We start from the raw sequence: 72,089 nt of genomic DNA on the forward strand, positions 1-72,089 counted from the left end.
TGGAAGACAGGCTGCTCCCCGTTTTGACTGTTGTAATTAAGGCTCCCGTGAGCCTCTGAGCTGACGAGCTCGGGTGAAGCATCTGTGCGCCTTCTTGAGTGGTACTTAAACATGTGAATGCTTTCAAGGCGGCATTTCAAGCAACCCCGCCAGCTACATGACGCTCTTCGCTGATGACGGCCAAATAGCCAGAAACACGTGTCCGAAGATACGGCACTTGCCACACCAACTTATGGTGAAAAACTTTCAAAACTATATTCAAATTCGTGCTAATGACTGCATTTACCATGATGCCTTGGGGTCACAAATGCTGGAATGGAAGACAGGGTGCTCCCCGTTTTGACTGTTGTAATTAAGGCTCCCATGAGCCTCTGAGCTGACGAGCTCGGGTGAAGCACGTGTGCGCCTTCTTGAGTGGTACTTAAACCTGTGAATACTTTCAAGGCGGCATTTCAAGCAACCCCGCCAGCTACACGTTGCTCTTCGCTGATGACGGCCAAATAGCCAGAAACACGTGTCCGAAGATATAGCACTTGCCGAACCAACTTATGGTGAAAAACTTTCAAAACTCTATTCAAATTCGTGCTAATGACTGCATTTACCATGATGTCTTGGGGTCACAAATGCTGGAATGGAAGACAGGGTGCTCCCCGTTTTGACTGTTGTAATTAAGGCTCCCGTGAGCCTCTGAGCTGACGAGCTCGGGTGAAGCACCTGTGCGCTTTCTTGAGTGGTACTTAAACCTGTGAATACTTTCAAGGCGGCATTTCAAGCAACCCCGCCAGTTACACGTTGCTCTTCGCTGATGACGGCCAAATAGCCAGAAACACTTGTCCGAAGATACAGCACTTGGCGCACCAAGTTATGGTGAAAAACTTTCAAAACTTTATTCAAATTCGTGCTAATGACTGCATTTACCATGATGCCTTGGGGTCACAAATGCTGGAATGGAAGACAGGGTGCTCCCTGTTTTGACTGTTGTAATTAAGGCTCCCGTGAGCCTCTGAGCTGACGAGCTCGGGTGAAGCACCTGTGCGCCTTCTTGAGTGGTACTTAAACATGTGAATACTTTCAAGGCAGCATTTCAAGCAACCCCGCCAGCTACACGTTGCTCTTCGCTGATGACGGCCAAATAGCCAGAAACACATGTCCGAAGATACGGCACTTGCCGCACCAACTTATGGTGAAAAACTTTCAAAACTCTATTCAAATTCGTGCTAATGACTGCATTTACCATGATGCCATGGGGTCACAAATACTGGAATGGAAGACAGGGTGCTCCCCGTTTTGACTGTTGCAATTAAGCCTCCTGTGAGCCTCTGAGCTGACGAGCTCGGTTGAAGCACCTGTGCGCCTTCTTGAGTGGTACTTAAACCTGTGAATACTTTCAAGGCGGCATTTCAAGCAACCCCGCCAGCTACACGTTGCTCTTCGCTGATGACGGCCAAATAGCCAGAAACACGTGTCCGAAGATACGGCACTTGCCGCACCAACTTATGGTGAAAAACTTTCAAAACTCTATTCAAATTTGTGCTAATGACTGCATTTACCATGATGCCTTGGGGTCAGAAATGCTGGAATGGAAGACAGGGTGCTCCCCGTTTTGACTGTTGTAATTAAGGCTCCCGTGAGCCTCTGAGCTGATGAGCCCGGGTGAAGCACCTGTGCGCCTTCTTGAGTGGTACTTAAACCTGTGAATACTTTCAAGGCGGCATTTCAAGCAACCCCGCCAGCTACACTTTGCTCTTCGCTGATGACGGCCAAATAGCCAGAAACACGTGTCCGAAGATACGGCACTTGCCGCACCAACTTATGGTGAAAAACTTTCAAAACTCTATTCAAATTCGTGCTAATGACTGCATTTACCATGATGCCTTGGGGTCACAAATGCTGGAATGGAAGACAGGGTGCTCCCCGTTTTGACTGTTGTAATTAAGGCTCCCGTGAGCCTCTGAGCTGACGAGCTCGGGTGAAGCACCTGTGCGCCTTCTTGAGTGGTACTTAAACCTGTGAATACTTTCAAGGCGGCATTTCAAGCAACCCCGCCAGCTACACGTTGCTCTTCGCTGATGACGGCGAAATAGCCAGAAACACGTGTCCGAAGATACAGCACTTGCCGCACCAACTTATGGTGAAAAACTTTCAAAACTTTATTCCAATTCGTGCTAATGACTGCATTTACCATGATGCCTTGGGGTCACAAATGCTGGAATGGAAGACAGGGTGCTCCCCATTTTGACTGTGGTAATTAAGGCTCCCGTGAGCCTCTGAGCTGACGAGCTCCGTTGAAGCACCTGTGCGCCTTCTTGAGTGGTACTTAAACCTGTGAATACTTTCAAGGCGGCATTTCAAGCAACCCCGCCAGCTACACGTTGCTCTTTGCTGATGACGGCCAAATAGCCAGAAACATGTGTCTGAAGATACGGCACTTGCCGCACCAACTTATGGTGAAAAACTTTCAAAACTGTATTCAAATTCGTGCTAATGACTTCATTTACCATGATGCCTTGGGGTCACAAATGCTGGAATGGAAGACAGGGTGCTTCCCGTATTGACTGTTGTAATTAAGGCTCCCATGAGCCTCTGAGCTGATGAGCTCGGGTGAAGCATCTGTGCGCCTTCTTGAGTGGTACTTAAACCTGTGAATACTTTCAAGGCGGCATTTCAAGCAACCCCGCCAGCTACATGTTGCTCTTCGCTGATGACGGCCAAATAGCCAGAAACACGTGTCCGAAGATACGGCACTTGCCACACCAACTTATGGTGAAAAACTTTCAAAACTCTATTCAAATTCGTGCTAATTACTGCATTTACCATGATGCCTTGGGGTCACAAATGCTGGAATGGAAGACAGGGTGCTCCCTGTTTTGACTGTTGTAATTAAGGCTCCCGTGAGCCTCTGAGCTGACGAGCTCGGGTGAAGCACCTGTGCGCCTTCTTGAGTAGTACATAAACCTGTGAATACTTTCAAGGTGGCATTTCAAGCAACCCCGCCAGCTACACGATGCTCTTCGCTGATGACGGCCAAATAGCCAGAAACACGAGTCCGGAAATACAGCACTTGCCGCACCAACTTATGGTGAAAAACGTTCAAAACTTTATTCAAATTGGTGCTAATGACTGCATTTACCATGATGCCTTGGGGTCACAAATGCTGGAATGGAAGACAGGGTGCTCCCCATTTTGACTGTTGTAATTAAGGCTCCCGTGAGCCTCTGAGCTGACGCGCTCGGGTGAAGCACCTGTGCGCCTTCTTGAGTGGTACTTAAACCTGTCAATACTTTCAAGGCGGCATTTCAAGCAACCCCACCAGCTACACGTTGCTCTTCGCTGATGACTGCCAAATAGCCAGAAACACGTGTCCGAAGGTACGGCACTTGCCGCACCAACTTATGGTGAATAACTTTCAAAACTCCATTCAAATTTGTGCTAATGACTGCATTTACCATGATGCCTTGGGATCGCAAATGCTGGAATGGAAGGCAGGGTGCTCCCCGTTTTGACTGTTGTAATTAAGGCTCCCCTGAGCCTCTGTGCTGACGAGCTCGGGTGAAGCACCTGTGCGCCTTCTTGAGTGGTACTTAAACCTGTGAATACTTTCAAGGCAGCATTTCAAGCAACCCCGCCAGCTACACGTTGCTCTTCGCTGATGACGGCCAAATAGCCAGAAACACGTGTCCGACGATACGGCACTTGCCGCACCAACTTATGGTGAAAATCTTTCAAAACTCTATTCAAATTCGTGCTAATGACTGCATTTACCATGATGTCTTGGGGTCACAAATGCTGCAATGGAAGACAGGGTGCTCCCCGTTTTGACTGTTGTAATTAAGGCTCCCGTGAGCCTCTGAGCTGACGAGCTCGGGTGAAGCACCTGTGCGCTTTCTTGAGTGGTACTTAAACCTGTGAATACTTTCAAGGCGGCATTTCAAGCAACCCCGCCAGTTACACGTTGCTCTTCGCTGATGACGGCCAAATAGCCAGAAACACTTGTCCGAAGATACAGCACTTGGCGCACCAAGTTATGGTGAAAAACTTTCAAAACTTTATTCAAATTCGTGCTAATGACTGCATTTACCATGATGCCTTGGGGTCACAAATGCTGGAATGGAAGACAGGGTGCTCCCTGTTTTGAATGTTGTAATTAAGGCTCCCGTGAGCCTCTGAGCTGACGAGCTCGGGTGAAGCACCTGTGCGCCTTCTTGAGTGGTACTTAAACCTGTGAATACTTTCAAGGCAGCATTTCAAGCAACCCCGCCAGCTACACGTTGCTCTTCGCTGATGACGGCCAAATAGCCAGAAACACATGTCCGAAGATACGGCACTTGCCGCACCAACTTATGGTGAAAAACTTTCAAAACTCTATTCAAATTCGTGCTAATGACTGCATTTACCATGATGCCATGGGGTCACAAATACTGGAATGGAAGACAGGGTGCTCCCCGTTTTGACTGTTGCAATTAAGCCTCCTGTGAGCCTCTGAGCTGACGAGCTCGGTTGAAGCACCTGTGCGCCTTCTTGAGTGGTACTTAAACCTGTGAATACTTTCAAGGCGGCATTTCAAGCAACCCCGCCAGCTACACGTTGCTCTTCGCTGATGACGGCCAAATAGCCAGAAACACGTGTCCGAAGATACGGCACTTGCCGCACCAACTGATGGTGAAAAACTTTCCAAACTCTATTCAAATTTGTGCTAATGACTGCATTTACCATGATGCCTTGGGGTCAGAAATGCTGGAATGGAAGACAGGGTGCTCCCCGTTTTGACTGTTGTAATTAAGGCTCCCGTGAGCCTCTGAGCTGACGAGCCCGGGTGAAGCACCTGTGCGCCTTCTTGAGTGGTACTTAAACCTGTGAATACTTTCAAGGCGGCATTTCAAGCAACCCCGACAGCTACACGTTGCTCTTCGCTGATGACGGCCATATAGCCAGAAACACGTGTCCGAAGATACGGCACTTGCCGCACCAACTTATGGTGAAAATCTTTCAAAACTCTATTCAAATTCGTGCTAATGACTGTATTTACCATGATGCCTTGGGGTCACAAATGCTGGAATGGAAGACAGGCTGCTCCCCTTTTTGACTGCTGTAATTAAGGCTCCCGTGAGCCTCTGAGCTGACGAGCTCGGGTGAAGCATCTGTGCGCCTTCTTGAGTGGTACTTAAACATGTGAATGCTTTCAAGGCGGCATTTCAAGCAACCCCGCCAGCTACATGACGCTCTTCGCTGATGACTGCCAAATAGCCAGAAACACGTGTCCGAAGATACGGCACTTGCCACACCAACTTATGGTGAAAAACTTTCAAAACTCTATTCAAATTCGTGCTAATGACTGCATTTACCATGATGCCTTGGGGTCACAAATGCTGGAATGGAAGACAGGGTGCTCCCCGTTTTGACTGTTGTAATTAAGGCTCCCATGAGCCTCTGAGCTGACGAGCTCGGGTGAAGCACGTGTGCGCCTTCTTGAGTGGTACTTAAACCTGTGAATACTTTCAAGGCGGCATTTCAAGCAACCCCGCCAGCTACACGTTGCTCTTCGCTGATGACGGCCAAATAGCCAGAAACACGTGTCCGAAGATATAGCACTTGCCGAACCAACTTATGGTGAAAAACTTTCAAAACTCTATTCAAATTCGTGCTAATGACTGCATTTACCATGATGCCTTGGGGTCACAAATGCTGGAATGGAAGACAGGGTGCTCCCCGTTTTGACTGTTGTAATTAAGGCTCCCGTGAGCCTCTGAGCTGACGAGCTCGGGTGAAGCACCTGTGCGCTTTCTTGAGTGGTACTTAAACCTGTGAATACTTTCAAGGCGGCATTTCAAGCAACCCCGCCAGTTACACGTTGCTCTTCGCTGATGACGGCCAAATAGCCAGAAACACTTGTCCGAAGATACAGCACTTGGCGCACCAAGTTATGGTGAAAAACTTTCAAAACTTTATTCAAATTCGTGCTAATGACTGCATTTACCATGATGCCTTAGGGTCACAAATGCTGGAATGGAAGACAGGGTGCTCCCTGTTTTGACTGTTGTAATTAAGGCTCCCGTGAGCCTCTGAGCTGACGAGCTCGGGTGAAGCACCTGTGCGCCTTCTTGAGTGGTACTTAAACCTGTGAATACTTTCAAGGCAGCATTTCAAGCAACCCCGCCAGCTACACGTTGCTCTTCGCTGATGACGGCCAAATAGCCAGAAACACATGTCCGAAGATACGGCACTTGCCGCACCAACTTATGGTGAAAAACTTTCAAAACTCTATTCAAATTCGTGCTAATGACTGCATTTACCATGATGCCATGGGGTCACAAATACTGGAATGGAAGACAGGGTGCTCCCAGTTTTGACTGTTGCAATTAAGCCTCATGTGAGCCTCTGAGCTGACGAGCTCGGTTGAAGCACCTGTGCGCCTTCTTGAGTGGTACTTAAACCTTTGAATACTTTCAAGGCGGCATTTCAAGCAACCCCGCCAGCTACACGTTGCTCTTCGCTGATGACGGCCAAATAGCCAGAAACACGTGTCCGAAGATACAGCACTTGCCGCACCAACTTATGGTGAAAAACTTTCAAAACTCTATTCAAATTTGTGCTAATGACTGCATTTACCATGATGACTTGGGGTCAGAAATGCTGGAATGGAAGACAGGGTGCTCCCCGTTTTGACTGTTGTAATTAAGGCTCCCGTGAGCCTCTGAGCTGACGAGCCCGGGTGAAGCACCTGTGCGCCTTCTTGAGTGGTACTTAAACCTGTGAATACTTTCAAGGCGGCATTTCAAGCAACCCCGCCAGCTACACTTTGCTCTTCGCTGATGACGGCCAAATAGCCAGAAACACGTGTCCGAAGATACGGCACTTGCCGCACCAACTTATGGTGAAAAACTTTCAAAACTCTATTCAAATTCGTGCTAATGACTGCATTTACCATGATGCCTTGGGGTCACAAATGCTGGAATGGAAGACAGGGTGCTCCCCGTTTTGACTGTTGTAATTAAGGCTCCCGTGAGCCTCTGAGCTGACGAGCTCGGGTGAAGCACCTGTGCGCCTTCTTGAGTGGTACTTAAACCTGTGAATACTTTCAAGGCGGCATTTCAAGCAACCCCGCCAGCTACACGTTGCTCTTCGCTGATGACGGCGAAATAGCCAGAAACACGTGTCCGAAGATACAGCACTTGCCGCACCAACTTATGGTGAAAAACTTTCAAAACTTTATTCCAATTCGTGCTAATGACTGCATTTACCATGATGCCTTGGGGTCACAAATGCTGGAATGGAAGACAGGGTGCTCCCCATTTTGACTGTGGTAATTAAGGCTCCCGTGAGCCACTGAGCTCACGAGCTCCGTTGAAGCACCTGTGCGCCTTCTTGAGTGGTACTTAAACCTGTGAATACTTTCAAGGCGGCATTTCAAGCAACCCCGCCAGCTACACTTTGCTCTTCGCTGATGACGGCCAAATAGCCAGAAACACGTGTCTGAAGATACGGCACTTGCCGCACCAACTTATGGTGAAAAACTTTCAAAACTGTATTCAAATTCGTGCTAATGACTGCATTTACCATGATGCCTTGGGGTCACAAATGCTGGAATGGAAGACAGGGTGCTTCCCGTATTGACTGTTGTAATTAAGGCTCCCGTGAGCCTCTGAGCTGATGAGCTCGGGTGAAGCATCTGTGCGCCTTCTTGAGTGGTACTTAAACCTGTGAATACTTTCAAGGCGGCATTTCAAGCAACCCCGCCAGCTACATGTTGCTCTTCGCTGATGACGGCCAAATAGCCAGAAACACGTGTCCGAAGATACGGCACTTGCCACACCAACTTATGGTGAAAAACTTTCAAAACTCTATTCAAATTCGTGCTAATTACTTTATTTACCATGATGCCTTGGGGTCACAAATGCTGGAATGGAAGACAGGGTGCTCCCCGTTTTGACTGTTGTAATTAAGGCTCCCGTGAGCCTCTGAGCTGACGAGCTCGGGTGAAGCACCTGTGCGCCTTCTTGAGTAGTACATAAACCTGTGAATACTTTCAAGGCGGCATTTCAAGCAACCCCGCCAGCTACACGATGCTCTTCGCTGATGACGGCCAAATAGCCAGAAACACGAGTCCGGAAATACAGCACTTGCCGCACCAACTTATGGTGAGAAACGTTCAAAACTTTATTCAAATTGGTGCTAATGACTGCATTTACCATGATGCCTTGGGGTCACAAACGCTGGAATGGAAGACAGGGTGCTCCCCATTTTGACTGTTGTAATTAAGGCTCCCGTGAGCCTCTGAGCTGACGAGCTCGGGTGAAGCACCTGTGCGCCTTCTTGAGTGGTACTTAAACCTGTCAATACTTTCAAGGCGGCATTTCAAGCAACCCCACCAGCTACACGTTGCTCTTCGCTGATGACTGCCAAATAGCCAGAAACACGTGTCCGAAGGTACGGCACTTGCCGCACCAACTTATGGTGAATAACTTTCAAAACTCTATTCAAATTTGTGCTAATGACTGCATTTACCATGATGCCTTGGGATCACAAATGCTGGAATGGAAGGCAGGGTGCTCCCCGTTTTGACTGTTGTAATTAAGGCTCCCCTGAGCCTCTGTGCTGACGAGCTCGGGTGAAGCACCTGTGCGCCTTCTTGAGTGGTACTTAAACCTGTGAATACTTTCAAGGCAGCATTTCAAGCAACCCCGCCAGCTACACGTTGCTCTTCGCTGATGACGGCCAAATAGCCAGAAACACGTGTCCGACGATACGGCACTTGCCGCACCAACTTATGGTGAAAAACTTTCAAAACTCTATTCAAATTCGTGCTAATGACTGCATTTACCATGATGCCTTGGGGTCACAAATGCTGGAATGGAAGACAGGGTGCTCCCCGTTTTGACTGTTGCAATTAAGCCTCCCGTGAGCCTCTGAGTTGACGAGCTCGGGTGAAGCACCTGTGCGCCTTCTTGAGTGGTACTTAAACCTGTGAATACTTTCAAGGCGGCATTTCAAGCAACCCCGCCAGCTACACGTTGCTCTTCGCTGATGACGGCCATATAGCCAGAAACACGTGTCTGAAGATACGGCACTTGCCGCACCAACTTATGGTGAAAAACTTTCAAAACTCTTTTCAAATTCGTGCTAATGACTGCATTTACCATGATGCCTTGGGGTCACAAATGCTGGAATGGAAGACAGGGTGCTCCCCGTTTTGACTGTTGTAATTAAGGCTCCCATGAGCCTCTGAGCTGACGAGCTCAGGTGAAACATCTGTGCGCCTTCTTGAGTGGTACTTAAACCTGTGAATGCTTTCAAGGCGGCATTTCAAGCAATCCCGCCAGCTACATGACGCTCTTCGCTGATGACAGCCAAATAGCCAGAAACACGTGTCCGAAGATACGGCACTTGCCACACCAACTTATGGTGAAAAACTTTCAAAACTCTATTCAAATTCGTGCTAATGACTGCATTTACCATGATGCCTTAGGGTCACAAATGCTGGAATGGAAGACAGGGTGCTCCCCATTTTGACTGTTGTAATTAAGGCTCCCGTGAGCCTCTGAGCTGACGAGCTCGGGTGAAGCACCTGTGCGCCTTCTTGAGTGGTACTTAAACCTGTGAATACTTTCAAGGCGGCATTTCAAGCAACCCCGCCAGCTACACTTTGCTCTTCGCTGATGACGGCCAAATAGCCAGAAACACGTGTCCGAAGATACGGCACTTGCCGCACCAACTTATGGTGAAAAACTTTCAAAACTCTATTCAAATTCGTGCTAACGACTGCATTTACCATGATGCCTTGGGGTCACAAATGCTGGAATGGAAGACAGGGTGCTCCCTGTTTTGGCTGTTGTAATTAAGGCTCCCGTGAGCCTCTGAGCTGACGAGTCCGGGTGAAGCACCTGTGCGCCTTCTTGAGTGGTGCTTAAACCTGTGAATACTTTCAAGGTGGCATTTCAAGCAACCCCGCCAGCTACACGTTGCTCTTCGCTGATGACGGCCAAATAGCCAGAAACACGTGTCCGAAGATATGGCACTTGCCGCACCATCTTATGGTGAAAAACTTTCAAAACTCTATTCAAATTCGTGCTAACGACTGCATTTACCATGATGCCTTGGGGTCACAAATGCTGGAATGGAAGACAGGGTGCTCCCTGTTTTGGCTGTTGTAATTAAGGCTCCCGTGAGCCTCTGAGCTGACGAGTCCGGGTGAAGCACCTGTGAGCCTTCTTGAGTGGTACTTAAACCTGTGAATACTTTCAAGGCAGCATTTCAAGCAACCCCGCCAGCTACACGTTGCTCTTCGCTGATGACGGCCAAATAGCCAGAAACACGTGTCCGAAGATACGGCACTTGCCGCACCAACTTATGGTGAAAAACTTTCAAAACTCTATTCAAATTCGTGCTAACGACTGCATTTACCATGATGCCTTGGGGTCACAAATGCTGGAATGGAAGACAGGGTGCTTCCCGTTTTGACTGTTGTAATTAAGGCTCCCGTGAGCCTCTGAGCTGACGAGCTCGGGTGAAGCATCTGTGCACCTTCTTCAGTAGTACTTAAACCTGTGAATACTTTCAAGGCGGCATTTCAAGCAACCCCGCCAGCTACACGTTGCTCTTCGCTGATGACGGCCAAATAGCCAGAAACACGTGTCCGAAGATACGGCACTTGCCGCACCAACTTATGTTGAAAAACTTTCAAAACTCTATTCAAATTTGTGCTAATGACTGCTTTTACCATGATGCCTTGGGGTCACAAATGCTGGAATGGAGGACAGGGTGCTCCCCGTTTTGACTGTTGTAATTAAGCCTCCCGTGAGCCTCTGAGCTGACGAGCTCGGGTGAAGCACCTGTGCGCCTTCTTGAGTGGTACTTAAACCTGTGAATACTTTCAAGGCGGCATTTCAAGCAACCCCGCCATCTACACGTTGCTCTTCGCTGATGACGGCCAAATAGCCAGAAACACGTGTCCGAAGATACGGCACTTGCCGCACCAACTTATGGTGAAAAACTTTCAAAACTCTATTCAAATTCGTGCTAACGACTGCATTTACCATGATGCCTTGGGGTCACTAATGCTGGAATGGAAGACAGGGTGCTTCCCGTTTTGACTGTTGTAATTAAGGCTCCCGTGAGCCTCTGAGCTGACGAGCTCGGGTGAAGCATCTGTGCGCCTTCTTCAGTAGTACTTAAACCTGTAAATACTTTCAAGGCGGCATTTCAAGCAACCCCGCCAGCTACACGTTGCTCTTCGCTGATGACGGCCAAATAGCCAGAAACACGTGTCCGAAGATACGGCACTTGCCGCACCAACTTATGTTGAAAAACTTTCAAAACTGTATTCAAATTTGTGCTAATGACTGCTTTTACCATGATGCCTTGGGGTCACAAATGCTGGAATGGAGGACAGGGTGCTCCCCGTTTTGACTGTTGTAATTAAGCCTCCCGTGAGCCTCTGAGCTGACGAGCTCGGGTGAAGCACCTGTGCGCCTTCTTGAGTGGTACTTAAACCTGTGAATACTTTCAAGGCGGCATTTCAAGCAACCCCGCCAGCTACACGTTGCTCTTCGCTGATGACGGCCAAATAGCCAGAAACACGTGTCCGACGATACGGCACTTGCCGCACCAACTTATGGTGAAAAACTTTCAAAACTCTATTCAAATTCGTGCTAATGACTGCATTTACCATGATGCCTTGGGGTCACAAATGCTGGAATGGAAGACAGGGTGCTCCCCGTTTTGACTGTTGCAATTAAGCCTCCCGTGAGCCTCTGAGTTGACGAGCTCGGGTGAAGCACCTGTGCGCCTTCTTGAGTGGTACTTAAACCTGTGAATACTTTCAAGGCGGCATTTCAAGCAACCCCGCCAGCTACACGTTGCTCTTCGCTGATGACGGCCATATAGCCAGAAACACGTGTCTGAAGATACGGCACTTGCCGCACCAACTTATGGTGAAAAACTTTCAAAACTCTTTTCAAATTCGTGCTAATGACTGCATTTACCATGATGCCTTGGGGTCACAAATGCTGGAATGGAAGACAGGGTGCTCCCCGTTTTGACTGTTGTAATTAAGGCTCCCATGAGCCTCTGAGCTGACGAGCTCAGGTGAAACATCTGTGCGCCTTCTTGAGTGGTACTTAAACCTGTGAATGCTTTCAAGGCGGCATTTCAAGCAATCCCGCCAGCTACATGACGCTCTTCGCTGATGACAGCCAAATAGCCAGAAACACGTGTCCGAAGATACGGCACTTGCCACACCAACTTATGGTGAAAAACTTTCAAAACTCTATTCAAATTCGTGCTAATGACTGCATTTACCATGATGCCTTAGGGTCACAAATGCTGGAATGGAAGACAGGGTGCTCCCCATTTTGACTGTTGTAATTAAGGCTCCCGTGAGCCTCTGAGCTGACGAGCTCGGGTGAAGCACCTGTGCGCCTTCTTGAGTGGTACTTAAACCTGTGAATACTTTCAAGGCGGCATTTCAAGCAACCCCGCCAGCTACACTTTGCTCTTCGCTGATGACGGCCAAATAGCCAGAAACACGTGTCCGAAGATACGGCACTTGCCGCACCAACTTATGGTGAAAAACTTTCAAAACTCTATTCAAATTCGTGCTAACGACTGCATTTACCATGATGCCTTGGGGTCACAAATGCTGGAATGGAAGACAGGGTGCTCCCTGTTTTGGCTGTTGTAATTAAGGCTCCCGTGAGCCTCTGAGCTGACGAGTCCGGGTGAAGCACCTGTGCGCCTTCTTGAGTGGTGCTTAAACCTGTGAATACTTTCAAGGTGGCATTTCAAGCAACCCCGCCAGCTACACGTTGCTCTTCGCTGATGACGGCCAAATAGCCAGAAACACGTGTCCGAAGATATGGCACTTGCCGCACCATCTTATGGTGAAAAACTTTCAAAACTCTATTCAAATTCGTGCTAACGACTGCATTTACCATGATGCCTTGGGGTCACAAATGCTGGAATGGAAGACAGGGTGCTCCCTGTTTTGGCTGTTGTAATTAAGGCTCCCGTGAGCCTCTGAGCTGACGAGTCCGGGTGAAGCACCTGTGAGCCTTCTTGAGTGGTACTTAAACCTGTGAATACTTTCAAGGCAGCATTTCAAGCAACCCCGCCAGCTACACGTTGCTCTTCGCTGATGACGGCCAAATAGCCAGAAACACGTGTCCGAAGATACGGCACTTGCCGCACCAACTTATGGTGAAAAACTTTCAAAACTCTATTCAAATTCGTGCTAACGACTGCATTTACCATGATGCCTTGGGGTCACAAATGCTGGAATGGAAGACAGGGTGCTTCCCGTTTTGACTGTTGTAATTAAGGCTCCCGTGAGCCTCTGAGCTGACGAGCTCGGGTGAAGCATCTGTGCACCTTCTTCAGTAGTACTTAAACCTGTGAATACTTTCAAGGCGGCATTTCAAGCAACCCCGCCAGCTACACGTTGCTCTTCGCTGATGACGGCCAAATAGCCAGAAACACGTGTCCGAAGATACGGCACTTGCCGCACCAACTTATGTTGAAAAACTTTCAAAACTCTATTCAAATTTGTGCTAATGACTGCTTTTACCATGATGCCTTGGGGTCACAAATGCTGGAATGGAGGACAGGGTGCTCCCCGTTTTGACTGTTGTAATTAAGCCTCCCGTGAGCCTCTGAGCTGACGAGCTCGGGTGAAGCACCTGTGCGCCTTCTTGAGTGGTACTTAAACCTGTGAATACTTTCAAGGCGGCATTTCAAGCAACCCCGCCATCTACACGTTGCTCTTCGCTGATGACGGCCAAATAGCCAGAAACACGTGTCCGAAGATACGGCACTTGCCGCACCAACTTATGGTGAAAAACTTTCAAAACTCTATTCAAATTCGTGCTAACGACTGCATTTACCATGATGCCTTGGGGTCACTAATGCTGGAATGGAAGACAGGGTGCTTCCCGTTTTGACTGTTGTAATTAAGGCTCCCGTGAGCCTCTGAGCTGACGAGCTCGGGTGAAGCATCTGTGCGCCTTCTTCAGTAGTACTTAAACCTGTAAATACTTTCAAGGCGGCATTTCAAGCAACCCCGCCAGCTACACGTTGCTCTTCGCTGATGACGGCCAAATAGCCAGAAACACGTGTCCGAAGATACGGCACTTGCCGCACCAACTTATGTTGAAAAACTTTCAAAACTGTATTCAAATTTGTGCTAATGACTGCTTTTACCATGATGCCTTGGGGTCACAAATGCTGGAATGGAGGACAGGGTGCTCCCCGTTTTGACTGTTGTAATTAAGCCTCCCGTGAGCCTCTGAGCTGACGAGCTCGGGTGAAGCACCTGTGCGCCTTCTTGAGTGGTACTTAAACCTGTGAATACTTTCAAGGCGGCATTTCAAGCAACCCCGCCAGCTACACGTTGCTCTTCGCTGATGACGGCCAAATAGCCAGAAACACGTGTCCGAAGATACGGCACTTGCCGCACCAACTTATGGTGAAAAACTTTCAAAACTCTATTCAAATTTGTGCTAACGACTGCATTTACCATGATGCTTTGGGGTCACAAATGCTGGAATGCAAGACAGGGTGCTCCCCATTTTGACTGTTGTAATTAAGGCTCCCGTGAGCCTCTGAGCTGACGAGCTCGGGTGAAGCACCTGTGCGCCTTCTTGAGTGGTACTTAAACCTGTGAATACTTTTAAGGCAGCATTTCAAGCAACCCTGCCAGCTACACGTTGCTCTTCGCTGATGACAGCCAAATAGCCAGAAACACGTGTCCGAAGATACGGCACTTGCCGCACCAACTTATGGTGAAAAACTTTCAAAACTCTATTCAAATTTGTGCTAACGACTGCATTTACCATGATGCCTTGGGGTCACATAAGCTGGAATGGAAGACAGGGTGCTCCCTGTTTTGGCTGTTGTAATTAAGGCTCCCGTGAGCCTCTGAGCTGACGAGTCCGGGTGAAGCACCTGTGCGCCTTCTTGAGTGGTACTTAAACCTGTGAATACTTTCAAGGCGGCATTTCAAGCAACCCCGCCAGCTACACGTTGCTCTTCGCTGATGACGGCCAAATAGCCAGAAACATTTGTCCGAAGATACGGCACTTGCCGTACCAACTTATGGTGAAAAACTTTCAAAACTCTATTCAAATTCGTGCTAACGACTGCATTTACCATGATGCCATGGGGTCACAAATGCTGGAATGGAAGACAGGGTGCTTCCCGTTTTGACTGTTGTAATTAAGGCTCCCGTGAGCCTCTGAGCTGACGAGCTCGGGTGAGGCATCTGTGCGCCTTCTTGAGTGGTACTTAAACCTGTGAATACTTTCAAGGCGGCATTTCAAGCAACCCCGCCAGCTACACGTTGCTCTTCGCTGATGACGGCCAAATAGCCAGAAACACGTGTCCTAAGATACGGCACTTGCCGCTCCAACTTATGTTGAAAAACTTTCAAAACTCTATTCAAATTTGTGCTAATGACTGCATTTACAATGATGCCTTGGGGTCACAAATGCTGGAATGGAAGACAGGGTGCTCCCCGTTTGGACTGTTGTAATTAAGGCTCTCGTGAACCTCTGAGCTGACGAGCTCGGGTGAAGCACCTGTGCGCCTTCTTGAGTGGTACTTAAACCTGTGAATACTTTCAAGGCGGCATTTCAAGCAACCCCGCCAGCTACACGTTGGTCTTCGCTGATGACGGCCAATTAGCCAGAAACACGTGTCTGAAGATACGGCACTTGCCGCACCAACTTATGGTGAAAAACTTTCAAAACTTTATTCAAATGCGTGCTAATGACTGCATTTACCATGATGCCTTGGGGTCACAAATGCTGGAATGGAAGACAGGGTGCTCCCCGTTTTGACTGTTGTAATTAAGGCTCCCGTGAGCCTCTGAGCTGACGAGCTCGGGTGAAGCACCTGTGCGCCTTCTTGAGTGGTACTTAAACCTGTGAATACTTTCAAGGCGGCATTTCAAGCAACCCTGCCAGCTACACGTTGCTCTTCGCTGATGATGGCCAAATAGCCAGAAACACGTGTCCGAAGATACGGCACTTGCCGCACCAACTTATGGTGAAAAACTTTCAAAACTCTATTCAAATTCGTGCTAACGACTGCATTTACCATGATGCCTTGGGGTCACAAATGCTGGAATGGAAGACAGGGTGCTCCCTGTTTTGGCTGTTGTAATTAAGGCTCCCGTGAGCCTCTGAGCTGACGAGTCCGGGTGAAGCATCTGTGCGCCTTCTTGAGTGGTGCTTAAACCTGTGAATACTTTCAAGGCGGCATTTCAAGCAACCCCGCCAGCTACACGTTGCTCTTCGCTGATGACGGCCAAATAGCCAGAAACACTTGTCCGAAGATATGGCACTTGCCGCACCATCTTATGGTGAAAAACTTTCAAAACTCTATTCAAATTCGTGCTAACGACTGCATTTACCATGATGCCTTGGGGTCACAAATGCTGGAATGGAAGACAGGGTGCTTCCCGTTTTGACTGTTGTAATTAAGGCTCCCGTGAGCCTCTGAGCTGGCGAGTCCGGGTGAAGCACCTGTGCGCCTTCTTGAGTGGTACTTAAACCTGTGAATACTTTCAAGGCAGCATTTCAAGCAACCCCGCCAGCTACACGTTGCTCTTCGCTGATGACGGCCAAATAGCCAGAAACACGTGTACGAAGATACGGCACTTGCCGCACCAACTTATGGTGAAAAACTTTCAAAACTCTATTCAAATTCGTGCTAACGACTGCATTTACCATGATGCCTTGGGGTCACAAATGCTGGAATGGAAGACAGGGTGCTTCCCGTTTTGACTGTTGTAATTAAGGCTCCCGTGAGCCTCTGAGCTGACGAGCTCGGGTGAAGCATCTGTGCGCCTTCTTCAGTAGTACTTAAACCTGTGAATACTTTCAAGGCGGCATTTCAAGCAACCCCGCCAGCTACACGTTGCTCTTCGCTGATGACGGCCAAATAGCCAGAAACACGTGTCCGAAGATACGGCACTTGCCGCACCAACTTATGTTGAAAAACTTTCAAAACTCTATTCAAATTTGTGCTAATGACTGCTTTTACCATGATGCCTTGGGGTCACAAATGCTGGAATGGAGGACAGGGTGCTCCCCGTTTTGACTGTTGTAATTAAGCCTCCCCTGAGCCTCTGAGCTGACGAGCTCGGGTGAAGCACCTGTGCGCCTTCTTGAGTGGTACTTAAACCTGTGAATACTTTCAAGGCGGCATTTCAAGCAACCCTGCCAGCTACACGTTGCTCTTCGCTGATGACGGCCAAATAGCCAGAAACATGTGTCCGAAGATACGGCACTTGCCGCACCAACTTATGGTGAAAAACTTTCAAAACTCTATTCAAATTCGTGCTAACGACTGCATTTACCATGATGCCTTGGGGTCACAAATGCTGGAATGGAAGACAGGGTGCTTCCCGTTTTGACTGTTGTAATTAAGGCTCCCGTGAGCCTCTGAGCTGACGAGCTCGGGTGAAGCATCTGTGCGCCTTCTTGAGTGGTACTTAAACCTGTGAATACTTTCAAGGCGGCATTTCAAGCAACCCCGCCAGCTACACGTTGCTCTTCGCTGATGACGGCCAAATAGCCAGAAACACGTGTCCTAAGATACGGCACTTGCCGCTCCAACTTATGTTGAAAAACTTTCAAACCTCTATTCAAATTTGTGCTAATGACTGCATTTACCATGATGCCTTGGGGTCACAAATGCTGGAATGGAAGAGAGGGTGCTCCCCGTTTTGACTGTTGTAATTAAGGCTCTCGTGAACCTCTGAGCTGACGAGCTCGGGTGAAGCACCTGTGCGCCTTCTTGAGTGGTACTTAAACCTGTGAATACTTTCAAGGCGGCATTTCAAGCAACCCCGCCAGCTACACGTTGGTCTTCGCTGATGACGGCCAATTAGCCAGAAACACGTGTCCGAAGATACGGCACTTGCCGCACCAACTTATGGTGAAAAACGTTCAAAACTCTATTCAAATGCGTGCTAATGACTGCATTTACCATGATGCCTTGGGGTCACAAATGCTGGAATGGAAGACAGGGTGCTCCCCGTTTTGACTGTTGTAATTAAGGCTCCCGTGAGCCTCTGAGCTGACGAGCTCGGGTGAAGCACCTGTGCGCCTTCTTGAGTGGTACTTAAACCTGTGAATACTTTCAAGGCGGCATTTCAAGCAACCCTGCCAGCTACACGTTGCTCTTCGCTGATGACGGCCAAATAGCCAGAAACACGTGTCCGAAGATACGGCACTTGCCGCACCAACTTATGGTGAAAAACTTTCAAAACTCTATTCAAATTCGTGCTAACGACTGCATTTACCATGATGCCTTGGGGTCACAAATGCTGGAATGGAAGACAGGGTGCTCCCTGTTTTGGCTGTTGTAATTAAGGCTCCCGTGAGCCTCTGAGCTGACGAGTCCGGGTGAAGCACCTGTGCGCCTTCTTGAGTGGTGCTTAAACCTGTGAATACTTTCAAGGCGGCATTTCAAACAACCCCGCCAGCTACACGTTGCTCTTCGCTGATGACGGCCAAATAGCCAGAAACACGTGTCCGAAGATACGGCACTTGCCGCACCATCTTATGGTGAAAAACTTTCAAAACTCTATTCAAATTCGTGCTAACGACTGCATTTACCATGATGCCTTGGGGTCACAAATGCTGGAACGGAAGACAGGGTGCTTCCCGTTTTGACTGTTGTAATTAAGGCTCCCGTGAGCCTCTGAGCTGACGAGCTCGGTGAAGCATCTGTGCGCCTTCTTGAGTGGTACTTAAACCTGTGAATACTTTCAAGGCGGCATTTCAAGCAACCCCGCCAGCTACACGTTGCTCTTCGCTGATGACGGCCAAATAGCCAGAAACACGTGTCCGAAGATACGGCACTTGCCGCACCAACTTATGTTGAAAAACTTTCAAAACTCTATTCAAATTTGTGCTAATGACTGCATTTACCATGATGCCTTGGGGTCACAAATGCTGGAATGGAAGACAGGGTGCTCCCCGTTTTGACTGTTGTTTTTAAGGCTCCCGTGAGCCTCTGAGCTGACGAGCTCGGGTGAAGCACCTGTGCGCCTTCTTGAGTGGTACTTAAACCTGTGAATACTTTCAAGGTGGCATTTCAAGCAACCCCGCCAGCTACACGTTGCTCTTCGCTGATGACGGCCAAATAGCCAGAAACACGTGTCCGAAGATACGGCACTTGCCGCACCAACTTATGGTGAAAAACTTTCAAAACTCTATTCAAATTTGTGCTAACGACTGCATTTACCATGATGCTTTGGGGTCACAAATGCTGGAATGCAAGACAGGGTGCTCCCCATTTTGACTGTTGTAATTAAGGCTCCCATGAGCCTCTGAGCTGACGAGCTCGGGTGAAGCACCTGTGCGCCTTCTTGAGTGGTACTTAAACCTGTGAATACTTTCAAGGCGGCATTTCAAGCAACCCTGCCAGCTACACGTTGCTCTTCGCTGATGACAGCCAAATAGCCAGAAACACGTGTCCGAAGATACGGCACTTGCCGCACCAACTTATGGTGAAAAACTTTCAAAACTCTATTCAAATTTGTGCTAACGACTGCATTTACCATGATGCCTTGGGGTCACATAAGCTGGAATGGAAGACAGGGTGCTCCCTGTTTTGGCTGTTGTAATTAAGGCTCCCGTGAGCCTCTGAGCTGACGAGTCCGGGTGAAGCACCTGTGCGCCTTCTTGAGTGGTACTTAAACCTGTGAATACTTTCAAGGCGGCATTTCAAGCAACCCCGCCAGCTACACGTTGCTCTTCGCTGATGACGGCCAAATAGCCAGAAACATGTGTCCGAAGATACGGCACTTGCCGCACCAACTTATGGTGAAAAACTTTCAAAACTCTATTCAAATTCGTGCTAACGACTGCATTTACCATGATGCCTTGGGGTCACAAATGCTGGAATGGAAGACAGGGTGCTTCCCGTTTTGACTGTTGTAATTAAGGCTCCCGTGAGCCTCTGAGCTGACGAGCTCGGGTGAAGCACCTGTGCGCCTTCTTGAGTGGTACTTAAACCTGTGAATACTTTCAAGGCGGCATTTCAAGCAACCCCGCCAGCTACACTTTGCTCTTCGCTGATGACGGCCAAATAGCCAGAAACACGTGTCCGAAGATACGGCACTTGCCGCACCAACTTATGGTGAAAAACTTTCAAAACTCTATTCAAATTCGTGCTAACGACTGCATTTACCATGATGCCTTGGGGTCACAAATGCTGGAATGGAAGACAGGGTGCTCCCTGTTTTGTCTGTTGTAATTAAGGCTCCCGTGAGCCTCTGAGCTGAAGAGTCCGGGTGAAGCACCTGTGCGCCTTCTTGAGTGGTGCTTAAACCTGTGAATACTTTCAAGGCGGCATTTCAAGCAACCCCGCCAGCTACACGTTGCTCTTCGCTGATGACGGCCAAATAGCCAGAAACATTTGTCCGAAGATACGGCACTTGCCGTACCAACTTATGGTGAAAAACTTTCAAAACTCTATTCAAATTCGTTCTAACGACTGCATTTACCATGATGCCATGGGGTCACAAATGCTGGAATGGAAGACAGGGTGCTTCCCGTTTTGACTGTTGTAATTAAGGCTCACGTGAGCCTCTGAGCTGACGAGCTCGGGTAAAGCATCTGTGCGCCTTCTTGAGTGGTACTTAAACCTGTGAATACTTTCAAGGCGGCATTTCAAGCAACCCCGCCAGCTACACGTTGCTCTTCGCTGATGATGGCCAAATAGCCAGAAACACGTGTCCTAAGATACGGCTCTTGCCGCTCCAACTTATGTTGAAAAACTTTCAAAACTCTATTCAAATTTGTGCTAATGACTGCATTTACAATGATGCCTTGGGGTCACAAATGCTGGAATGGAAGACAGGGTGCTCCCCGTTTGGACTGTTGTAATTAAGGCTCTCGTGAACCTCTGAGCTGACGAGCTCGGGTGAAGCACCTGTGCGCCTTCTTGAGTGGTACTTAAACCTGTGAATACTTTCAAGGCGGCATTTCAAGCAACCCCGCCAGCTACACGTTGGTCTTCGCTGATGACTGCCAATTAGCCAGAAACACGTGTCTGAAGATACGGCACTTGCCGCACCAACTTATGGTGAAAAACTTTCAAAACTCTATTCAAATGCGTGCTAATGACTGCATTTACCATGATGCCTTGGGGTCACAAATGCTGGAATGGAAGACAGGGTGCTCCCCGTTTTGACTGTTGTAATTAAGGCTCCCGTGAGCCTCTGAGCTGACGAGCTCGGGTGAAGCACCTGTGCGCCTTCTTGAGTGGTACTTAAACCTGTGAATACTTTCAAGGCGGCATTTCAAGCAACCCCGCCAGCTACACTTTGCTCTTCGCTGATGACGGCCAAATAGCCAGAAACACGTGTCCGAAGATACGGCACTTGCCGCACCAACTTATGGTGAAAAACTTTCAAAACTCTATTCAAATTCGTGCTAACGACTGCATTTACCATGATGCCTTGGGGTCACAAATGCTGGAATGGAAGACAGGGTGCTCCCTGTTTTGTCTGTTGTAATTAAGGCTCCCGTGAGCCTCTGAGCTGACGAGTCCGGGTGAAGCACCTGTGCGCCTTCTTGAGTGGTGCTTAAACCTGTGAATACTTTCAAGGTGGCATTTCAAGCAACCCCGCCAGCTACACGTTGCTCTTCGCTGATGACGGCCAAATAGCCAGAAACACGTGTCCGAAGATATGGCACTTGCCGCACCATCTTATGGTGAAAAACTTTCAAAACTCTATTCAAATTCGTGCTAACGACTGCATTTACCATGATGCCTTGGGGTCACAAATGCTGGAATGGAAGACAGGGTGCTCCCTGTTTTGGCTGTTGTAATTAAGGCTCCCGTGAGCCTCTGAGCTGACGAGTCCGGGTGAAGCACCTGTGCGCCTTCTTGAGTGGTACTTAAACCTGTGAATACTTTCAAGGCAGCATTTCAAGCAACCCCGCCAGCTACACGTTGCTCTTCGCTGATGACGGCCAAATAGCCAGAAACACGTGTCCGAAGATACGGCACTTGCCGCACCAACTTATGGTGAAAAACTTTCAAAACTCTATTCAAATTCGTGCTAACGACTGCATTTACCATGATGCCTTGGGGTCACAAATGCTGGAATGGAAGACAGGGTGCTTCCCGTTTTGACTGTTGTAATTAAGGCTCCCGTGATCCTCTGAGCTGACGAGCTCGGGTGAAGCATCTGTGTGCCTTCTTCAGTAGTACTTAAACCTGTGAATACTTTCAAGGCGGCATTTCAAGCAACCCCGCCAGCTACACGTTGCTCTTCGCTGATGACGGACAAATAGCCAGAAACACGTGTCCAAAGATACGGCACTCGCCGCACCAACTTATGTTGAAAAACTTTCAAAACTCTATTCAAATTTGTGCTAATGACTGCTTTTACCATGATGCCTTGGGGTCACAAATGCTGGAATGGAGGACAGGGTGCTCCCTGTTTTGACTGTTGTAATTAAGCCTCCCGTGAGCCTCTGAGCTGACGAGCTCGGGTGAAGCACCTGTGCGCCTTCTTGAGTGGTACTTAAACCTGTGAATACTTTCAAGGCGGCATTTCAAGCAACCCCGCCATCTACACGTTGCTCTTCGCTGATGACGGCCAAATAGCCAGAAACACGTGTCCGAAGATACGGCACTTGCCGCACCAACTTATGGTGAAAAACTTTCAAAACTCTATTCAAATTCGTGCTAACGACTGCATTTACCATGATGCCTTAGGGTCACAAATGCTGGAATGGAAGACAGGGTGCTTCCCGTTTTGACTGTTGTAATTAAGGCTCCCGTGAGCCTCTGAGCTGACGAGCTCGGGTGAAGCATCTGTGCGCCTTCTTCAGTAGTACTTAAACCTGTGAATACTTTCAAGGCGGCATTTCAAGCAACCCCGCCAGCTACACGTTGCTCTTCGCTGATGACGGCCAAATAGCCAGAAACACGTGTCCGAAGATACGGCACTTGCCGCACCAACTTATGTTGAAAAACTTTCAAAACTGTATTCAAATTTGTGCTAATGACTGCTTTTACCATGATGCCTTGGGGTCACAAATGCTGGAATGGAGGACAGGGTGCTCCCCGTTTTGACTGTTGTAATTAAGCCTCCCGTGAGCCTCTGAGCTGACGAGCTCGGGTGAAGCACCTGTGCGCCTTCTTGAGTGGTACTTAAACCTGTGAATACTTTCAAGGCGGCATTTCAAGCAACCCCGCCAGCTACACGTTGCTCTTCGCTGATGACGGCCAAATAGCCAGAAACACGTGTCCGAAGATACGGCACTTGCCGCACCAACTTATGGTGAAAAACTTTCAAAACTCTATTCAAATTTGTGCTAACGACTGCATTTACCATGATGCTTTGGGGTCACAAATGCTGGAATGCAAGACAGGGTGCTCCCCATTTTGACTGTTGTAATTAAGGCTCCCGTGAGCCTCTGAGCTGACGAGCTCGGGTGAAGCACCTGTGCGCCTTCTTGAGTGGTACTTAAACCTGTGAATACTTTTAAGTCGGCATTTCAAGCAACCCTGCCAGCTACACGTTGCTCTTCGCTGATGACAGCCAAATAGCCAGAAACACGTGTCCGAAGATACGGCACTTGCCGCACCAACTTATGGTGAAAAACTTTCAAAACTCTATTCAAATTTGTGCTAACGACTGCATTTACCATGATGCCTTGGGGTCACATAAGCTGGAATGGAAGACAGGGTGCTCCCTGTTTTGGCTGTTGTAATTAAGGCTCCCGTGAGCCTCTGAGCTGACGAGTCCGGGTGAAGCACCTGTGCGCCTTCTTGAGTGGTACTTAAACCTGTGAATACTTTCAAGGCGGCATTTCAAGCAACCCCGCCAGCTACACGTTGCTCTTCGCTGATGACGGCCAAATAGCCAGAAACATTTGTCCGAAGATACGGCACTTGCCGTACCAACTTATGGTGAAAAACTTTCAAAACTCTATTCAAATTCGTGCTAACGACTGCATTTACCATGATGCCATGGGGTCACAAATGCTGGAATGGAAGACAGGGTGCTTCCCGTTTTGACTGTTGTAATTAAGGCTCACGTGAGCCTCTGAGCTGACGAGCTCGGGTGAAGCATCTGTGCGCCTTCTTGAGTGGTACTTAAACCTGTGAATACTTTCAAGGCGGCATTTCAAGCAACCCCGCCAGCTACACGTTGCTCTTCGCTGATGACGGCCAAATAGCCAGAAACACGTGTCCTAAGATACGGCACTTGCCGCTCCAACTTATGTTGAAAAACTTTCAAAACTCTATTCAAATTTGTGCTAATGACTGCATTTACAATGATGCCTTAGGGTCACAAATGCTGGAATGGAAGACAGGGTGCTCCCCGTTTGGACTGTTGTAATTAAGGCTCTCGTGAACCTCTGAGCTGACGAGCTCGGGTGAAGCACCTGTGCGCCTTCTTGAGTGGTACTTAAACCTGTGAATACTTTCAAGGCGGCATTTCAAGCAACCCCGCCAGCTACACGTTGGTCTTCGCTGATGACGGCCAATTAGCCAGAAACACGTGTTTGAAGATACGGCACTTGCCGCACCAACTTATGGTGAAAAACTTTCAAAACTCTATTCAAATGCGTGCTAATGACTGCATTTACCATGATGCCTTGGGGTCACAAATGCTGGAATGGAAGACAGGGTGCTCCCCGTTTTGACTGTTGTAATTAAGGCTCCCGTGAGCCTCTGAGCTGACGAGCTCGGGTGAAGCACCTGTGCGCCTTCTTGAGTGGTACTTAAACCTGTGAATACTTTCAATGCGGCATTTCAAGCAACCCCGCCAGCTACACTTTGCTCTTCGCTGATGACGGCCAAATAGCCAGAAACACGTGTCCGAAGATGCGGCACTTGCCGCACCAACTTATGGTGAAAAACTTTCAAAACTCTATTCAAATTCGTGCTAACGACTGCATTTTCCATGATGCCTTGGGGTCACAAATGCTGGAATGGAAGACAGGGTGCTCCCTGTTTTGTCTGTTGTAATTAAGGCTCCCGTGAGCCTCTGAGCTGACGAGTCCGGGTGAAGCACCTGTGCGCCTTCTTGAGTGGTGCTTAAACCTGTGAATACTTTCAAGGTGGTATTTCAAGCAACCCCGCCAGCTACACGTTGCTCTTCGCTGATGACGGCCAAATAGCCAGAAACACGTGTCCGAAGATATGGCACTTGCCGCACCATCTTATGGTGAAAAACTTTCAAAACTCTATTCAAATTCGTGCTAACGACTGCATTTACCATGATGCCTTGGGGTCACAAATGCTGGAATGGAAGACAGGGTGCTCCCTGTTTTGGCTGTTGTAATTAAGGCTCCCGTGAGCCTCTGAGCTGACGAGTCCGGGTGAAGCACCTGTGCGCCTTCTTGAGTGGTACTTAAACCTGTGAATACTTTCAAGGCAGCATTTCAAGCAACCCCGCCAGCTACACGTTGCTCTTCGCTGATGACGGCCAAATAGCCAGAAACACGTGTCCGAAGATACGGCACTTGCCGCACCAACTTATGGTGAAAAACTTTCAAAACTCTATTCAAATTCGTGCTAACGACTGCATTTACCATGATGCCTTGGGGTCACAAATGCTGGAATGGAAGACAGGGTGCTTCCCGTTTTGACTGTTGTAATTAAGGCTCCCGTGAGCCTCTGAGCTGACGAGCTCGGGTGAAGCATCTGTGTGCCTTCTTCAGTAGTACTTAAACCTGTGAATACTTTCAAGGCGGCATTTCAAGCAACCCCGCCAGCTACACGTTGCTCTTCGCTGATGACGGCCAAATAGCCAGAAACACGTGTCCAAAGATACGGCACTCGCCGCACCAACTTATGTTGAAAAACTTTCAAAACTCTATTCAAATTTGTGCTAATGACTGCTTTTACCATGATGCCTTGGGGTCACAAATGCTGGAAAGGAGGACAGGGTGCTCCCTGTTTTCACTGTTGTAATTAAGCCTCCCGTGAGCCTCTGAGCTGACGAGCTCGGGTGAAGCACCTGTGCGCCTTCTTGAGTGGTACTTAAACCTGTGAATACTTTCAAGGCGGCATTTCAAGCAACCCCGCCATCTACACGTTGCTCTTCGCTGATGACGGCCAAATAGCCAGAAACACGTGTCCGAAGATACGGCACTTGCCGCACCAACTTATGGTGAAAAACTTTCAAAACTCTATTCAAATTCGTGCTAACGACTGCATTTACCATGATGCCTTAGGGTCACAAATGCTGGAATGGAAGACAGGGTGCTTCCCGTTTTGACTGTTGTAATTAAGGCTCCCGTGAGCCTCTGAGCTGACGAGCTCGGGTGAAGCATCTGTGCGCCTTCTTCAGTAGTACTTAAACCTGTGAATACTTTCAAGGCGGCATTTCAAGCAACCCCGCCAGCTACACGTTGCTCTTCGCTGATGACAGCCAAATAGCCAGAAACACGTGTCCGAAGATACGGCACTTGCCGCACCAACTTATGTTGAAAAACTTTCAAAACTGTATTCAAATTTGTGCTAATGACTGCTTTTACCATGATGCCTTGGGGTCACAAATGCTGGAATGGAGGACAGGGTGCTCCCCGTTTTGACTGTTGTAATTAAGCCTCCCGTGAGCCTCTGAGCTGACGAGCTCGGGTGAAGCACCTGTGCGCCTTCTTGAGTGGTACTTAAACCTGTGAATACTTTCAAGGTGGCATTTCAAGCAACCCCGCCAGCTACACGTTGCTCTTCGCTGATGACGGCCAAATAGCCAGAAACACGTGTCCGAAGATACGGCACTTGCCGCACCAACTTATGGTGAAAAACTTTCAAAACTCTATTCAAATTTGTGCTAACGACTGCATTTACCATGATGCTTTGGGGTCACAAATGCTGGAATGCAAGACAGGGTGCTCCCCATTTTGACTGTTGTAATTAAGGCTCCCGTGAGCCTCTGAGCTGACGAGCTCGGGTGAAGCAGCTGTGCGCCTTCTTGAGTGGTACTTAAACCTGTGAATACTTTTAAGTCGGCATTTCAATCAACCCTGCCAGCTACACGTTGCTCTTCGCTGATGACAGCCAAATAGCCAGAAACACGTGTCCGAAGATACGGCACTTGCCGCACCAACTTATGGTGAAAAACTTTCAAAACTCTATTCAAATTTGTGCTAACGACTGCATTTACCATGATGCCATGGGGTCACAAATGCTGGAATGGAAGACAGGGTGCTTCCCGTTTTGACTGTTGTAATTAAGGCTCACGTGAGCCTCTGAGCTGACGAGCTCGGGTGAAGCATCTGTGCGCCTTCTTGAGTGGTACTTAAACCTGTGAATACTTTCAAGGCGGCATTTCAAGCAACCCCGCCAGCTACACGTTGCTCTTCGCTGATGACGGCCAAATAGCCAGAAACACGTGTCCTAAGATACGGCACTTGCCGCTCCAACTTATGTTGAAAAACTTTCAAAACTCTATTCAAATTTGTGCTAATGACTGCATTTACAATGATGCCTTGCGGTCACAAATGCTGGAATGGAAGACAGGGTGCTCCCCGTTTGGACTGTTGTAATTAAGGCTCTCGTGAACCTCTGAGCTGACGAGCTCGGGTGAAGCACCTGTGCGCCTTCTTGAGTGGTACTTAAACCTGTGAATACTTTCAAGGCGGCATTTCAAGCAACCCCGCCAGCTACACGTTGGTCTTCGCTGATGACGGCCAATTAGCCAGAAACACGTGTCTGAAGATACGGCACTTGCCGCACCAACTTATGGTGAAAAACTTTCAAAACTCTATTCAAATGCGTGCTAATGACTGCATTTACCATGATGCCTTGGGGTCACAAATGCTGGAATGGAAGACAGGGTGCTCCCCGTTTTGACTGTTGTAATTAAGGCTCCCGTGAGCCTCTGAGCTGACGAGCTCGGGTGAAGCACCTGTGCGCCTTCTTGAGTGGTACTTAAACCTGTGAATACTTTCAAGGCGGCATTTCAAGCAACCCTGCCAGCTACACGTTGCTCTTCGCTGATGACGCCCAAATAGCCAGAAACACGTGTCCGAAGATACGGCACTTGCCGCACCAACTTATGGTGAAAAACTTTCAAAACTCTATTCAAATTCGTGCTAACGACTGCATTTACCATGATGCCTTGGGGTCACAAATGCTGGAATGGAAGACAGGGTGCTCCCTGTTTTGGCTGTTGTAATTAAGGCTCCCGTGAGCCTCTGAGCTGGCGAGTCCGGGTGAAGCACCTGTGCGCCTTCTTGAGTGGTACTTAAACCTGTGAATACTTTCAAGGCAGCATTTCAAGCAACCCCGCCAGCTACACGTTGCTCTTTGCTGATGACGGCCAAATAGCCAGAAACACGTGTACGAAGATACGGCACTTGCCGCACCAACTTATGGTGAAAAACTTTCAAAACTCTATTCAAATTCGTGCTAACGACTGCATTTACCATGATGCCTTGGGGTCACAAATGCTGGAATGGAAGACAGGGTGCTTCCCGTTTTGACTGTTGTAATTAAGGCTCCCGTGAGCCTCTGAGCTGACGAGCTCGGGTGAAGCATCTGTGCGCCTTCTTCAGTAGTACTTAAACCTGTGAATACTTTCAAGGCGGCATTTCAAGCAACCCCGCCAGCTACACGTTGCTCTTCGCTGATGACGGCCAAATAGCCAGAAACACGTGTCCAAAGATACGGCACTTGCCGCACCAACTTATGTTGAAAAACTTTCAAAACTCTATTCAAATTTGTGCTAATGACTGCTTTTACCATGATGCCTTGGGGTCACAAATGCTGGAATGGAGGACAGGGTGCTCCCCGTTTTGACTGTTGTAATTAAGCCTCCCGTGAGCCTCTGAGCTGACGAGCTCGGGTGAAGGACCTGTGCGCCTTCTTGAGTGGTACTTAAACCTGTGAATACTTTCAAGGCGGCATTTCAAGCAACCCCGCCAGCTACACGTTGCTCTTCGCTGATGACGGCCAAATAGCCAGAAACACGTGTCCGAAGATACGGCACTTGCCGCACCAACTTATGGTGAAAAACTTTCAAAACTCTATTCAAATTTGTGCTAACGACTGCATTTACCATGATGCTTTGGGGTCACAAATGCTGGAATGCAAGACAGGGTGCTCCCCATTTTGACTGTTGTAATTAAGGCTCCCGTGAGCCTCTGAGCTGACGAGCTCGGGTGAAGCACCTGTGCGCCTTCTTGAGTGGTACTTAAACCTGTGAATACTTTCAAGGCGGCATTTCAAGCAACCCTGCCAGCTACACGTTGCTCTTCGCTGATGACAGCCAAATAGCCAGAAACACGTGTCCGAAGATACGGCACTTGCCGCACCAACTTATGGTGAAAAACTTTCAAAACTCTATTCAAATTTGTGCTAACGACTGCATTTACCATGATGCCTTGGGGTCACAAATGCTAGAATGGAAGACAGGGTGCTTCCCGTTTTGACTGTTGTAATTAAGGCTCCCGTGAGCCTCTGAGCTGACGAGCTCGGGTGAAGCATCTGTGCGCCTTCTTGAGTGGTACTTAAACCTGTGAATACTTTCAAGGCGGCATTTCAAGCAACCCCGCCAGCTACACGTTGCTCTTCGCTGATGACGGCCAAATAGCCAGAAACACGTGTCCGAAGATACGGCACTTGCCGCACCAACTGATGGTGAAAAACTTTCAAAACTCTATTCAAATGCGTGCTAATGACTGCATTTACCATGATGCCTTGGGGTCACAAATGCTGGAATGGAAGACAGGGTGCTCCCCGTTTTGACTGTTGTAATTAAGGCTCCCGTGAGCCTCTGAGCTGACGAGCTCGGGTGAAGCACCTGTGCGCCTTCTTGAGTGGTACTTAAACCTGTGAATACTTTCAAGGCGGCATTTCAAGCAACCCTGCCAGCTACACGTTGCTCTTCGCTGATGACGGCCAAATAGCCAGAAACACGTGTCCGAAGATACGGCACTTGCCGCACCAACTTATGGTGAAAAACTTTCAAAACTCTATTCAAATTCGTGCTAACGACTGCATTTACCATGATGCCTTGGGGTCACAAATGCTGGAATGGAAGACAGGGTGCTCCCTGTTTTGGCTGTTGTAATTAAGGCTCCCGTGAGCCTCTGAGCTGACGAGTCCGGGTGAAGCACCTGTGCGCCTTCTTGAGTGGTGCTTAAACCTGTGAATACTTTCAAGGCGGCATTTCAAGCAACCCCGCCAGCTACACGTTGCTCTTCGCTGATGACGGCCAAATAGCCAGAAACACGTGTCCGAAGATACGGCACTTGCCGCACCATCTTATGGTGAAAAACTTTCAAAACTCTATTCAAATTCGTGCTAACGACTGCATTTACCATGATGCCTTGGGGTCACAAATGCTGGAACGGAAGACAGGGTGCTTCCCGTTTTGACTGTTGTAATTAAGGCTCCCGTGAGCCTCTGAGCTGACGAGCTCGGTGAAGCATCTGTGCGCCTTCTTGAGTGGTACTAAACCTGTGAATACTTTCAAGGCGGCATTTCAAGCAACCCCGCCAGCTACACGTTGCTCTTCGCTGATGACAGCCAAATAGCCAGAAACACGTGTCCGAAGATACAGCACTTGCCGCACCAACTTATGGTGAAAAACTTTCAAAACTCTATTCAAATTTGTGCTAACGACTGCATTTACCATGATGCCTTGGGGTCACATAAGCTGGAATGGAAGACAGGGTGCTCCCTGTTTTGGCTGTTGTAATTAAGGCTCCCGTGAGCCTCTGAGCTGACGAGTCCGGGTGAAGCACCTGTGCGCCTTCTTGAGTGGTACTTAAACCTGTGAATACTTTCAAGGCGGCATTTCAAGCAACCCCGCCAGCTACACGTTGCTCTTCGCTGATGACGGCCAAATAGCCAGAAACACGTGTCTGAAGATACGGCACTTGCCGCACCAACTTATGGTGAAAAACTTTCAAAACTCTATTCAAATGCGTGCTAATGACTGCATTTACCATGATGCCTTGGGGTCACAAATGCTGGAATGGAAGACAGGGTGCTCCCCGTTTTGACTGTTGTAATTAAGGCTCCCGTGAGCCTCTTAGCTGACGAGCTCGGGTGAAGCACCTGTGCGCCTTCTTGAGTGGTACTTAAACCTGTGAATACTTTCAAGGCGGCATTTCAAGCAACCCCGCCAGCTACACTTTGCTCTTCGCTGATGACGGCCAAATAGCCAGAAACACGTGTCCGAAGATACGGCACTTGCCGCACCAACTTATGGTGAAAAACTTTCAAAACTCTATTCAAATTCGTGCTAACGACTGCATTTACCATGATGCCTTGGGGTCACAAATGCTGGAATGGAAGACAGGGTGCTCCCCGTTTTGACTGTTGTAATTAAGGCTCTCGTGAACCTCTGAGCTGACGAGCTCGGGTGAAGCACCTGTGCGCCTTCTTGAGTGGTACTTAAACCTGTGAATACTTTCAAGGCGTCATTTCAAGCAACCCCGCCAGCTACACGTTGGTCTTCGCTGATGACGGCCAATTAGCCAGAAACACGTGTCTGAAGATACAGCACTTGCCGCACCAACTTATGGTGAAAAACTTTCAAAACTCTATTCAAATGCGTGCTAATGACTGCATTTACAATGATGCCTTGGGGTCACAAATGCTGGAATGGAAGACAGGGTGCTCCCCGTTTTGACTGTTGTAATTAAGGCTCCCGTGAGCCTCTGAGCTGACGAGCTCGGGTGAAGCATCTGTGCGCCTTCTTGAGTGGTGGTTAAACCTGTGAATACTTTCAAGGCGGCATTTCAAGCAACCCCGCCAGCTACACGTTGCTCTTCGCTGATGACGGCCAAATAGCCAGAAACACGTGTCCGAAGATATGGCACTTGCCGCACCATCTTATGGTGAAAAACTTTCAAAACTCTATTCAAATTCGTGCTAACGACTGCATTTACCATGATGCCTTGGGGTCACAAATGCTGGAATGGAAGACAGGGTGCTTCCCGTTTTGACTGTTGTAATTAAGGCTCCCGTGAGCCTCTGAGCTGGCGAGTCCGGGTGAAGCACCTGTGCGCCTTCTTGAGTGGTACTTAAACCTGTGAATACTTTCAAGGCAGCATTTCAAGCAACCCCGCCAGCTACACGTTGCTCTTTGCTGATGACGGCCAAATAGCCAGAAACACGTGTACGAAGATACGGCACTTGCCGCACCAACTTATGGTGAAAAACTTTCAAAACTCTATTCAAATTCGTGCTAACGACTGCATTTACCATGATGCCTTGGGGTCACAAATGCTGGAATGGAAGACAGGGTGCTTCCCGTTTTGACTGTTGTAATTAAGGCTCCCGTGAGCCTCTGAGCTGACGAGCTCGGGTGAAGCATCTGTGCGCCTTCTTCAGTAGTACTTAAACCTGTGAATACTTTCAAGGCGGCATTTCAAGCAACCCCGCCAGCTACACGTTGCTCTTCGCTGATGACGGCCAAATAGCCAGAAACACGTGTCCAAAGATACGGCACTTGCCGCACCAACTTATGTTGAAAAACTTTCAAAACTCTATTCAAATTTGTGCTAATGACTGCTTTTACCATGATGCCTTGGGGTCACAAATGCTGGAATGGAGGACAGGGTGCTCCCCGTTTTGACTGTTGTAATTAAGCCTCCCGTGAGCCTCTGAGCTGACGAGCTCGGGTGAAGGACCTGTGCGCCTTCTTGAGTGGTACTTAAACCTGTGAATACTTTCAAGGCGGCATTTCAAGCAACCCCGCCAGCTACACGTTGCTCTTCGCTGATGACGGCCAAATAGCCAGAAACACGTGTCCGAAGATACGGCACTTGCCGCACCAACTTATGGTGAAAAACTTTCAAAACTCTATTCAAATTTGTGCTAACGACTGCATTTACCATGATGCTTTGGGGTCACAAATGCTGGAATGCAAGACAGGGTGCTCCCCATTTTGACTGTTGTAATTAAGGCTCCCGTGAGCCTCTGAGCTGACGAGCTCGGGTGAAGCACCTGTGCGCCTTCTTGAGTGGTACTTAAACCTGTGAATACTTTCAAGGCGGCATTTCAAGCAACCCTGCCAGCTACACGTTGCTCTTCGCTGATGACAGCCAAATAGCCAGAAACACGTGTCCGAAGATACGGCACTTGCCGCACCAACTTATGGTGAAAAACTTTCAAAACTCTATTCAAATTTGTGCTAACGACTGCATTTACCATGATGCCTTGGGGTCACAAATGCTAGAATGGAAGACAGGGTGCTTCCCGTTTTGACTGTTGTAATTAAGGCTCCCGTGAGCGTCTGAGCTGACGAGCTCGGGTGAAGCATCTGTGCGCCTTCTTGAGTGGTACTTAAACCTGTGAATACTTTCAAGGCGGCATTTCAAGCAACCCCGCCAGCTACACGTTGCTCTTCGCTGATGACGGCCAAATAGCCAGAAACACGTGTCCGAAGATACGGCACTTGCCGCACCAACTGATGGTGAAAAACTTTCAAAACTCTATTCAAATGCGTGCTAATGACTGCATTTACCATGATGCCTTGGGGTCACAAATGCTGGAATGGAAGACAGGGTGCTCCCCGTTTTGACTGTTGTAATTAAGGCTCCCGTGAGCCTCTGAGCTGACGAGCTCGGGTGAAGCACCTGTGCGCCTTCTTGAGTGGTACTTAAACCTGTGAATACTTTCAAGGCGGCATTTCAAGCAACCCTGCCAGCTACACGTTGCTCTTCGCTGATGACGGCCAAATAGCCAGAAACACGTGTCCGAAGATACGGCACTTGCCGCACCAACTTATGGTGAAAAACTTTCAAAACTCTATTCAAATTCATGCTAACGACTGCATTTACCATGATGCCTTGGGGTCACAAATGCTGGAATGGAAGACAGGGTGCTCCCTGTTTTGGCTGTTGTAATTAAGGCTCCCGTGAGCCTCTGAGCTGACGAGTCCGGGTGAAGCACCTGTGCGCCTTCTTGAGTGGTGCTTAAACCTGTGAATACTTTCAAGGCGGCATTTCAAGCAACCCCGCCAGCTACACGTTGCTCTTCGCTGATGACGGCCAAATAGCCAGAAACACGTGTCCGAAGATACGGCACTTGCCGCACCATCTTATGGTGAAAAACTTTCAAAACTCTATTCAAATTCGTGCTAACGACTGCATTTACCATGATGCCTTGGGGTCACAAATGCTGGAACGGAAGACAGGGTGCTTCCCGTTTTGACTGTTGTAATTAAGGCTCCCGTGAGCCTCTGAGCTGACGAGCTCGGTGAAGCATCTGTGCGCCTTCTTGAGTGGTACTTAAACCTGTGAATACTTTCAAGGCGGCATTTCAAGCAACCCCGCCAGCTACACGTTGCTCTTCGCTGATGACAGCCAAATAGCCAGAAACACGTGTCCGAAGATACAGCACTTGCCGCACCAACTTATGGTGAAAAACTTTCAAAACTCTATTCAAATTTGTGCTAACGACTGCATTTACCATGATGCCTTGGGGTCACATAAGCTGGAATGGAAGACAGGGTGCTCCCTGTTTTGGCTGTTGTAATTAAGGCTCCCGTGAGCCTCTGAGCTGACGAGTCCGGGTGAAGCACCTGTGCGCCTTCTTGAGTGGTACTTAAACCTGTGAATACTTTCAAGGCGGCATTTCAAGCAACCCCGCCAGCTACACGTTGCTCTTCGCTGATGACGGCCAAATAGCCAGAAACACGTGTCTGAAGATACGGCACTTGCCGCACCAACTTATGGTGAAAAACTTTCAAAACTCTATTCAAATGCGTGCTAATGACTGCATTTACCATGATGCCTTGGGGTCACAAATGCTGGAATGGAAGACAGGGTGCTCCCCGTTTTGACTGTTGTAATTAAGGCTCCCGTGAGCCTCTTAGCTGACGAGCTCGGGTGAAGCACCTGTGCGCCTTCTTGAGTGGTACTTAAACCTGTGAATACTTTCAAGGCGGCATTTCAAGCAACCCCGCCAGCTACACTTTGCTCTTCGCTGATGACGGCCAAATAGCCAGAAACACGTGTCCGAAGATGCGGCACTTGCCGCACCAACTTATGGTGAAAAACTTTCAAAACTCTATTCAAATTCGTGCTAACGACTGCATTTACCATGATGCCTTGGGGTCACAAATGCTGGAATGGAAGACAGGGTGCTCCCCGTTTTGACTGTTGTAATTAAGGCTCTCGTGAACCTCTGAGCTGACGAGCTCGGGTGAAGCACCTGTGCGCCTTCTTGAGTGGTACTTAAACCTGTGAATACTTTCAAGGCGTCATTTCAAGCAACCCCGCCAGCTACACGTTGGTCTTCGCTGATGACGGCCAATTAGCCAGAAACACGTGTCTGAAGATACAGCACTTGCCGCACCAACTTATGGTGAAAAACTTTCAAAACTCTATTCAAATGCGTGCTAATGACTGCATTTACCATGATGCCTTGGGGTCACAAATGCTGGAATGGAAGACAGGGTGCTCCCCGTTTTGACTGTTGTAATTAAGGCTCCCGTGAGCCTCTGAGCTGACGAGCTCGGGTGAAGCACCTGTGCGCCTTCTTGAGTGGTACTTAAACCTGTGAATACTTTCAAGGCGGCATTTCAAGCAACCCTGCCAGCTACACGTTGCTCTTCGCTGATGACAGCCAAATAGCCAGAAACACGTGTCCGAAGATACTGCACTTGCCGCACCAACTTATGGTGAAAAACTTTCAAAACTCTATTCGAATTTGTGCTAACGACTGCATTTACCATGATGCCTTGGGGTCACATAAGCTGGAATGGAAGACAGGGTGCTCCCTGTTTTGGCTGTTGTAATTAAGGCTCCCGTGAGCCTCTGAGCTGACGAGCTCGGGTGAAGCACCTGTGCGCCTTCTTGAGTGGTACTTAAACCTGTGAATACTTTCAAGGCGGCATTTCAAGCAACCCTGCCAGCTACACGTTGCTCTTCGCTGATGACGGCCAAATAGCCAGAAACACGTGTCCGAAGATACGGCACTTGCCGCACCAACTTATGGTGAAAAACTTTCAAAACTCTATTCAAATTCGTGCTAACGACTGCATTTACCATGATGCCTTGGGGTCACAAATGCTGGAATGGAAGACAGGATGCTCCCTGTTTTGGCTGTTGTAATTAAGGCTCCCGTGAGCCTCTGAGCTGACGAGTCCGGGTGAAGCACCTGTGCGCCTTCTTGAGTGGTGCTTAAACCTGTGAATACTTTCAAGGCGGCATTTCAAGCAACCCCGCCAGCTACACGTTGCTCTTCGCTGATGACGGCCAAATAGCCAGAAACACGTGTCCGAAGATATGGCACTTGCCGCACCATCTTATGGTGAAAAACTTTCAAAACTCTATTCAAATTCGTGCTAACGACTGCATTACCATGATGCCTTGGGGTCACAAATGCTAGAATGGAAGACAGGGTGCTTCCCGTTTTGACTGTTGTAATTAAGGCTCCCGTGAGCCTCTGAGCTGACGAGCTCGGGTGAAGCATCTGTGCGCCTTCTTGAGTGGTACTTAAACCTTTGAATACTTTCAAGGCGGCATTTCAAGCAACCCCGCCAGCTACACGTTGCTCTTCGCTGATGACGGCCAAATAGCCAGAAACACGTGTCCGAAGATACGGCACTTGCCGCACCAACTTATGTTGAAAATCTTTCAAAACTCTATTCAAATTTGTGCTAATGACTGCATTTACCATGATGCCTTGGGGTCACAAATGCTGGAATGGAAGTCAGGGTGCTCCCCGTTTTGACTGTTGTAATTAAGGCTCCCGTGAGCCTCTGAGCTGACGAGCTCGGGTGAAGCACCTGTGCGCCTTCTTGAGTGGTACATAAACCTGTGAATACTTTCAAGGCGGCATTTCAAGCAACCCCGCCAGCTACACGTTGCTCTTCGCTGATGACGGCCAAATAGCCAGAAACACGTGTCTGAAGATACAGCACTTGCTGCACCAACTTATGGTGAAAAACTTTCAAAACTCTATTCAAATTTGTGCTAATGACTGCATTTACCATGATGCCTTGGGGTCACAAATGCTGGAATGGAAGACAGGGTGCTCCCTGTTTTGGCTGTTGTAATTAAGGCTCCCGTGAGCCTCTGAGCTGACTAGTCCGGGTGAAACACTTGTGCGCCTTCTTGAGTGGTACTTAAACCTGTGAATACTTTCAAAGCGGCATTTCAAGCAACCCCGCCAGCTACACGTTGCTCTTCGCTGATGACGGCCAAATAGCCAGAAACATGTGTCCGAAGATTCGGCACTTGCCGCACCAACTTATGGTGAAAAACTTTCAAAACTCTATTCAAATTTGTGCTAATGACTGCATTTACCATGATGCCTTGGGGTCACAAATGCTGGAATGGAAGTCAGGGTGCTCCCCGTTTTGACTGTTGTAATTAAGGCTCCCGTGAGCCTCTGAGCTGACGAGCTCGGGTGAAGCACCTGTGCGCCTTCTTGAGTGGTACATAAACCTGTGAATACTTTCAAGGCGGCATTTCAAGCAACCCCGCCAGCTACACGTTGCTCTTCGCTGATGACGGCCAAATAGCCAGAAACACGTGTCCGAAGATACAGCACTTGCCGCACCAACTTATGGTGAAAAACTTTCAAAACTCTATTCAAATTCGTGCTAACGACTGCATTTACCATGATGCCTTGGGGTCACAAATGCTGGAATGGAAGACAGGGTGCTTCCCGTTTTGACTGTTGTAATTAAGGCTCCCGTGAGCCTCTGAGCTGACGAGCTCGGGTGAAGCATCTGTGCGCCTTCTTGAGTGGTACTTAAACCTGTGAATACTTTCAAGGCAGCATTTCAAGCAACCCCGCCAGCTACACGTTGCTCTTCGCTGATGACGGCCAAATAGCCAGAAACACGTGTCCTAAGATACGGCACTTGCCGCTCCAACTTATGTTGAAAAACTTTCAAAACTCTATTCAAATTTGTGCTAATGACTGCATTTACAATGATGCCTTGGGGTCACAAATGCTGGAATGGAAGACAGGGTGCTCCCCGTTTGGACTGTTGTAATTAAGGCTCTCGTGAACCTCTGAGCTGACGAGCTCGGGTGAAGCACCTGTGCGCCTTCTTGAGTGGTACTTAAACCTGTGAATACTTTCAAGGCGGCATTTCAAGCAACCCCGCCAGCTACACGTTGGTCTTCGCTGATGACGGCCAATTAGCCAGAAACACGTGTCTGAAGATACGGCACTTGCCGCACCAACTTATGGTGAAAAACTTTCAAAACTCTATTCAAATGCGTGCTAATGACTGCATTTACCATGATGCCTTGGGGTCACAAATGCTGGAATGGAAGACAGGGTGCTCCCCGTTTTGACTGTTGTAATTAAGGCTCCCGTGAGCCTCTTAGCTGACGAGCTCGGGTGAAGCACCTGTGCGCCTTCTTGAGTGGTACTTAAACCTGTGAATACTTTCAAGGCGGCATTTCAAGCAACCCCGCCAGCTACACTTTGCTCTTCGCTGATGACGGCCAAATAGCCAGAAACACGTGTCCGAAGATACGGCACTTGCCGCACCAACTTATGGTGAAAAACTTTCAAAACTCTATTCAAATTCGTGCTAACGACTGCATTTACCATGATGCCTTGGGGTCACAAATGCTGGAATGGAAGACAGGGTGCTCCCTGTTTTGTCTGTTGTAATTAAGGCTCCCGTGAGCCTCTGAGCTGACGAGTCCGGGTGAAGCACCTGTGCGCCTTCTTGAGTGGTGCTTAAACCTGTGAATACTTTCAAGGTGGCATTTCAAGCAACCCCGCCAGCTACACGTTGCTCTTCGCTGATGACGGCCAAATAGCCAGAAACACGTGTCCGAAGATATGGCACTTGCCGCACCATCTTATGGTGAAAAACTTTCAAAACTCTATTCAAATTCGTGCTAACGACTGCATTTACCATGATGCCTTGGGGTCACAAATGCTGGAATGGAAGACAGGGTGCTCCCTGTTTTGGCTGTTGTAATTAAGGCTCCCGTGAGCCTCTGAGCTGACGAGTCCGGGTGAAGCACCTGTGCGCCTTCTTGAGTGGTACTTAAACCTGTGAATACTTTCAAGGCAGCATTTCAAGCAACCCCGCCAGCTACACGTTGCTCTTCGCTGATGACGGCCAAATAGCCAGAAACACGTGTCCGAAGATACGGCACTTGCCGCACCAACTTATGGTGAAAAACTTTCAAAACTCTATTCAAATTCGTGCTAACGACTGCATTTACCATGATGCCTTGGGGTCACAAATGCTGGAATGGAAGACAGGGTGCTTCCCGTTTTGACTGTTGTAATTAAGGCTCCCGTGAGCCTCTGAGCTGACGAGCTCGGGTGAAGCATCTGTGTGCCTTCTTCAGTAGTACTTAAACCTGTGAATACTTTCAAGGCGGCATTTCAAGCAACCCCGCCAGCTACACGTTGCTCTTCGCTGATGACGGCCAAATAGCCAGAAACACGTGTCCAAAGATACGGCACTCGCCGCACCAACTTATGTTGAAAAACTTTCAAAACTCTATTCAAATTTGTGCTAATGACTGCTTTTACCATGATGCCTTGGGGTCACAAATGCTGGAATGGAGGACAGGGTGCTCCCTGTTTTGACTGTTGTAATTAAGCCTCCCGTGAGCCTCTGAGCTGACGAGCTCGGGTGAAGCACCTGTGCGCCTTCTTGAGTGGTACTTAAACCTGTGAATACTTTCAAGGCGGCATTTCAAGCAACCCCGCCATCTACACGTTGCTCTTCGCTGATGACGGCCAAATAGCCAGAAACACGTGTCCGAAGATACGGCACTTGCCGCACCAACTTATGGTGAAAAACTTTCAAAACTGTATTCAAATTTGTGCTAACGACTGCATTTACCATGATGCCTTAGGGTCACAAATGCTGGAATGGAAGACAGGGTGCTTCCCGTTTTGACTGTTGTAATTAAGGCTCCCGTGAGCCTCTGAGCTGACGAGCTCGGGTGAAGCATCTGTGCGCCTTCTTCAGTAGTACTTAAACCTGTGAATACTTTCAAGGCGGCATTTCAAGCAACCCCGCCAGCTACACGTTGCTCTTCGCTGATGACGGCCAAATAGCCAGAAACACATGTCCGAAGATACGGCACTTGCCGCACCAACTTATGTTGAAAAACTTTCAAAACTGTATTCAAATTTGTGCTAATGACTGCTTTTACCATGATGCCTTGGGGTCACAAATGCTGGAATGGAGGACAGGGTGCTCCCCGTTTTGACTGTTGTAATTAAGCCTCCCGTGAGCCTCTGAGCTGACGAGCTCGGGTGAAGCACCTGTGCGCCTTCTTGAGTGGTACTTAAACCTGTGAATACTTTCAAGGCGGCATTTCAAGCAACCCCGCCAGCTACACGTTGCTCTTCGCTGATGACGGCCAAATAGCCAGAAACACGTGTCCGAAGATACGGCACTTGCCGCACCAACTTATGGTGAAAAACTTTCAAAACTCTATTCAAATTTGTGCTAACGACTGCATTTACCATGATGCTTTGGGGTCACAAATGCTGGAATGCAAGACAGGGTGCTCCCCATTTTGACTGTTGTAATTAAGGCTCCCGTGAGCCTCTGAGCTGACGAGCTCGGGTGAAGCACCTGTGCGCCTTCTTGAGTGGTACTTAAACCTGTGAATACTTTTAAGTCGGCATTTCAAGCAACCCTGCCAGCTACACGTTGCTCTTCGCTGATGACAGCCAAATAGCCAGAAACACGTGTCCGAAGATACGGCACTTGCCGCACCAACTTATGGTGAAAAACTTTCAAAACTCTATTCAAATTTGTGCTAACGACTGCATTTACCATGATGCCTTGGGGTCACATAAGCTGGAATGGAAGACAGGGTGCTCCCTGTTTTGGCTGTTGTAATTAAGGCTCCCGTGAGCCTCTGAGCTGACGAGTCCGGGTGAAGCACCTGTGCGCCTTCTTGAGTGGTACTTAAACCTGTGAATACTTTCAAGGCGGCATTTCAAGCAACCCCGCCAGCTACACGTTGCTCTTCGCTGATGATGGCCAAATAGCCAGAAACATTTGTCCGAAGATACGGCACTTGCCGTACCAACTTATGGTGAAAAACTTTCAAAACTCTATTCAAATTCGTGCTAACGACTGCATTTACCATGATGCCATGGGGTCACAAATGCTGGAATGGAAGACAGGGTGCTTCCCGTTTTGACTGTTGTAATTAAGGCTCACGTGAGCCTCTGAGCTGACGAGCTCGGGTGAAGCATCTGTGCGCCTTCTTGAGTGGTACTTAAACCTGTGAATACTTTCAAGGCGGCATTTCAAGCAACCCCGCCAGCTACACGTTGCTCTTCGCTGATGACGGCCAAATAGCCAGAAACACGTGTCCTAAGATACGGCACTTGCCGCTCCAACTTATGTTGAAAAACTTTCAAAACTCTATTCAAATTTGTGCTAATGACTGCATTTACAATGATGCCTTGGGGTCACAAATGCTGGAATGGAAGACAGGGTGCTCCCCGTTTGGACTGTTGTAATTAAGGCTCTCGTGAACCTCTGAGCTGACGAGCTCGGGTGAAGCACCTGTGCGCCTTCTTGAGTGGTACTTAAACCTGTGAATACTTTCAAGGCGGCATTTCAAGCAACCCCGCCAGCTACACGTTGGTCTTCGCTGATGACGGCCAATTAGCCAGAAACACGTGTCTGAAGATACGGCACTTGCCGCACCAACTTATGGTGAAAAACTTTCAAAACTCTATTCAAATGCGTGCTAATGACTGCATTTACCATGATGCCTTGGGGTCACAAATGCTGGAATGGAAGACAGGGTGCTCCCCGTTTTGACTGTTGTAATTAAGGCTCCCGTGAGCCTCTGAGCTGACGAGCTCGGGTGAAGCACCTGTGCGCCTTCTTGAGTGGTACTTAAACCTGTGAATACTTTCAAGGCGGCATTTCAAGCAACCCCGCCAGCTACACTTTGCTCTTCGCTGATGACGGCCAAATAGCCAGAAACACGTGTCCGAAGATACGGCACTTGCCGCACCAACTTATGGTGAAAAACTTTCAAAACTCTATTCAAATTCGTGCTAACGACTGCATTTACCATGATGCCTTGGGGTCACAAATGCTGGAATGGAAGACAGGGTGCTCCCTGTTTTGTCTGTTGTAATTAAGGCTCCCGTGAGCCTCTGAGCTGACGAGTCCGGGTGAAGCACCTGTGCGCCTTCTTGAGTGGTGCTTAAACCTGTGAATACTTTCAAGGTGGCATTTCAAGCAACCCCGCCAGCTACACGTTGCTCTTCGCTGATGACGGCCAAATAGCCAGAAACACGTGTCCGAAGATATGGCACTTGCCGCACCATCTTATGGTGAAAAACTTTCAAAACTCTATTCAAATTCGTGCTAACGACTGCATTTACCATGATGCCTTGGGGTCACAAATGCTGGAATGGAAGACAGGGTGCTCCCTGTTTTGGCTGTTGTAATTAAGGCTCCCGTGAGCCTCTGAGCTGACGAGTCCGGGTGAAGCACCTGTGCGCCTTCTTGAGTGGTACTTAAACCTGTGAATACTTTCAAGGCAGCATTTCAAGCAACCCCGCCAGCTACACGTTGCTCTTCGCTGATGACGGCCAAATAGCCAGAAACACGTGTCCGAAGATACGGCACTTGCCGCACCAACTTATGGTGAAAAACTTTCAAAACTCTATTCAAATTCGTGCTAACGACTGCATTTACCATGATGCCTTGGGGTCACAAATGCTGGAATGGAAGACAGGGTGCTTCCCGTTTTGACTGTTGTAATTAAGGCTCCCGTGAGCCTCTGAGCTGACGAGCTCGGGTGAAGCATCTGTGTGCCTTCTTCAGTAGTACTTAAACCTGTGAATACTTTCAAGGCGGCATTTCAAGCAACCCCGCCAGCTACACGTTGCTCTTCGCTGATGACGGCCAAATAGCCAGAAACACGTGTCCGAAGATACGGCACTTGCCGCACCAACTTATGTTGAAAAACTTTCAAAACTGTATTCAAATTTGTGCTAATGACTGCTTTTACCATGATGCCTTGGGGTCACAAATGCTGGAATGGAGGACAGGGTGCTCCCCGTTTTGACTGTTGTAATTAAGCCTCCCGTGAGCCTCTGAGCTGACGAGCTCGGGTGAAGCACCTGTGCGCCTTCTTGAGTGGTACTTAAACCTGTGAATACTTTCAAGGCGGCATTTCAAGCAACCCCGCCAGCTACACGTTGCTCTTCGCTGATGACGGCCAAATAGCCAGAAACACGTGTCCGAAGATACGGCACTTGCCGCACCAACTTATGGTGAAAAACTTTCAAAACTCTATTCAAATTTGTGCTAACGACTGCATTTACCATGATGCTTTGGGGTCACAAATGCTGGAATGCAAGACAGGGTGCTCCCCATTTTGACTGTTGTAATTAAGGCTCCCGTGAGCCTCTGAGCTGACGAGCTCGGGTGAAGCACCTGTGCGCCTTCTTGAGTGGTACTTAAACCTGTGAATACTTTTAAGTCGGCATTTCAAGCAACCCTGCCAGCTACACGTTGCTCTTCGCTGATGACAGCCAAATAGCCAGAAACACGTGTCCGAAGATACGGCACTTGCCGCACCAACTTATGGTGAAAAACTTTCAAAACTCTATTCAAATTTGTGCTAACGACTGCATTTACCATGATGCCTTGGGGTCACATAAGCTGGAATGGAAGACAGGGTGCTCCCTGTTTTGGCTGTTGTAATTAAGGCTCCCGTGAGCCTCTGAGCTGACGAGTCCGGGTGAAGCACCTGTGCGCCTTCTTGAGTGGTACTTAAACCTGTGAATACTTTCAAGGCGGCATTTCAAGCAACCCCGCCAGCTACACGTTGCTCTTCGCTGATGATGGCCAAATAGCCAGAAACATTTGTCCGAAGATACGGCACTTGCCGTACCAACTTATGGTGAAAAACTTTCAAAACTCTATTCAAATTCGTGCTAACGACTGCATTTACCATGATGCCATGGGGTCACAAATGCTGGAATGGAAGACAGGGTGCTTCCCGTTTTGACTGTTGTAATTAAGGCTCACGTGAGCCTCTGAGCTGACGAGCTCGGGTGAAGCATCTGTGCGCCTTCTTGAGTGGTACTTAAACCTGTGAATACTTTCAAGGCGGCATTTCAAGCAACCCCGCCAGCTACACGTTGCTCTTCGCTGATGACGGCCAAATAGCCAGAAACACGTGTCCTAAGATACGGCACTTGCCGCTCCAACTTATGTTGAAAAACTTTCAAAACTCTATTCAAATTTGTGCTAATGACTGCATTTACAATGATGCCTTGGGGTCACAAATGCTGGAATGGAAGACAGGGTGCTCCCCGTTTGGACTGTTGTAATTAAGGCTCTCGTGAACCTCTGAGCTGACGAGCTCGGGTGAAGCACCTGTGCGCCTTCTTGAGTGGTACTTAAACCTGTGAATACTTTCAAGGCGGCATTTCAAGCAACCCCGCCAGCTACACGTTGGTCTTCGCTGATGACGGCCAATTAGCCAGAAACACGTGTCTGAAGATACGGCACTTGCCGCACCAACTTATGGTGAAAAACTTTCAAAACTCTATTCAAATGCGTGCTAATGACTGCATTTACCATGATGCCTTGGGGTCACAAATGCTGGAATGGAAGACAGGGTGCTCCCCGTTTTGACTGTTGTAATTAAGGCTCCCGTGAGCCTCTGAGCTGACGAGCTCGGGTGAAGCACCTGTGCGCCTTCTTGAGTGGTACTTAAACCTGTGAATACTTTCAAGGCGGCATTTCAAGCAACCCCGCCAGCTACACTTTGCTCTTCGCTGATGACGGCCAAATAGCCAGAAACACGTGTCCGAAGATACGGCACTTGCCGCACCAACTTATGGTGAAAAACTTTCAAAACTCTATTCAAATTCGTGCTAACGACTGCATTTACCATGATGCCTTGGGGTCACAAATGCTGGAATGGAAGACAGGGTGCTCCCTGTTTTGTCTGTTGTAATTAAGGCTCCCGTGAGCCTCTGAGCTGACGAGTCCGGGTGAAGCACCTGTGCGCCTTCTTGAGTGGTGCTTAAACCTGTGAATACTTTCAAGGTGGCATTTCAAGCAACCCCGCCAGCTACACGTTGCTCTTCGCTGATGACGGCCAAATAGCCAGAAACACGTGTCCGAAGATATGGCACTTGCCGCACCATCTTATGGTGAAAAACTTTCAAAACTCTATTCAAATTCGTGCTAACGACTGCATTTACCATGATGCCTTGGGGTCACAAATGCTGGAATGGAAGACAGGGTGCTCCCTGTTTTGGCTGTTGTAATTAAGGCTCCCGTGAGCCTCTGAGCTGACGAGTCCGGGTGAAGCACCTGTGCGCCTTCTTGAGTGGTACTTAAACCTGTGAATACTTTCAAGGCAGCATTTCAAGCAACCCCGCCAGCTACACGTTGCTCTTCGCTGATGACGGCCAAATAGCCAGAAACACGTGTCCGAAGATACGGCACTTGCCGCACCAACTTATGGTGAAAAACTTTCAAAACTCTATTCAAATTCGTGCTAACGACTGCATTTACCATGATGCCTTGGGGTCACAAATGCTGGAATGGAAGACAGGGTGCTTCCCGTTTTGACTGTTGTAATTAAGGCTCCCGTGAGCCTCTGAGCTGACGAGCTCGGGTGAAGCATCTGTGCGCCTTCTTCAGTAGTACTTAAACCTGTGAATACTTTCAAGGCGGCATTTCAAGCAACCCCGCCAGCTACACGTTGCTCTTCGCTGATGACGGCCAAATAGCCAGAAACACGTGTCCGAAGATACGGCACTTGCCGCACCAACTTATGTTGAAAAACTTTCAAAACTGTATTCAAATTTGTGCTAATGACTGCTTTTACCATGATGCCTTGGGGTCACAAATGCTGGAATGGAGGACAGGGTGCTCCCCGTTTTGACTGTTGTAATTAAGCCTCCCGTGAGCCTCTGAGCTGACGAGCTCGGGTGAAGCACCTGTGCGCCTTCTTGAGTGGTACTTAAACCTGTGAATACTTTCAAGGCGGCATTTCAAGCAACCCCGCCAGCTACACGTTGCTCTTTGCTGATGACGGCCAAATAGCCAGAAACACGTGTCCGAAGATACGGCACTTGCCGCACCAACTTATGGTGAAAAACTTTCAAAACTCTATTCAAATTTGTGCTAACGACTGCATTTACCATGATGCTTTGGGGTCACAAATGCTGGAATGCAAGACAGGGTGCTCCCCATTTTGACTGTTGTAATTAAGGCTCCCGTGAGCCTCTGAGCTGACGAGCTCGGGTGAAGCACCTGTGCGCCTTCTTGAGTGGTACTTAAACCTGTGAATACTTTTAAGTCGGCATTTCAAGCAACCCTGCCAGCTACACGTTGCTCTTCGCTGATGACAGCCAAATAGCCAGAAACACGTGTCCGAAGATACGGCACTTGCCGCACCAACTTATGGTGAAAAACTTTCAAAACTCTATTCAAATTTGTGCTAACGACTGCATTTACCATGATGCCTTGGGGTCACATAAGCTGGAATGGAAGACAGGGAGCTCCCTGTTTTGGCTGTTGTAATTAAGGCTCCCGTGAGCCTCTGAGCTGACGAGTCCGGGTGAAGCACCTGTGCGCCTTCTTGAGTGGTACTTAAACCTGTGAATACTTTCAAGGCGGCATTTCAAGCAACCCCGCCAGCTACACGTTGCTCTTCGCTGATGACGGCCAAATAGCCAGAAACATTTGTCCGAAGATACGGCACTTGCCGTACCAACCTATGGTGAAAAACTTTCAAAACTCTATTCAAATTCGTGCTAACGACTGCATTTACCATGATGCCATGGGGTCACAAATGCTGGAATGGAAGACAGGGTGCTTCCCGTTTTGACTGTTGTAATTAAGGCTCACGTGAGCCTCTGAGCTGACGAGCTCGGGTGAAGCATCTGTGCGCCTTCTTGAGTGGTACTTAAACCTGTGAATACTTTCAAGGCGGCATTTCAAGCAACCCCGCCAGCTACACGTTGCTCTTCGCTGATGACGGCCAAATAGCCAGAAACACGTGTCCTAAGATACGGCACTTGCCGCTCCAACTTATGTTGAAAAACTTTCAAAACTCTATTCAAATTTGTGCTAATGACTGCATTTACAATGATGCCTTGGGGTCACAAATGCTGGAATGGAAGACAGGGTGCTCCCCGTTTGGACTGTTGTAATTAAGGCTCTCGTGAACCTCTGAGCTGACGAGCTCGGCTGAAGCACCTGTGCGCCTTCTTGAGTGGTACTTAAACCTGTGAATACTTTCAAGGCGGCATTTCAAGCAACCCCGCCAGCTACACGTTGGTCTTCGCTGATGACGGCCAATTAGCCAGAAACACGTGTCTGAAGATACGGCACTTGCCGCACCAACTTATGGTCAAAAACTTTCAAAACTCTATTCAAATGCGTGCTAATGACTGCATTTACCATGATGCCTTGGGGTCACAAATGCTGGAATGGAAGACAGGGTGCTCCCCGTTTTGACTGTTGTAATTAAGGCTCCCGTGAGCCTCTGAGCTGACGAGCTCGGGTGAAGCACCTGTGCGCCTTCTTGAGTGGTACTTAAACCTGTGAATACTTTCAAGGCGGCATTTCAAGCAACCCTGCCAGCTACACGTTGCTCTTCGCTGATGACGGCCAAATAGCCAGAAACACGTGTCCGAAGATACGGCACTTGCCGCACCAACTTATGGTGAAAAACTTTCAAAACTCTATTCAAATTCGTGCTAACGACTGCATTTACCATGATGCCTTGGGGTCACAAATGCTGGAATGGAAGACAGGGTGCTCCCTGTTTTGGCTGTTGTAATTAAGGCTCCCGTGAGCCTCTGAGCTGACGAGTCCGGGTGAAGCATCTGTGCGCCTTCTTGAGTGGTGCTTAAACCTGTGAATACTTTCAAGGCGGCATTTCAAGCAACCCCGCCAGCTACACGTTGCTCTTCGCTGATGACGGCCAAATAGCAAGAAACACGTGTCCGAAGATATGGCACTTGCCGCACCATCTTATGGTGAAAAACTTTCAAAACTCTATTCAAATTCGTGCTAACGGCTGCATTTACCATGATGCCTTGGGGTCACAAATGCTGGAATGGAAGACAGGGTGCTTCCCGTTTTGACTGTTGTAATTAAGGCTCCCGTGAGCCTCTGAGCTGGCGAGTCCGGGTGAAGCACCTGTGCGCCTTCTTGAGTGGTACTTAAACCTGTGAATACTTTCAAGGCAGCATTTCAAGCAACCCCGCCAGCTACACGTTGCTCTTCGCTGATGACGGCCAAATAGCCAGAAACACGTGTACGAAGATACGGCACTTGCCGCACCAACTTATGGTGAAAAACTTTCAAAACTCTATTCAAATTCGTGCTAACGACTGCATTTACCATGATGCCTTGGGGTCACAAATGCTGGAATGGAAGACAGGGTGCTTCCCGTTTTGACTGTTGTAATTAAGGCTCCCGTGAGCCTCTGAGCTGACGAGCTCGGGTGAAGCATCTGTGTGCCTTCTTCAGTAGTACTTAAACCTGTGAATACTTTCAAGGCGACATTTCAAGCAACCCCGCCAGCTACACGTTGCTCTTCGCTGATGACGGCCAAATAGCCAGAAACACGTGTCCAAAGATACGGCACTCGCCGCACCAACTTATGTTGAAAAACTTTCAAAACTCTATTCAAATTTGTGCTAATGACTGCTTTTACCATGATGCCTTGGGGTCACAAATGCTGGAATGGAGGACAGGGTGCTCCCTGTTTTGACTGTTGTAATTAAGCCTCCCGTGAGCCTCTGAGCTGACGAGCTCGGGTGAAGCACCTGTGCGCCTTCTTGAGTGGTACTTAAACCCGTGAATACTTTCAAGGCGGCATTTCAAGCAACCCCGCCATCTACACGTTGCTCTTCGCTGATGACGGCCAAATAGCCAGAAACACGTGTCCGAAGATACGGCACTTGCCGCACCAACTTATGGTGAAAAACTTTCAAAACTCTATTCAAATTCGTGCTAACGACTGCATTTACCATGATGCCTTAGGGTCACAAATGCTGGAATGGAAGACAGGGTGCTTCCCGTTTTGACTGTTGTAATTAAGGCTCCCGTGAGCCTCTGAGCTGACGAGCTCGGGTGAAGCATCTGTGCGCCTTCTTCAGTAGTACTTAAACCTGTGAATACTTTCAAGGCGGCATTTCAAGCAACCCCGCCAGCTACACGTTGCTCTTCGCTGATGACGGCCAAATAGCCAGAAACACATGTCCGAAGATACGGCACTTGCCGCACCAACTTATGTTGAAAAACTTTCAAAACTGTATTCAAATTTGTGCTAATGACTGCTTTTACCATGATGCCTTGGGGTCACAAATGCTGGAATGGAGGACAGGGTGCTCCCCGTTTTGACTGTTGTAATTAAGCCTCCCGTGAGCCTCTGAGCTGACGAGCTCGGGTGAAGCACCTGTGCGCCTTCTTGAGTGGTACTTAAACCTGTGAATACTTTCAAGGCGGCATTTCAAGCAACCCCGCCAGCTACACGTTGCTCTTCGCTGATGACGGCCAAATAGCCAGAAACACGTGTCCGAAGATACGGCACTTGCCGCACCAACTTATGGTGAAAAACTTTCAAAACTCTATTCAAATTTGTGCTAACGACTGCATTTACTATGATGCTTTGGGGTCACAAATGCTGGAATGCAAGACAGGGTGCTCCCCATTTTGACTGTTGTAATTAAGGCTCCCGTGAGCCTCTGAGCTGACGAGCTCGGGTGAAGCACCTGTGCGCCTTCTTGAGTGGTACTTAAACCTCTGAATACTTTCAAGGCGGCATTTCAAGCAACCCTGCCAGCTACACGTTGCTCTTCGCTGATGACAGCCAAATAGCCAGAAACACGTGTCCGAAGATACGGCACTTGCCGCACCAACTTATGGTGAAAAACTTTCAAAACTCTATTCAAATTTGTGCTAACGACTGCATTTACCATGATGCCTTGGGGTCACATAAGCTGGAATGGAAGACAGGGTGCTCCCTGTTTTGGCTGTTGTAATTAAGGCTCCCGTGAGCCTCTGAGCTGACGAGTCCGGGTGAAGCACCTGTGCGCCTTCTTGAGTGGTACTTAAACCTGTGAATACTTTCAAGGCGGCATTTCAAGCAACCCCGCCAGCTACACGTTGCTCTTTGCTGATGACGGCCAAATAGCCAGAAACATGTGTCCGAAGATACGGCACTTGCCGCACCAACTTATGGTGAAAAACTTTCAAAACTCTATTCAAATTCGTGCTAACGACTGCATTTACCATGATGCCTTGGGGTCACAAATGCTGGAATGGAAGACAGGGTGCTTCCCGTTTTGACTGTTGTAATTAAGGCTCCCGTGAGCCTCTGAGCTGACGAGCTCGGGTGAAGCATCTGTGCGCCTTCTTGAGTGGTACTTAAACCTGTGAATACTTTCAAGGCGGCATTTCAAGCAACCCCGCCAGCTACACGTTGCTCTTCGCTGATGACGGCCAAATAGCCAGAAACACGTGTCCTAAGATACGGCACTTGCCGCTCCAACTTATGTTGAAAAACTTTCAAACCTCTATTCAAATTTGTGCTAATGACTGCATTTACCATGATGCCTTGGGGTCACAAATGCTGGAATGGAAGACAGGGTGCTCCCCGTTTTGACTGTTGTAATTAAGGCTCTCGTGAACCTCTGAGCTGACGAGCTCGGGTGAAGCACCTGTGCGCCTTCTTGAGTGGTACTTAAACCTGTGAATACTTTCAAGGCGGCATTTCAAGCAACCCCGCCAGCTACACGTTGGTCTTCGCTGATGACGGCCAATTAGCCAGAAACACGTGTCTGAAGATACGGCACTTGCCGTACCAACTTATGGTGAAAAACTTTCAAAACTCTATTCAAATGCGTGCTAATGACTGCATTTACCATGATGCCTTGGGGTCACAAATGCTGGAATGGAAGACAGGGTGCTCCCCGTTTTGACTGTTGTAATTAAGGCTCCCGTGAGCCTCTGAGCTGACGAGCTCGGGTGAAGCACCTGTGCGCCTTCTTGAGTGGTACTTAAACCTGAGAATACTTTCAAGGCGGCATTTCAAGCAACCCTGCCAGCTACACGTTGCTCTTCGCTGATGACGGCCAAATAGCCAGAAACACGTGTCCGAAGATACGGCACTTGCCGCACCAACTTATGGTGAAAAACTTTCAAAACTCTATTCAAATTTGTGCTAACGACTGCATTTACCATGATGCCTTGGGGTCACAAATGCTGGAATGGAAGACAGGGTGCTCCCTGTTTTGGCTGTTGTAATTAAGGCTCCCGTTTGCCTCTGAGCTGACGAGTCCGGGTGAAGCACCTGTGCGCCTTCTTGAGTGGTGCTTAAACCTGTGAATACTTTCAAGCCGGCATTTCAAGCAACCCCGCCAGCTACACGTTGCTCTTCGCTGATGACGGCCAAATAGCCAGAAACACGTGTCCGAAGATACGGCACTTGCCGCACCATCTTATGGTGAAAATCTTTCAAAACTCTATTCAAATTCGTGCTAACGACTGCATTTACCATGATGCCTTGGGGTCACAAATGCTGGAACGGAAGACAGGGTGCTTCCCGTTTTGACTGTTGTAATTAAGGCTCCCGTGAGCCTCTGAGCTGACGAGCTCGGTGAAGCATCTGTGCGCCTTCTTGAGTGGTACTTAAACCTGTGAATACTTTCAAGGCGGCATTTCAAGCAACCCCGCCAGCTACACGTTGCTCTTCGCTGATGACAGCCAAATAGCCAGAAACACGTGTCCGAAGATACAGCACTTGCCGCACCAACTTATGGTGAAAAACTTTCAAAACTCTATTCAAATTTGTGCTAACGACTGCATTTACCATGATGCCTTGGGGTCACATAAGCTGGAATGGAAGACAGGGTGCTCCCTGTTTTGGCTGTTGTAATTAAGGCTCCCGTGAGCCTCTGAGCTGACGAGTCCGGGTGAAGCACCTGTGCGCCTTCTTGAGTGGTACTTAAACCTGTGAATACTTTCAAGGCGGCATTTCAAGCAACCCCGCCAGCTACACGTTGCTCTTCGCTGATGACGGCCAAATAGCCAGAAACATGTGTCCGAAGATACGGCACTTGCCGCACCAACTTATGGTGAAAAACTTTCAAAACTCTATTCAAATTCGTGCTAACGACTGCATTTACCATGATGCCTTGGGGTCACAAATGCTGGAATGGAAGACAGGGTGCTTCCCGTTTTGACTGTTGTAATTAAGGCTCCCGTGAGCCTCTGAGCTGACGAGCTCGGGTGAAGCATCTGTGCGCCTTCTTGAGTGGTACTTAAACCTGTGAATACTTTCAAGGCGGCATTTCAAGCAACCCCGCCAGCTACACGTTGCTCTTCGCTGATGACGGCCAAATAGCCAGAAACACGTGTCCTAAGATACGGCACTTGCCGCTCCAACTTATGTTGAAAAACTTTCAAAACTCTATTCAAATTTGTGCTAATGACTGCATTTACCATGATGCCTTGGGGTCACAAATGCTGGAATGGAAGACAGGGTGCTCCCCGTTTTGACTGTTGTAATTAAGGCTCTCGTGAACCTCTGAGCTGACGAGCTCGGGTGAAGCACCTGTGCGCCTTCTTGAGTGGTACTTAAACCTGTGAATACTTTCAAGGCGTCATTTCAAGCAACCCCGCCAGCTACACGTTGGTCTTCGCTGATGACGGCCAATTAGCCAGAAACACGTGTCTGAAGATACAGCACTTGCCGCACCAACTTATGGTGAAAAACTTTCAAAACTCTATTCAAATGCGTGCTAATGACTGCATTTACCATGATGCCTTGGGGTCACAAATGCTGGAATGGAAGACAGGGTGCTCCCCGTTTTGACTGTTGTAATTAAGACTCCCGTGAGCCTCTGAGCTGACGAGCTCGGGTGAAGCACCTGTGCGCCTTCTTGAGTGGTACTTAAACCTGTGAATACTTTCAAGGCGGCATTTCAAGCAACCCTGCCAGCTACACGTTGCTCTTCGCTGATGACAGCCAAATAGCCAGAAACACGTGTCCGAAGATACTGCACTTGCCGCACCAACTTATGGTGAAAAACTTTCAAAACTCTATTCAAATTTGTGCTAACGACTGCATTTACCATGATGCCTTGGGGTCACATAAGCTGGAATGGAAGACAGGGTGCTCCCTGTTTTGGCTGTTGTAATTAAGGCTCCCGTGAGCCTCTGAGCTGACGAGCTCGGGTGAAGCATCTGTGCGCCTTCTTGAGTGGTACTTAAACCTGTGAATACTTTCAAGGCGGCATTTCAAGCAACCCCGCCAGCTACACGTTGCTCTTCGCTGATGACGGCCAAATAGCCAGAAACACGTGTCCTAAGATACGGCACTTGCCGCTCCAACTTATGTTGAAAAACTTTCAAAACTCTATTCAAATTTGTGCTAATGACTGCATTTACAATGATGCCTTGGGGTCACAAATGCTGGAATGGAAGACAGGGTGCTCCACGTTTGGACTGTTGTAATTAAGGCTCTCGTGAACCTCTGAGCTGACGAGCTCGGGTGAAGCACCTGTGCGCCTTCTTGAGTGGTACTTAAACCTGTGAATACTTTCAAGGCGGCATTTCAAGCAACCCTGCCAGCTACACGTTGCTCTTCGCTGATGACGGCCAAATAGCCAGAAACACGTGTCCGAAGATACGGCACTTGCCGCACCAACTTATGGTGAAAAACTTTCAAAACTCTATTCAAATTCGTGCTAACGACTGCATTTACCATGATGCCTTGGGGTCACAAATGCTGGAATGGAAGACAGGATGCTCCCTGTTTTGGCTGTTGTAATTAAGGCTCCCGTGAGCCTCTGAGCTGACGAGTCCGGGTGAAGCACCTGTGCGCCTTCTTGAGTGGTGCTTAAACCTGTGAATACTTTCAAGGCGGCATTTCAAGCAACCCCGCCAGCTACACGTTGCTCTTCGCTGATGACGGCCAAATAGCCAGAAACACGTGTCCGAAGATATGGCACTTGCCGCACCATCTTATGGTGAAAAACTTTCAAAACTCTATTCAAATTTGTGCTAACGACTGCATTACCATGATGCCTTGGGGTCACAAATGCTAGAATGGAAGACAGGGTGCTTCCCGTTTTGACTGTTGTAATTAAGGCTCCCGTGAGCCTCTGAGCTGACGAGCTCGGGTTAAGCATCTGTGCGCCTTCTTGAGTGGTACTTAAACCTGTGAATACTTTCAAGCGGCATTTCAAGCAACCCCGCCAGCTACACGTTGCTCTTCGCTGATGACGGCCAAATAGCCAGAAACACGTGTCTGAAGATACAGCACTTGCTGCACCAACTTATGGTGAAAAACTTTCAAAACTCTATTCAAATTTGTGCTAATGACTGCATTTACCATGATGCCTTGGGGTCACAAATGCTGGAATGGAAGACAGGGCGCTCCCTGTTTTGGCTGTTGTAATTAAGGCTCCCGTGAGCCTCTGAGCTGACTAGTCCGGGTGAAACACTTGTGCGCCTTCTTGAGTGGTACTTAAACCTGTGAATACTTTCAAAGCGGCATTTCAAGCAACCCCGCCAGCTACACGTTGCTCTTCGCTGATGACGGCCAAATAGCCAGAAACACGTGTCCGAAGATACAGCACTTGCCGCACCAACTTATGGTGAAAAACTTTCAAAACTCTATTCAAATTCGTGCTAACGACTGCATTTACCATGATGCCTTGGGGTCACAAATGCTGGAATGGAAGACAGGGTGCTTCCCGTTTTGACTGTTGTAATTAAGGCTCCCGTGAGCCTCTGAGCTGACGAGCTCGGGTGAAGCATCTGTGCGCCTTCTTGAGTGGTACTTAAACCTGTGAATACTTTCAAGGCGGCATTTCAAGCAACCCCGCCAGCTACACGTTGCTCTTCGCTGATGACGGCCAAATAGCCAGAAACACGTGTCCTAAGATACGGCACTTGCCGCTCCAACTTATGTTGAAAAACTTTCAAAACTCTTTTCAAATTTGTGCTAATGACCGCATTTACCATGATGCCTTGGGGTCACAAATGCTGGAATGGAAGACAGGGTGCTCCCCGTTTTGACTGTTGTAATTAAGGCTCCCGTGAGCCTCTGAGCTGACGAGCTCGGGTGAAGCACCCGTGCACCTTCTTGAGTGGTACTTAAACCTGTGAATACTTTCAAGGCGGCATTTCAAGCAACCCCGCCAGCTAAACGTTGCTCTTCGCTGATGACGGCCAAATACCCAGAAACACGTGTCCGAAGATACGTCACTTGCCACACCAACTTATGGTGAAAAACTTTCAAAACTCTATTCAAATTCGTGCTAATGACTGACTTTACCATGATGCCTTGGGGTCACAAATGCTGGAATAGAAGACAGGGTGCTCCCCGTTTTGACTGTTGTAATTAAGCCTCCCGTGAGCCTCTGAGCTGACGAGCTCAGGTGAAGCACCTGTGCGCCTTCTTGAGTGGTACTTAAACCTGTGAATACTTTCAAGGCGGCATTTCAAGCAACCCCGCCAGCTACACGTTGCTCTTCGCTGATGTCGGCCAAATAGCCAGAAACACGTGTCTGAAGATACGGCACTTGCCGCACCAACTTATGGTGAAAAACTTTCAAAACTCTATTCAAATTTGGGCTAACGACTGCATTTACCATGATGCCCTGGGGTCACAAATGCTGGAATGGAAGACAGGGTGCTTCCCGTTTTGACTGTTGTAATTAAGGCTCCCGTGAGCCTCTGAGCTGACGAGCTCAGTGAAGCATTTGTGCGCCTTCTTGAGTGGTACTTAAACCTGTGAATACTTTCAAGGCGGCATTTCAAGCAACCCCGCCAGCTACACGTTGCTCTTCGCTGATGACGGCCAAATAGCCAGAAACACGTGTCCGAAGATACGGCACTTGCCGCACCAACTTATGGTGAAAAACTTTCAAAACTCTATTCAAATTCGTGCTAACGACTGCATTTACCATGATGCCTTGGGGTCACAAATGCTGGAATGGAAGACAGGATGCTCCCTGTTTTGGCTGTTGTAATTAAGGCTCCCGTGAGCCTCTGAGCTGACGAGTCCGGGTGAAGCACCTGTGCGCCTTCTTGAGTGGTGCTTAAACCTGTGAATACTTTCAAGGCGGCATTTCAAGCAACCCCGCCAGCTACACGTTGCTCTTCGCTGATGACGGCCAAATAGCCAGAAACACGTGTCCGAAGATATGGCACTTGCCGCACCATCTTATGGTGAAAAACTTTCAAAACTCTATTCAAATTTGTGCTAACGACTGCATTACCATGATGCCTTGGGGTCACAAATGCTAGAATGGAAGACAGGGTGCTTCCCGTTTTGACTGTTGTAATTAAGGCTCCCGTGAGCCTCTGAGCTGACGAGCTCGGGTGAAGCATCTGTGCGCCTTCTTGAGTGGTACTTAAACCTGTGAATACTTTCAAGCGGCATTTCAAGCAACCCCGCCAGCTACACGTTGCTCTTCGCTGATGACGGCCAAATAGCCAGAAACACGTGTCTGAAGATACAGCACTTGCTGCACCAACTTATGGTGAAAAACTTTCAAAACTCTATTCAAATTTGTGCTAATGACTGCATTTACCATGATGCCTTGGGGTCACAAATGCTGGAATGGAAGACAGGGTGCTCCCTGTTTTGGCTGTTGTAATTAAGGCTCCCGTGAGCCTCTGAGCTGACTAGTCCGGGTGAAACACTTGTGCGCCTTCTTGAGTGGTACTTAAACCTGTGAATACTTTCAAAGCGGCATTTCAAGCAACCCCGCCAGCTACACGTTGCTCTTCGCTGATGACGGCCAAATAGCCAGAAACACGTGTCCGAAGATACAGCACTTGCCGCACCAACTTATGGTGAAAAACTTTCAAAACTCTATTCAAATTTGTGCTAATGACTGCATTTACCATGATGCCTTGGGGTCACAAATGCTGGAATGGAAGACAGGGTGCTTCCCGTTTTGACTGTTGTAATTAAGGCTCCCGTGAGCCTCTGAGCTGACGAGCTCGGGTGAAGCATCTGTGCGCCTTCTTGAGTGGTACTTAAACCTGTGAATACTTTCAAGGCGGCATTTCAAGCAACCCCGCCAGCTACACGTTGCTCTTCGCTGATGACGGCCAAATAGCCAGAAACACGTGTCCTAAGATACGGCACTTGCCGCTCCAACTTATGTTGAAAAACTTTCAAAACTCTATTCAAATTTGTGCTAATGACCGCATTTACCATGATGCCTTGGGGTCACAAATGCTGGAATGGAAGACAGGGTGCTCCCCGTTTTGACTGTTGTAATTAAGGCTCCCGTGAGCCTCTGAGCTGACGAGCTCGGGTGAAGCACCCGTGCACCTTCTTGAGTGGTACTTAAACCTGTGAATACTTTCAAGGCGGCATTTCAAGCAACCCCGCCAGCTAAACGTTGCTCTTCGCTGATGACGGCCAAATACCCAGAAACACGTGTCCGAAGATACGTCACTTGCCACACCAACTTATGGTGAAAAACTTTCAAAACTCTATTCAAATTCGTGCTAATGACTGACTTTACCATGATGCCTTGGGGTCACAAATGCTGGAATAGAAGACAGGGTGCTCCCCGTTTTGACTGTTGTAATTAAGCCTCCCGTGAGCCTCTGAGCTGACGAGCTCAGGTGAAGCACCTGTGCGCCTTCTTGAGTGGTACTTAAACCTGTGAATACTTTCAAGGCGGCATTTCAAGCAACCCCGCCAGCTACACGTTGCTCTTCGCTGATGTCGGCCAAATAGCCAGAAACACGTGTCTGAAGATACGGCACTTGCCGCACCAACTTATGGTGAAAAACTTTCAAAACTCTATTCAAATTTGGGCTAACGACTGCATTTACCATGATGCCCTGGGGTCACAAATGCTGGAATGGAAGACAGGGTGCTTCCCGTTTTGACTGTTGTAATTAAGGCTCCCGTGAGCCTCTGAGCTGACGAGCTCAGTGAAGCATCTGTGCGCCTTCTTGAGTGGTACTTAAACCTGTGAATACTTTCAAGGCGGCATTTCAAGCAACCCCGCCAGCTACACGTTGCTCTTCGCTGATGACGGCCAAATAGCCAGAAACACGTGTCCGAAGATACGGCACTTGCCGCACCAAGTTATGGTGAAAAACTTTCAAAACTCTATTCAAATTTGTGCTAACGACTGCATTTACCATGATGCTTTGGGGTCACAAATGCTGGAATGCAACACAGGGTGCTCCCCATTTTGACTGTTGTAATTAAGGCTCCCGTGAGCCTCTGAGCTGACGAGCTCGGGTGAAGCACCTGTGCGCCTTCTTGAGTGGTACTTAAACCTGTGAATACTTTCAAGGCGGCATTTCAAGCAACCCTGCCAGCTACACGTTGCTCTTCGCTGATGACAGCCAAATAGCCAGAAACACGTGTCCGAAGATACGGCACTTGCCGCACCAACTTATGGTGAAAAACTTTCAAAACTCTATTCAAATTTGTGCTAACGACTGCATTTACCATGATGCCTTGGGGTCACATAAGCTGGAATGGAAGACAGGGTGCTCCCTGTTTTGGCTGTTGTAATTAAGGCTCCCGTGAGCCTCTGAGCTGACGAGTCCGGGTGAAGCACCTGTGCGCCTTCTTGAGTGGTACTTAAACCTGTGAATACTTTCAAGGCGGCATTTCAAGCAACCCCGCCAGCTACACGTTGCTCTTCGCTGATGACGGCCAAATAGCCAGAAACATGTGTCCGAAGATACGGCACTTGCCGCACCAACTTATGGTGAAAAACTTTCAAAACTCTATTCAAATTCGTGCTAACGACTGCATTTACCATGATGCCTTGGGGTCACAAATGCTGGAATGGAAGACAGGGTGCTTCCCGTTTTGACTGTTGTAATTAAGGCTCCCGTGAGCCTCTGAGCTGACGAGCTCGGGTGAAGCATCTGTGCGCCTTCTTGAGTGGTACTTAAACCTGTGAATACTTTCAAGGCGGCATTTCAAGCAACCCCGCCAGCTACTCGTTGCTCTTCGCTGATGACGGCCAAATAGCCAGAAACACGTGTCCTAAGATACGGCACTTGCCGCTCCAACTTATGTTGAAAAACTTTCAAAACTCTATTCAAATTTGTGCTAATGACTGCATTTACCATGATGCCTTGGGGTCACAAATGCTGGAATGGAAGACAGGGTGCTCCCCGTTTTGACTGTTGTAATTAAGGCTCTCGTGAACCTCTGAGCTGACGAGCTCGGGTGAAGCACCTGTGCGCCTTCTTGAGTGGTACTTAAACCTGTGAATACTTTCAAGGCGGCATTTCAAGCAACCCCGCCAGCTACACGTTGGTCTTCGCTGATGACGGCCAATTAGCCAGAAACACGTGTCTGAAGATACGGCACTTGCCGCACCAACTTATGGTGAAAAACTTTCAAAACTCTATTCAAATGCGTGCTAATGACTGCATTTACCATGATGCCTTGGGGTCACAAATGCTGGAATGGAAGACAGGGTGCTCCCCGTTTTGACTGTTGTAATTAAGGCTCCCGTGAGCCTCTGAGCTGACGAGCTCGGGTGAAGCACCTGTGCGCCTTCTTGAGTGGTACTTAAACCTGTGAATACTTTCAAGGCGGCATTTCAAGCAACCCTGCCAGCTACACGTTGCTCTTCGCTGATGACGGCCAAAAAGCCAGAAACACGTGTCCGAAGATACGGCACTTGCCGCACCAACTTATGGTGAAAAACTTTCAAAACTCTATTCAAATTCGTGCTAACGACTGCATTTACCATGATGCCTTGGGGTCACAAATGCTGGAATGGAAGACAGGGTGCTCCCTGTTTTGGCTGTTGTAATTAAGGCTCCCGTGAGCCTCTGAGCTGACGAGTCCGGGTGAAGCACCTGTGCGCCTTCTTGAGTGGTGCTTAAACCTGTGAATACTTTCAAGGCGGCATTTCAAGCAACCCCGCCAGCTACACGTTGCTCTTCGCTGATGACGGCCAAATAGCCAGAAACACGTGTCCGAAGATACGGCACTTGCCGCACCATCTTATGGTGAAAAACTTTCAAAACTCTATTCAAATTCGTGCTAACGACTGCATTTACCATGATGCCTTGGGGTCACAAATGCTGGAATGGAAGACAGGGTGCTTCCCGTTTTGACTGTTGTAATTAAGGCTCCCGTGAGCCTCTGAGCTGACGAGCTCGGGTGAAGCACCTGTGCGCCTTCTTGAGTGGTACTTAAACCTGTGAATACTTTCAAGGTGGCATTTCAAGCAACCCTGCCAGCTACACGTTGCTCTTCGCTGATGACGGCCAAATAGCCAGAAACACGTGTCCGAAGATACGGCACTTGCCGCTCCAACTTATGTTGAAAAACTTTCAAAACTCTATTCAAATTTGTGCTAATGACTGCATTTACCATGATGCCTTGGGGTCACAAATGCTGGAATGGAAGACAGGGTGCTCCCCGTTTTGACTGTTGTAATTAAGGCTCTCGTGAACCTCTGAGCTGACGAGCTCGGGTGAAGCACCTGTGCGCCTTCTTGAGTGGTACTTAAACCTGTGAATACTTTCAAGGCGGCATTTCAAGCAACCCCGCCAGCTACACGTTGGTCTTCGCTGATGACGGCCAATTAGCCAGAAACACGTGTCTGAAGATACGGCACTTGCCGCACCAACTTATGGTGAAAAACTTTCAAAACTCTATTCAAATTCGTGCTAATGACTGCATTTCCCATAATGCCTTGGGGTCACAAATGCTGGAATGGAAGACAGGGTGCTCCCCGTTTTGACTGTTGTAATTAAGGCTCCCGTGAGCCTCTGAGCTGACGAGCTCAGGTGAAGCATCTGTGCGCCTTCTTGAGTGGTACTTAAACCTGTGAATACTTTCAAGGTGACATTTCAAGCAACCCCGCCAGCTACATGTTGCTCTTTGCTGATGACGGCCAAATAGCCAGAAACATGTGTCCGAAGATACGGCTCTTGCCACACCAACTTATGGTGAAAAACTTTCAAAACTGTATTCAAATTCGTGCTAATGACTGCATTTACCATGATGCCTTGGGGTCACAAATGCTGGAATGGAAGACAGGGTGCTCCCCGTTTTGACTGTTGTAATTAAGGCTCCCGTGAGCCTCTGAGCTGACGAGCTCGGGTGAAGCACCTGTGCGCCTTCTTGAGTGGTACTTAAACCTGTGAATACTTTCAAGGCGGCATTTCAAGCAACCCCGCCAGCTACACGTTGCTCTTCGCTGATGACGGCCAAATAGCCAGAAACACGTGTCCGAAGATACAGCACTTACCGCACCATCTTATGGTGAAAAACTTTCAAAACTCTATTCAAATTCGTGCTAACGACTGCATTTACCATGATGCCTTGGGGTCACAAATGCTGGAATGGAAGACAGGGTGCTTCCCGTTTTGACTGTTGTAATTAAGGCTCCCGTGAGCCTCTGAGCTGACGAGCTCGGGTGAAGCATCTGTGCGCCTTCTTGAGTAGTACTTAAACCTGTGAATACTTTCAACGCGGCATTTCAAGCAACCCCGCCATCTACACGTTGCTCTTCGATGATGACGGCCAAATAGCCAGAAACACGTGTCCGAAGATACGGCACTTGCCGCACCAACTTATGTTGAAAAACTTTCAAAACTCTATTCAAATTTGTGCTAATGACTGCTTTTACCATGATGCCTTGGGGTCACAAATGCTGGAATGGAGGACAGGGTGCTCCCCGTTTTGACTGTTGTAATTAAGCCTCCCGTGAGCCTCTGAGCTGACGAGCTCGGGTGAAGCACCTGTGCGCCTTCTTGAGTGGTACTTAAACCTGTGAATACTTTCAAGGCGGCATTTCAAGCAACCCCGCCAGCTACACGTTGCTCTTCGCTGATGACGGCCAAATAGCCAGAAACACGTGTCCGAAGATACTGCACTTGCCGCACCAACTTATGGTGAAAAACTTTCAAAACTCTATTCAAATTTGTGCTAACGACTGCATTTACCATGATGCCTTGGGGTCACATAAGCTGGAATGGAAGACAGGGTGCTCCCTGTTTTGGCTGTTGTAATTAAGGCTCCCGTGAGCCTCTGAGCTGACGAGTCCGGGAGAAGCACCTGTGCGCCTTCTTGAGTGGTACTTAAACCTGTGAATACTTTCAAGGCGGCATTTCAAGCAACCCCGCCAGCTACACGTTGCTCTTCGCTGATGACGGCCAAATAGCCAGAAACACGTGTCCGAAGATACGGCACTTGCCGTACCAACTTATGGTGAAAAACTTTCAAAACTCTATTCAAATTCGTGCTAACGACTGCATTTACCATGATGCCTTGGGGTCACAAATGCTGGAATGGAAGACAGGGTGCTTCCCGTTTTGACTGTTGTAATTAAGGCTCCCGTGAGCCTCTGAGCTGACGAGCTCGGGTGAAGCATCTGTGCGCCTTCTTGAGTGGTACTTAAACCTGTGAATACTTTCAAGGCGGCATTTCAAGCAACCCCGCCAGCTACACGTTGCTCTTCGCTGATGACGGCCAAATAGCCAGAAACACGTGTCCTAAGATATGGCACTTGCCGCTCCAACTTATGTTGAAAAACTTTCAAAACTCTATTCAAATTTGTGCTAATGACTGCATTTACAATGATGCCTTGGGGTCACAAATGCTGGAATGGAAGACAGGGTGCTCCCCGTTTGGACTGTTGTAATTAAGGCTCTCGTGAACCTCTGAGCTGACGAGCTCGGGTGAAGCACCTGTGCGCCTTCTTGAGTGGTACTTAAACCTGTGAATACTTTCAAGGCGGCATTTCAAGCAACCCCGCCAGCTACACGTTGGTCTTCGCTGATGACGGCCAATTAGCCAGAAACACGTGTCTGAAGATACGGCACTTGCCGCACCAACTTATGGTGAAAAACTTTCAAAACTCTATTCAAATGCGTGCTAATGACTGCATTTACCATGATGCCTTGGGGTCACAAATGCTGGAATGGAAGACAGGGTGCTCCCCGTTTTGACTGTTGTAATTAAGGCTCCCGTGAGCCTCTGAGCTGACGAGCTCGGGTGAAGCACCTGTGCGCCTTCTTGAGTGGTACTTAAACCTGTGAATACTTTCAAGGCGGCATTTCAAGCAACCCTGCCAGCTACACGTTGCTCTTCGCTGATGACGGCCAAATAGCCAGAAACACGTGTCCGAAGATACGGCACTTGCCGCACCAACTTATGGTGAAAAACTTTCAAAACTCTATTCAAATTCGTGCTAACGACTGCATTTACCATGATGCCTTGGGGTCACAAATGCTGGAATGGAAGACAGGGTGCTCCCTGTTTTGGCTGTTGTAATTAAGGCTCCCGTGAGCCTCTGAGCTGACGAGTCCGGGTGAAGCATCTGTGCGCCTTCTTGAGTGGTGCTTAAACCTGTGAATACTTTCAAGGCGGCATTTCAAGCAACCCCGCCAGCTACACGTTGCTCTTCGCTGAGGACGGCCAAATAGTCAGAAACACGTGTCCGAAGATATGGCACTTGCCGCACCATCTTATGGTGAAAAACTTTCAAAACTCTATTCAAATTCGTGCTAACGACTGCATTTACCATGATGCCTTGGGGTCACAAATGCTGGAATGGAAGACAGGGTGCTTCCCGTTTTGACTGTTGTAATTAAGGCTCCCGTGAGCCTCTGAGCTGGCGAGTCCGGGTGAAGCACCTGTGCGCCTTCTTGAGTGGTACTTAAACCTGTGAATACTTTCAAGGCAGCATTTCAAGCAACCCCGCCAGCTACACGTTGCTCTTCGCTGATGACGGCCAAATAGCCAGAAACACGTGTCCGAAGATACGGCACTTGCCGCACCAACTTATGGTGAAAAACTTTCAAAACTCTATTCAAATTCGTGCTAACAACTGCATTTACCATGATGCCTTGGGGTCACAAATGCTGGAATGGAAGACAGGGTGCTTCCCGTTTTGACTGTTGTAATTAAGGCTCCTGTGAGCCTCTGAGCTGACGAGCTCGGTGAAGCATCTGTGCGCCTTCTTCAGTAGTACTTAAACCTGTGAATACTTTCAAGGCGGCATTTCAAGCAACCCCGCCAGCTACACGTTGCTCTTCGCTGATGACGGCCAAATAGCCAGAAACACGTGTCCGAAGATACGGCACTTGCCGCACCAACTTATGTTGAAAAACTTTCAAAACTCTATTCAAATTTGTGCTAATGACTGCTTTTACCATGATGCCTTGGGGTCACAAATGCTGGAATGGAGGACAAGGTGCTCCCCGTTTTGACTGTTGTAATTAAGGCTCTCGTGAACCTCTGAGCTGACGAGCTCGGGTGAAGCAGCTGTGCGCCTTCTTGAGTGGTACTTAAACCTGTGAATACTTTCAAGGCGGCATTTCAAGCAACCCCGCCAGCTAAACGTTGCTCTTCGCTGATGACGGCCAAATAGCCAGAAACACGTGTCCGAAGATACGGCACTTGCCACACCAACTTATGGTGAAAAACTTTCAAAACTCTATTCAAATGCGTGCTAATGACTGCATTTACCATGATGCCTTGGGGTCACAAATGCTGGAATGGAAGACAGGGTGCTCCCCGTTTTGACTGTTGTAATTAAGGCTCCCGTGAGCCTCTGAGCTGACGAGCTCGGGTGAAGCACCTGTGCGCCTTCTTGAGTGGTACTTAAACCTGTGAATACTTTCAAGGCGGCATTTCAAGCAACCCTGCCAGCTACACGTTGCTCTTCGCTGATGACGGCCAAATAGCCAGAAACACGTGTCCGAAGATACGGCACTTGGCGCACCAACTTATGGTGAAAAACTTTCAAAACTCTATTCAAATTCGTGCTAACGACTGCATTTACCATGATGCCTTGGGGTCACAAATGCTGGAATGGAAGACAGGGTGCTCCCTGTTTTGGCTGTTGTAATTAAGCCTCCCGTGAGCCTCTGAGCTGACGAGCTCGGGTGAAGCACCTGTGCGCCTTCTTGAGTGGTACTTAAACCTGTGAATACTTTCAAGGCGGCATTTCAAGCAACCCCGCCAGCTAAACGTTGCTCTTCGCTGATGACGGCCAAATAGCCAGAAACACGTGTCCGAAGATACGGCACTTGCCACACCAACTTATGGTGAAAAACTTTCAAAACTCTATTCAAATGCGTGCTAATGACTGCATTTACCATGATGCCTTGGGGTCACAAATGCTGGAATGGAAGACAGGGTGCTCCCCGTTTTGACTGTTGTAATTAAGGCTCCAGTGAGCCTCTGAGCTGCCGAGCTCGGGTGAAGCACCTGTGCGCCTTCTTGAGTGGTACTTAAACCTGTGAATACTTTCAAGGCGGCATTTCAAGCAACCCTGCCAGCTACACGTTGCTCTTCGCTGATGACAGCCAAATAGCCAGAAACACGTGTCCGAAGATACAGCACTTGCCGCACCAACTTATGGTGAAAAACTTTCAAAACTCTATTCAAATTTGTGCTAACGACTGCATTTACCATGATGCCTTGGGGTCACAAATGCTGGAATGGAAGACAGGGTGCTCCCTGTTTTGGCTGCTGTAATTAAGGCTCCCGTGAGCCTCTGAGCTGGCGAGTCCGGGTGAAGCACCTGTGCGCCTTCTTGAGTGGTACTTAAACCTGTGAATACTTTCAAGGCGGCATTTCAAGCAACCCCGCCAGCTACACGTTGCTCTTCGCTGATGACGGCCAAATAGCCAGAAACACGTGTCCGAAGATACGGCACTTGCCGCACCAACTTATGTTGAAAAACTTTCAAAACTCTATTCAAATTTGTGCTAATGACTGCTTTTACCATGATGCCTTGGGGTCACAAATGCTGGAATGGAGGACAGGGTGCTCCCCGTTTTGACTGTTGTAATTAAGCCTCCCGTGAGTCTCTGAGCTGACGAGCTCGGGTGAAGCACCTGTGCGCCTTCTTGAGTGGTACTTAAACCTGTGAATACTTTCAAGGCGGCATTTCAAGCAACCCCGCCAGCTACACGTTGCTCTTCGCTGATGACGGCCAAATAGCCAGAAACACGTGTCCGAAGATACGGCACTTGCCGCACCAACTTATGGTGAAAAACTTTCAAAACTCTATTCAAATTCGTGCTAACGACTGCATTTACCATGATGCCTTGGGGTCAAAAATGCTGGAATGGAAGACAGGGTGCTTCCCGTTTTGACTGTTGTAATTAAGGCTCCCGTGAGCCTCTGAGCTGACGAGCTCGGGTGAAGCATCTGTGCGCCTTCTTCAGTAGTACTTAAACCTGTGAATACTTTCAAGGCGGCATTTCAAGCAACCCCGCCAGCTACACGTTGCTCTTCGCTGATGACGGCCAAATAGCCAGAAACACATGTCCGAAGATACGGCCCTTGCCGCACCAACTTATGTTGAAAAACTTTCAAAACTCTATTCAAATTTGTGCTAATGACTGCTTTTACCATGATGCCTTGGGGTCACAAATGCTGGAATGGAGGACAGGGTGCTCCCCGTTTTGACTGTTGTAATTAAGCCTCCCGTGAGCCTCTGAGCTGACGAGCTCGGGTGAAGCACCTGTGCGCCTTCTTGAGTGGTACTTAAACCTGTGAATACTTTCAAGGCGGCATTTCAAGCAACCCCGCCAGCTACACGTTGCTCTTCGCTGATGACGGCCAAATAGCCAGAAACACGTGTCCGAAGATACGGCACTTGCCGCACCAACTTATGGTGAAAAACTTTCAAAACTCTATTCAAATTTGTGCTAACGACTGCATTTACCATGATGCTTTGGGGTCACAAATGCTGGAATGCAAGACAGGGTGCTCCCCATTTTGACTGTTGTAATTAAGGCTCCCGTGAGCCTCTGAGCTGACGAGCTCGGGTGAAGCACCTGTGCGCCTTCTTGAGTGGTACTTAAACCTGTGAATACTTTTAAGGCGGCATTTCAAGCAACCCTGCCAGCTACACGTTGCTCTTCGCTGATGACAGCCAAATAGCCAGAAACACGTGTCCGAAGATACGGCACTTGCCGCACCAACTTATGGTGAAAAACTTTCAAAACTCTATTCAATTTTGTGCTAACGACTGCATTTACCATGATGCCTTGGGGTCACATAAGCTGGAATGGAAGACAGGGTGCTCCCTGTTTTGGCTGTTGTACTTAAGACTCCCGTGAGCCTCTGAGCTGACGAGTCCGGGTGAAGCACCTGTGCGCCTTCTTGAGTGGTACTTAAACCTGTGAATACTTTCAAGGCGGCATTTCAAGCAACCCCGCCAGCTACACGTTGCTCTTCGCTGATGACGGCCAAATAGCCAGAAACATTTGTCCAAAGATACGGCACTTGCCGTACCAACTTATGGTGAAAAACTTTCAAAACTCTATTCAAATTCGTGCTAACGACTGCATTTACCATGATGCCTTGGGGTCACAAATGCTGGAATGGAAGACAGGGTGCTTCCCGTTTTGACTGTTGTAATTAAGGCTCCCGTGAGCCTCTGAGCTGACGAGCTCGGGTGAAGCATCTGTGCGCCTTCTTGAGTGGTACTTAAACCTGTGAATACTTTCAAGGCGGCATTTCAAGCAACCCCGCCAGCTACACGTTGCTCTTCGCTGATGACGGCCAAATAGCCAGAAACACGTGTCCTAAGATACGGCACTTGCCGCTCCAACTTATGTTGAAAAACTTTCAAAACTCTATTCAAATTTGTGCTAATGACTGCATTTACAATGATGCCTTGGGGTCACAAATGCTGGAATGGAAGACAGGGTGCTCCCCGTTTGGACTGTTGTAATTAAGGCTCTCGTGAACCTCTGAGCTGACGAGCTCGCGTGAAGCACCTGTGCGCCTTCTTGAGTGGTACTTAAACCTGTGAATACTTTCAAGGCGGCATTTCAAGCAACCCCGCCAGCTACACGTTGGTCTTCGCTGATGACGGCCAATTAGCCAGAAACACGTGTCTGAAGATACGGCACTTGCCGCACCAACTTATGGTGAAAAACTTTCAAAACTCTATTCAAATGCGTGCTAATGACTGCATTTACCATGATGCCTTGGGGTCACAAATGCTGGAATGGAAGACAGGGTGCTCCCCGTTTTGACTGTTGTAATTAAGGCTCCCGTGAGCCTCTGAGCTGACGAGCTCGGGTGAAGCACCTGTGCGCCTTCTTGAGTGGTACTTAAACCTGTGAATACTTTCAAGGCGGCATTTCAAGCAACCCTGCCAGCTACACGTTGCTCTTCGCTGATGACGGCCAAATAGCCAGAAACACGTGTCCGAAGATACGGCACTTGCCGCACCAACTTATGGTGAAAAACGTTCAAAACTCTATTCAAATTCGTGCTAACGACTGCATTTACCATGATGCCTTGGGGTCACAAATGCTGGAATGGAAGACAGGGTGCTCTCTGTTTTGGCTGTTGTAATTAAGGCTCCCGTGAGCCTCTGAGCTGACGAGTCCGGGTGAAGCATCTGTGCGCCTTCTTGAGTGGTGCTTAAACCTGTGAATACTTTCAAGGCGGCATTTCAAGCAACCCCGCCAGCTACACGTTGCTCTTCGCTGATGACGGCCAAATAGCCAGAAACACGTGTCCGAAGATATGGCACTTGCCGCACCATCTTATGGTGAAAAACTTTCAAAACTCTATTCAAATTCGTGCTAACGACTGCATTTACCATGATGCCTTGGGGTCACAAATGCTGGAATGGAAGACAGGGTGCTTCCCGTTTTGACTGTTGTAATTAAGGCTCCCGTGAGCCTCTGAGCTGGCGAGTCCGGGTGAAGCACCTGTGCGCCTTCTTGAGTGGTACTTAAACCTGTGAATACTTTCAAGGCAGCATTTCAAGCAACCCCGCCAGCTACACGTTGCTCTTCGCTGATGACGGCCAAATAGCCAGAAACACGTGTCCGAAGATACGGCACTTGCCGCACCAACTTATGGTGAAAAACTTTCAAAACTCTATTCAAATTCGTGCTAACGACTGCATTTACCATGATGCCTTGGGGTCACAAATGCTGGAATGGAAGACAGGGTGCTTCCCGTTTTGACTGTTGTAATTAAGGCTCCCGTGAGCCTCTGAGCTGACGAGCTCGGGTGAAGCATCTGTGCGCCTTCTTCAGTAGTACTTAAACCTGTGAATACTTTCAAGGCGGCATTTCAAGCAACCCCGCCAGCTACACGTTGCTCTTCGCTGATGACGGCCAAATAGCCAGAAACACGTGTCCGAAGATACAGCACTTGCCGCACCAACTTATGTTGAAAAACTTTCAAAACTCTATTCAAATTTGTGCTAATGACTGCTTTTACCATGATGCCTTGGGGTCACAAATGCTGGAATGGAGGACAGGGTGCTCCCCGTTTTGACTGTTGTAATTAAGCCTCCCGTGAGCCTCTGAGCTGACGAGCTCGGGTGAAGCACCTGTGCGCCTTCTTGAGTGGTACTTAAACCTGTGAATACTTTCAAGGCGGCATTTCAAGCAACCCCGCCAGCTACACGTTGCTCTTCGCTGATGACGGCCAAATAGCCAGAAACACGTGTCCGAAGATACGGCACTTGCCGCACCAAGTTATGGTGAAAAACTTTCAAAACTCTATTCAAATTTGTGCTAACGACTGCATTTACCATGATGCTTTGGGGTCACAAATGCTGGAATGCAAGACAGGGTGCTCCCCATTTTGACTGTTGTAATTAAGGCTCCCGTGAGCCTCTGAGCTGACGAGCTCGGGTGAAGCACCTGTGCGCCTTCTTGAGTGGTACTTAAACCTGTGAATACTTTCAAGGCGGCATTTCAAGCAACCCTGCCAGCTACACGTTGCTCTTCGCTGATGACAGCCAAATAGCCAGAAACACGTGTCCGAAGATACGGCACTTGCCGCACCAACTTATGGTGAAAAACTTTCAAAACTCTATTCAAATTTGTGCTAACGACTGCATTTACCATGATGCCTTGGGGTCACATAAGCTGGAATGGAAGACAGGGTGCTCCCTGTTTTGGCTGTTGTAATTAAGGCTCCCGTGAGCCTCTGAGCTGACGAGTCCGGGTGAAGCACCTGTGCGCCTTCTTGAGTGGTACTTAAACCTGTGAATACTTTCAAGGCGGCATTTCAAGCAACCCCGCCAGCTACACGTTGCTCTTCGCTGATGACGGCCAAATAGCCAGAAACATGTGTCCGAAGATACGGCACTTGCCGCACCAACTTATGGTGAAAAACTTTCAAAACTCTATTCAAATTCGTGCTAACGACTGCATTTACCATGATGCCTTGGGGTCACAAATGCTGGAATGGAAGACAGGGTGCTTCCCGTTTTGACTGTTGTAATTAAGGCTCCCGTGAGCCTCTGAGCTGACGAGCTCGGGTGAAGCATCTGTGCGCCTTCTTGAGTGGTACTTAAACCTGTGAATACTTTCAAGGCGGCATTTCAAGCAACCCCGCCAGCTACTCGTTGCTCTTCGCTGATGACGGCCAAATAGCCAGAAACACGTGTCCTAAGATACGGCACTTGCCGCTCCAACTTATGTTGAAAAACTTTCAAAACTCTATTCAAATTTGTGCTAATGACTGCATTTACCATGATGCCTTGGGGTCACAAATGCTGGAATGGAAGACAGGGTGCTCCCCGTTTTGACTGTTGTAATTAAGGCTCTCGTGAACCTCTGAGCTGACGAGCTCGGGTGAAGCACCTGTGCGCCTTCTTGAGTGGTACTTAAACCTGTGAATACTTTCAAGGCGGCATTTCAAGCAACCCCGCCAGCTACACGTTGGTCTTCGCTGATGACGGCCAATTAGCCAGAAACACGTGTCTGAAGATACGGCACTTGCCGCACCAACTTATGGTGAAAAACTTTCAAAACTCTATTCAAATGCGTGCTAATGACTGCATTTACCATGATGCCTTGGGGTCACAAATGCTGGAATGGAAGACAGGGTGCTCCCCGTTTTGACTGTTGTAATTAAGGCTCCCGTGAGCCTCTGAGCTGACGAGTCCGGGTGAAGCACCTGTGCGCCTTCTTGAGTGGTGCTTAAACCTGTGAATACTTTCAAGGCGGCATTTCAAGCAACCCCGCCAGCTACACGTTGCTCTTCGCTGATGACGGCCAAATAGCCAGAAACACGTGTCCGAAGATACGGCACTTGCCGCACCATCTTATGGTGAAAAACTTTCAAAACTCTATTCAAATTCGTGCTAACGACTGCATTTACCATGATGCCTTGGGGTCACAAATGCTGGAATGGAAGACAGGGTGCTTCCCGTTTTTACTGTTGTAATTAAGGCTCCCGTGAGCCTCTGAGCTGACGAGCTCGGGTGAAGCATCTGTGCGCCTTCTTGAGTGGTACTTAAACCTGTGAATACTTTCAAGGCAGCATTTCAAGCAACCCCGCCAGCTACACGTTGCTCTTCGCTGATGACGGCCAAATAGCCAGAAACACGTGTCCGAAGATACGGCACTTGCCGCACCATCTTATGGTGAAAAACTTTCAAAACTCTATTCAAATTCGTGCTAACGACTGCATTTACCATGATGCCTTGGGGTCACAAATGCTGGAATGGAAGACAGGGTGCTTCCCGTTTTGACTGTTGTAATTAAGGCTCCCGTGAGCCTCTGAGCTGACGAGCTCGGGTGAAGCATCTGTGCGCCTTCTTGAGTGGTACTTAAACCTGTGAATACTTTCAAGGCGGCATTTCAAGCAACCCCGCCAGCTACACGTTGCTCTTCGCTGATGACGGCCAAATAGCCAGAAACACGTGTCCGAAGATACGGCACTTGCCGCACCAACTTATGTTGAAAAACTTTCAAAACTCTATTCAAATTTGTGCTAATGACTGCATTTACCATGATGCCTTGGGGTCACAAATGCTGGAATGGAAGACAGGGTGCTCCCCGTTTTGACTGTTGTAATTAAGGCTCCCGTGAGCCTCTGAGCTGACGAGCTCGGGTGAAGCACCTGTGCGCCTTCTTGAGTGGTACTTAAACCTGTGAATACTTTCAAGGCGGCATTTCAAGCAACCCTGCCAGCTACACGTTGCTCTTCACTGATGACGGCCAAATAGCCATAAACACGTGTCCGAAGATACGGCACTTGCCACACCAACTTATGGTGAAAAACTTTCAAAACTCTATTCAAATTTGTGCTAACGACTGCATTTACCATGATGCCTTGGGGTCACATAAGCTGGAATGGAAGACAGGGTGCTCCCTGTTTTGGCTGTTGTAATTAAGGCTCCCGTGAGCC

This window comes from Pleurodeles waltl, chromosome 1_2, assembly GCF_031143425.1.
Source record: "Pleurodeles waltl isolate 20211129_DDA chromosome 1_2, aPleWal1.hap1.20221129, whole genome shotgun sequence".
Classification (NCBI taxonomy): domain Eukaryota; kingdom Metazoa; phylum Chordata; class Amphibia; order Caudata; family Salamandridae; genus Pleurodeles; species Pleurodeles waltl.